This window comes from Pinus tabuliformis, chromosome J, assembly GCF_031772625.1.
Source record: "Pinus tabuliformis cultivar Carrire ecotype Pingquan chromosome J, CPIR1, whole genome shotgun sequence".
Lineage (NCBI taxonomy): Eukaryota > Viridiplantae > Streptophyta > Pinopsida > Pinales > Pinaceae > Pinus > Pinus tabuliformis.
The window spans coordinates 141,807,267-141,872,864 of NC_142295.1; the positions used below are offsets into that span (position 1 = coordinate 141,807,267).

The 65,598-nt window shown below is 35.2% G+C and overlaps 1 pseudogene across 1 annotated transcript; it reads left to right on the forward strand.

The window, feature by feature from the left end:
- Positions 1-42,449: 42,449 nt before the first annotated feature.
- On the forward strand, positions 42,450-51,857 carry LOC149226036 (alcohol dehydrogenase-like 4; annotated as a pseudogene). The gene is made up of 7 exons (XR_016246998.1): positions 42,450-42,607; positions 42,877-43,057; positions 43,552-43,874; positions 44,001-44,087; positions 50,680-50,884; positions 51,164-51,325; positions 51,429-51,857. The product of XR_016246998.1 is annotated as an alcohol dehydrogenase-like 4 (transcript).
- Positions 51,858-65,598: the final 13,741 nt, after the last annotated feature.

The window sequence follows — 65,598 nt, forward strand, 5'->3', positions numbered from 1 at the left end:
GAGGTGGTTGGGTATTTTTACTGCTACATCTCAAGCAAGCCATTTATGATAAGGAAATGTTGGAAATACTATATGCACTTTAGAAATGGCGACCTTACCGAATGGGAAGAAACTTCAAGGTAAAAATGGATCATGATAGTCTTAAATACTTTTTAGAAGAAATATTATATTTATAAGAACAAAAAAAATGGGTCACAAATATGTTGGGTTATGACATTGACATCATCTATAGAAAAGGGAAGCAAAATTTTGTTGCAGATGCACTCTCAAGAAAGGATGAAGATGTGGAAGCATTGTTTTGTGCTATTTCTATTATCCAACTAGATTGGATAAATGAAGCAAGGGATGAATGGAAGTAGAACGAAGAAGTATGGCCACTTATTCAAAAGTTGCAAAAGATCCTAATTCAAACAATATGGCCAGAAATTGAAGAGGAAGGAAAAATCATATTGGAACTTGGAGCAGTCACAGAAACAAGAACCCAACAGCTACAAAACCAATCAATTTTAGAGTACCTCATCAAGTGGAAGAATGTACCCACTGAGGATTCCACATGGGAGGACAAGAATTTTATACAGAAGCATGAAGAACTACTCAAGCATTGAGGACAACACTTTTTGAATGAGAGGGGCATGTTAACCCCTTATTGTTATTATTACAACCGCCTTATTACATTGATGTACCCATGTAGTGCCCATATTGTTACTCTTGTGCCCCATAGAAGCCCACTATTGTTATTATTATGCCCTTACATTATTATTTTTATGTCGGCTCTGATTATATTATGACCCATTAGACTCCTATATATAGAAAGGAGGTATTTTGATTTGTATCATCCAAGAATTGTTCATTTGTGTAATGTAGAAGAGGTTGCCCCTCGAAGAGACTGAATTCTAAGGTGTTCAACTATCTTTTCTATCTTTTTGTGAGCTGGTTTCATAAAGATCATTGTCTTGAGTGTGGTCGACCAACAAAATACTGATGCATGGTGTCTGCATTGATCACCATGTTTGCACTGGTGGTTATGCGCATCACCTCATCAAAGTATGAGTCAAGCTCCAGTTGGACTTGTGCCTTCGTCCTTGCCTCAGTGATTGTCCCAATATATGGGATCACATGTGCACACGCAAAAACATCCATACTACTGAATACCCATGCTTAGGAAGACTACAAAATAGTGATGAGCTACAAGAGATCTTCATAATTCCAGATCTGACTCCAAATGCATGCCTTCAGCTTGACTTCTGTGGGATTCATCATCTTGGGAAAGTGTAATGTGGCTCCCTTGTATCTCATTGTCCATGTTTGCATGTAGTCGACAACAATATGCACATTTGAAAAGATACATGCTCTCCCAGCACATCATTGTTGCCAATTGTTGGCTTAATAGGGCCTGACCCAGGTTCAAAAATATTTAGCCAAACAAATCCCGACACTACTGACCCTTTCGGAAATAGTCCACGGAGTGTGGATTGAAGTCTCACCTGAGGTATTATGGGAGGGTGCTAGAACTAGGTTTTTGCACCCTAGGGATGTCTTGATGTGCTCTAGGTTTGCAAGGAACGATCATACATGTTGCGTTGCTTCCGTACTGTTATCTTCTCGAGGTAACTACCTTAGTCAACCATGAATGCAATTTACCCTTTTCTATGCATAATATTACCATAGATATTTTGTTACTTACGAAGGTACAACTCTTTCAGTTATTAATTAACATAAACAAACATGTGTGTAATCATAAATCAGGAATGGATGCATAAATCAGAATCTAGAATAGATACATAATATTTTAGAATCAACATTAATGCCTTTATCTAGTTATAGTCCATGCACACAGCTGCAGACTCTACTAGGCCTGCATGCTATTACCTCTTCGCCTCTATTTCCAAAGTTTCTTTCTGCACAAGTAGGTATTCTCTGAACTTGTAGCTTTGTTCTACCTCTATGCTCTTAATAATATTTATCTTGCCTTTCTTTCACTCTGATATTATTGCATCATTGTCAATCGGTTAGTGAAGTAGCATGAAGCAACATCTAGGAGAGAGCAAACAATAGCAGCAACAGTTGGGCCTGGAGAAGTTGCAACAATATCTCCATGGGTCTTCCTCTGCCCAATGACATGCCCTATGGATGCACTGAAACTATGCTCTCATGCAGTGATCTTTCATAATACAATGCAGGTCATATGTATTGAAGATTCAGAAGTGGAAAGGATATTTCTTGATCTCCTCTATTTCGACATCTGCATGCTTGAGGTTCTATATCTCGTAAAACTCGATCTACAACAGAAGAGTTGGCCAAGGTGCCTTCTTCTTCCGGTGAAGCCTACCTAACAATCCTGCCGAGGTGTGGTATGATATTTCTTGCATGATGAGCTTGTCCATGGAAAACTTCAGCAAAACGTGTGGAGGATTCTTTGCACTATACATCCATATGAAGGTGTTGGATGGTGAGGCATACCAATCCGCTATGTCGATCAATGCCTCAATTGCTTCCTTCGACATGCAAGGTGGATCCCGCTCAAATGTCATCTTGTACATTGGGGTGAAAAAATGATATAACAATTGTGTGATAACTCCTCTAAAGCTGCATTCAAATTTTTTTTTACAGTAAGTATTGACAGAAGTTTCCATCAATGTCCATGCCCACATCATGCCTGAGAACTACTGATTGGCATAGATTGCATCCAAGATGTAATTGGATATGTAGATTTCTACTTGCTGACCTTTGGGTGGTTGTCGAGCTTCTGTGACATATTCCTTCAACCTATGGCCCAACATGTCAGACCAATTGCATACTTTTCCTTCACTAACCAATTTTTCCAACACGATCACCCAACTTTGCTTGAAGTTCTACGTGCTCTCTTGGCCATACAAGCAACATGCGAAGATGACCAAGTAATGATACACTTTCGCAATATCTTCGTCTTGTAAATCTAGTTGGGTGTCATCCTAAATTTGGCTGGCTCCTTGACCCAGTTTTTCAGGATATCCCTAGAGTTGGCATTGCTACTGGGTATGCTGAAGGGTCTCTCCATGGTGATCAATGGCTTAAAAAATTGGTACATTTGCAGATAATCCTCTGCCCTAAAGGTAGCAACCTCCATCATGTTGACACTGCTCATTGTCATCGTCTCAGGATCAATGTGCGAGATGATCCAATGTATCATGTCCATGCATGGGAATGCAGGATACCTGCATGCAATCTATTACAAGCTGGACATATGAAAGTTCACATAGACTTGGTGGTGTTCAAGATATTCCCCAAATGTGTCTGAGGATGCATCATTGACCTTTTTCCATTTTAGCTTGATGTCTTTGTCTACGATTAGCTTGGTGTCTTCACAGATCGACAAACTCGTAGAAACTCACTCACCAACTGCTCAAGTTTCACTTCCTTCGGTGTCCTTTGACCCTGCTCTCTTGGATGCCATTGATCCTAAATTACTGAGAGACAAATAAACACCCACTGTATATGGATACATGGTGACATTCATGGAAGGAAATCTATTATTTAAAACCAAAGAAAACTTGAGGGATGACATGCAACATACCTAGGGAACTCCTAGAAAGGATTGTGCAATTTTCACTGGGAGGTTAGAAGATTTACTGCCAAAACTGTGCAAAAGGTAGTCCGAATTGTCAAGGGGCTGGTTAACTATTGGAATTATGCAATGCGCAATCCAGACTTGCCTGTTGGGTGTTGGGATTTCGCAATGCACAATTTGAGTTGGCAAGTGCTGCTAGCTCAGGGACTACATTGCACAATTTTTTGGGCTAGCAATCACTACCTCTCAGAGTTGTGCCAGACAAGACAAGAGGATAGTCACTATCTAGAATTTCACATTTTTTGTGAGGAAGGCAAAGCCTTCCCTCTCAGAATTACACAATGCTGCCTTGGTAGGGGCAGAGTTTGGGCCAAGGTTGCCTAGACCCATCGACGGGCAACTAAAAGAAAATGAATATGTGAGTGCATGGTGATACTGAGTGTAATGAGGAGTGAATGATCATCCATGCAAACATTGAATGGAAGATTCAAAAAATGGAACAACATGCATGTGTGTGAAGTGAGTCGCTGAATTAGTGATCGTTCATGGAAAATAGTGTCATGCACGTGAAAGCAGTGAGATGTTAAAAAAAACTAAAACGATGCTTGTACAAGCTAACATGCAAGTAAATGGAGGTAAGCATTCAAATAAATCAAGAAGACATCACCCACACAAGCCAAAACACAAAAAGTGACAAAAATGTTGCAAAAGACAAGTTAAGCAGACTTACCCAGAAATAGTTGAGTTGCATGTGTCGAAGACTTCCGGATGTGTTGTGGGATATCATAGCTCCAAGATCAATGTGAAGAATGAGATCTTAAGCATCGAATAAATAATTTTGAGGCTCATGACGCACATGTCACAAATCTAGGAAAAAGTGACACTTAGAGGAAAGCTTCTAAAACGATCTTTGCATGTAACCTCTAGCTGCTAGAAATAGAACCCTAAAATCTAGGGATTCTTTTTTCATGTTTCTTTTTGCTATTTCAGGAAAAAGGTGCTAATGCATACAAGTCAAGTTTCCTCAGTCCCAGGTGGAATCAAATTTACTTGAAGGCAGATACAACAACTTGATTGAGGGAGACTTTTGCACAATTTATGGGAGGATGTTGGGCTAGCTGTCCATAGGGATTGCACAATTTCTGGGAGGAGCAACTTACTGCTGCCCAGAATTGTGCAATTTCTAGGCTGAGTGGCACTGCTGGGCCATATTGCACTTTTTTCAATGGGAAGACTATTTGAGAGGATTGCATAGTTTCTGGGCCCAGTAGGCTACCAATCAAATTTTCACAATTTCTAGAGGGAAGGTTGGTTCCCCTCTAGAATTACACAATTTCTTGAGGGAGATGCTTAGCCAATAGCTGGACCAAGTCCAGAGTGGTAGCCTATGAGGAGAGTGAAGCAAGCTATCGTGCACAAGTTGAGAAGCTCCTACAAACCACTAAAGCGCATTTACTTGGCAGTGCAAGACATGCTGCTAAGGATGGTTGGTTGGGAGGCTCCAAAATGAAGGCAAGGAAAAATTTGGAGGGTGGTTGTTATCTACTACAACACTTGGTGACACATTGGTAGCACTCCAACACATTGAATGGAGCTTGTTCGTGAAAACAAAGTCTAACACCTCTAGAAGTATTGTTGAGTTCTTTGTTCATCTTGGTTTCCACACTTTCTTGATTGTAAGATGTAGCAATTTTCCAAGCCCTTGGTTGGTTGACGTACATTCTAAGCCAATTCAACATAGTTCTTTCAGTTTGGGTGAGGGGTATATTGGTGCACAAACAGTATGGTCGGAAGAGTTTTAGTTTCATCTCTGGTGTTTCTCGCCTGCCAGCAGGCCTGGATAGTACCCGACGGAGTCACGTACGAACACAAGAATCACTCCACTGCCAGCAAGCCTGGTGTGTACCCCGAAGGAGTTACATGCATCACCTCTCTACACTTGAAGCCTTTCTCTTCTTTTTCCTTATTCATTTTTCACTATTTTCGAAATTTTTCACTTTTTCATTTTTTTCATTTTTGATTTTCATAAATGTGCATAACACTTATTAATTTCAGAGGCAGAAGAGGGATCTCTACTTATTGATAGAAAAAGAGGTTGTTCCTTTAGAGAAGTAGTTTATCTATACCTCTAACATGCTTTTCAAGGTTTTCCCCTCAGCTTACTCTACTTGACTGAGCTGACAAGGATTAACCCAAAAACAACTGACTATAGTAGGTGACACTAGTTAGTGCACAAGTGTTGTGTTTTCACCAAGGTTCACTTCGAACAGTACATAATTTCCATCAATGTATCATGGACTAAAGATAACAATTTCTTCATACAGAGGTAGGATGACATATAACCAAGTATTGGTAACTACACAAGTCCTCTTGTACTTTACCCAGCTTGTCTCAAGAATTGCACATAGTTTCATGTGAAACTAACATACGAACATAAACCAAAAAACAAACACAAAACAAAGTGAAAGAAGAAGTAAATATCGAAGCAATGCAAGAAAACAACATGCAAGCAAATAAACATGCAAGGTAATAAGAAAACAAACCGAAAGCAAACACTACTCCTACTGCTAACCTAACAGTATAAGGGCATGATCACGTGAAGTGATACTTCCAATGCACTCAACGGTACATTGGTCAACCCATGTTGGTGAAGGAATGGTTCATGAACAACACAACTGTACAAACCAGAAAACATGAAAGATATGAAAATCAAGACAAGCACACTCCAATTTTAAATGTGTCCACATAACATAAGTGAGTGCAAGTGCATGACATGCAATCCGTGGACTTATCACAGTGTTGTGCGACACTTCATGCAACTGTTAAACAAACAAATACTCTTGAATGTGACATGCAAGCAAACAAAAGAAACAAAAACAACTTGCGTCATGCATGCGTGCTTGCTATGTAAGATTCCTTCGATGCATGAACGTTTAGATCATGTAGTTCGAGTGGAGGAAGCATAATCTGTGTGTGAGATTGACCTTCAATGCATACATATGAGCGATGAGGAGCCTCAGGTGTTTCAACAATTTCCTGATTGGAAGTGAAACCAAACTCAGGACAGCGAGGGCCTGACATAACCATCAGCTTGGGCTGAAGTGCCTCAATAGTTTGTGGGGTTTCGACCTCATCCACAGATAGATCATCATAAACAGGTGGCTTGGAAAAATGAACTGTGATAGAATCATCATCGTGATTGAATACAAGAGTAAATGGAACATGATAGCTATGATCAACGAAATCAATGATTTCATTGACATCCTCATGATTTAATGAATCAAATAGAGGGGTAGATGAGAAGCAAAAAAATTGACCCTTTGTGTTTTTGGAAAAGGTAAATGAAAAATCAAGTGGATTTTCAGTGAATAATTCATCCTCTCAATTGTCGAATGATGGACTAACATTCTATGTGTTTTATGAATGATAAAAAATCGGTGCATCCGTAGAAGGATATACACATGCGAAATCATGGATAGCAGAATCACCGAAGACGTCAGGAAAAAACTGGAGGAGGCTTGGACAGAGGGATTCATCCTTCACCGAGGATTGATGCTCAAGATCCTAGTCATACTCTTCATGAATGGCAACGTAGGTTGGTTGTGGAACACCAACTTTGTTAATAGCTTGATCCTCATTCACAACAAGTGTAGAGTCCAAAATGAAAGAAAACAAGACAACACAATGCAAAGGATCAGCAGAACACAAAGACAGAGGCTGAGGTAAAATAGTCATGTGACAACCCACGGGATTCGCAAACAAATCTACATGAAAATTGGTAGAAGTTATGTTGGGAGGATGTGACAGTTCAACGGACATGTGTGGTTGTTCTCCCACATCACTGTGCAGTGGTGGCACTGTTTGATGAGGGGACGTCAGATAGTCATTTGTGACAATGACCATTTCCATCTGTGGTTGCACAACTCCATCACCGATGTATGCTGAACGGGGCTTGGGCTTGAAATTCTTCTTGGGATTGACTGATTTGTTAAGACAATATTGGAATCTGTCCCCAAAGATATGGGAATATCATCTGAATTTTTGGAGCTTGAAATTGCAACACACAGAAGTGTTCCCAAAGATTCCAAGGCGATTCATGTGTGGCCTTCCATTGATGTAACCATTTTTTGCCAAGAGGTTATGTATCAAAATGATGGAAAGTCGATTATATGAGATCACAGAACTGGTCAAGTGAGTGCATGCTTCCAGGAGGCAGACTGCAACACCACCATTGTGGGGATTCACAAAGTGTGTATGGTAGCAGCATATTGACCTCTTCTGCATAGAACTCATTTGTATTATCAATAAATGCATAGAAGTCTTCTAATTACTCAAGCTAAGCTAGTTTTCCTTCAACATTATACGTGCATTCAGACAAGACATCAAAAATCTCCCTTGTGATGTTGAGAGGTTTGGCATGCGAAAAACATCAAGGAGGGATGAGTGTGATAGAATCCCTGATATATGTTCAAAGCTTCAAAACAAGATGAGAGGACACAACTTGTCATATGGCCCTCCTTCTAGCGCCATATGTGTTGATGGTGTTGGACCCGCCAACATGTGAGGGGATTTCCCCAGTAAGAAGTCCCAACTAGACCTCAGACCATTTGGTGTAGGAGTCCCAGTAGTGGGTCGTACGGTATTGCCTTAAACACAGTTGCACGCAGAGGAAAGTAAGATATCCCTGTGTGAGTGTGCCCCTTGGAAACTTGTGAAAGCACATGGCTAAGAAGAGAACACATGAGAAAAAATGCATCATGAAGTGGAAGAAAAGTAAGCTGACAATCCAAAGCGTTGGTTAAACTAACAAAACATTTCAGTAAGATTCATACATACATATATAGAAAGAGTCTATACAAACATGCATAAGAAAACATATACATATATAATTTAGAGTAAATAAGATAGTTGAATACAATACGACATATGCATGAAAAGTGCTCGCTATGTTATATTAAGAAGTGAAAGTTCCAATCATATAGTACAACCATGTCTGACCATTAGTCCTGACATTTGAACATTACAGTCACTGTCGCCTGCTCCTGCAAATAGATGCACTAGCTCTTCATTATGGAGAAGCCAATGCTCATTACAATACTCTCTAAGATTTCTCTAAGAGACTCCTATCGGAAGCTTGGCTAACCAAAAGCCTCTATAATGAGTTATGAGGGACTATACAGCAAAGGGTGAGGTGACCCTTGACATTCCTCTTTATGACTGTTCATCTACCCTCATGACTCTTCAACTACTTTATGGTCGTTACATCCAACTATTGACACTTCAACTTCCACTTGACAAGACATTACATACAATTTTCACATGTACCCATGTGAGACAAGATAGGTTTGAGCAATCCATGCAAGACATCGCGATGATTCAGATAACTGTGGCAAAACCAGCTCTTCGACATCCTCATGATGGTCGATAGTGGCGAATTGATGCCAAGCTCGGTAGTCCATGATGGTGTTTGTTTACTCTGTGGTGACATATTTCTGGAAACAAACTCTTGCCTCCATTGCATCCAGGTACACTGCTCTAGCTCCTTTATCCAACTTGTCTAATAACATGTGCATCACTATCTTGAGTGTGACCAAACCAACGAAATACTGATGCATGGTGTCTTCGCTGATCACTAAGTCTACGATAGTGGCTATGCACATTAACTTGTTAAAGTATGAGTCAAGCTCCAATCAGAATTGCACCTTCGTCTTTGCCTCGGTCAGTGTCCCAATAGATGGGATTGCATGTGCACGAACAAAAACATCCATACTCCTAAATACCCATGCATGGGAAGCCTGCAAACTAGTGTTGAGATGTGGGAGATCTTAATAGTTCCAGATCTGACTTTGAATGCATGCCTTTAGCTCGACTGCTCTGGTCTTCATCATCTTGGGCAAGTGTAATAGGGCTCCCTTGTATCTCATTTTCCATGTTTGCATGTAGTCGACAATAGTATGCACTTTTGAGAAGATATGTACTCTCCTAGCACATCATTGCTGCCAACCGTTCAGATGGAAAAATTCCTTATGCATGGTACCAAAACTTGGAATACAACGCCCACATGACTGTCTCAAGGGATAATACTTCATCCAATATCACCTTCTTCAACTCTACTCGGGCGGATGCTGTGACTAGTGCTCCTCCTTGCTTTTCCGTTTATAACTCCTTAGCCATTCACTCGTTCTCAACTATCAAGAAGTGAACACTCGAGCTAGTGGCTTCGACATATGCTCTGGTAGCATCGGCCAACACCATTGGATGCTTGCACACAACAGACATGATCACTCATTCTTCAAATTGCATAGGAGATGTGTTTTCATACAGAGTAGACACTCTATGTGATTGCAAAACTCGATGTTGTGACTCATCAAATGATATGTTGTGCATCTCTCCTTCTTGAATGTCTCCAGGGATCTGAGTATCTGCTTGGTCGATTGGGAATTTCTTTGCTTCTAGATCCAATGAAGCTGGTGGGTCATCCTCTTGGTGGTAAGGCATGATATCGATGTCTTACTCTAACTCTTACTGCTCCATATCTGTATCCATCTAGTCAAGTGCTTGTTCAATCTCTTGAGTGAAGTCCTACTCTTACAACTACTCACCTTGTTTCCTTAGTGCCAGCTATTCACATGAGTCTAGTACCTGTACGGGCATAGTTTCATCTATCTCTACATGTTGTGCCCCCTGCTATAACTATTCTTTTTGTGCTTCTTTCTCATGTCTGCACAACTTCTATTCCTTCTGGAGTTGCTCCTTCAACTCATGTAACTCCTTCATTGTTTCCTCCATCCTCTATTTTTCTCTCTTCCTTTGCGCTGTCCTCTTGTCACGTTGTTGCTTTCTCACATCTATTTCCAAATCTGATTTCTGCACAAGTGGGTCTCCTCTGAACTTGCCTCTTTTTTCCACCTCTGTGCTGTCGACAATCTTTCTCTTTCCTTTTTCACGTGCCGGTATGTTTACCTATGCTGCTGCTACTGCTAGTGCTCTCCTTGATGCTGCTTCACACTGCTTCACTAACCATTCCACAGCGATGTCGACTGGTTCATTGGACCTAGAGAAGTTGCAACAATATCTCCATGGGTCTTCCTCCGCCTAATGACAAGCCTTGTGGATCGACTGGAACTATACTCTCGCATAGTGATATTTCATAATATAATGCAGGTAATACTGATTGAAGCTTCAGATGTCAAAAGGATATTTCTTTATCTCCTTTGTTTTGACATCTGCATGCTTGAGGTTCCATATCTCATACAACTAGATCTGCAACAAAAGTGTGGGTCAAGGAGCCTTCTTCTTCCGGTGCACCCTAGCTAACAATCCTACCAAGATGTGGTATGATACTTCTTACATGACGAGCTCATCCACGAAAAACTTCGGCAAAACATGCAGAGGCTTCTCTACACTTTAGATCCGTATGAAGGTGTCAGACGATGAGGCGTACCAACCGCTATGTCGATCATTGCCTCCATCATTTCCTTTGACATGCAAGGTGGATCCTACTCAAACATCATCTTGTACACTGGGGTGAAAAAATGATTTGATAGCTATCTGATAACTCCTTTGAAGCTGCATTCAAAAAATGGTTTATAATAAGTATTGATAGAGGTCTTCACTGATTTCCATGCCCACTTCATGCCCGAGATCGCATCCAAGATTTCTGCTTGCTAACCTTTGGGTGGTTGCCAAGTGCCTGTGACCTGTTCCTTCAGCCTGTGGGCCAACATGTCAGACTAGTTGCATGCTTTTCCTTCACTAGCCATTTCGTCCAATGCGATCACCAACATTGCAGGAAGGTCTTCATGCTCTAGTGGCCATGCAAACAACATGAAAATATGACCAAGTATTGATACACCTTTTGCAATACCTTCGTCTTGTAAATATGGTTGGGTGTCATCCTAAATTTGGTTGGCTCCTTTACCCAATTTTTCAAGATATCCTTGGAGGTTGCATTACTGTTGGGTATGCTGAAGGGTGTCTCCATGGTGATATTTGGCTTCAACAAATGGTACATTTGTTGATAATCCTGTGACCTGAAGGTAGTAATCATTGTCCTGCTGACACTGCTCAATGTCATCGTCTCAAGATCAGTGTGCAAGACAATACATTGCATCATGTCCGCACATGGGAATGCGGGATACCTACATGCAATCAAATACAAGTTAGACTTGTGAATGTTCACATAGACTTGTCAGTCTTTGAGATCTTCCAAAATGTGCCTGAGAATTCATCATTGACCTATTTCCATTTCATCTTGATGTCTTTATCTACGATCAGCGTGGTGTCCTTATAGATTAGCAAATTCGTAGACACTCACTCAGTTGTGCTTTGGTTGGTGTCCTTTGTCCTTGCTCTCTTAGAGGCCATTGGTCCTAAACTGTTGAGGGATGGATAAACACCTACTATATCTGGAGACATGCATGGAAAAAAATCTATTAGTTTAAATCGAAACAAACTTGATGGATGACATGCAACAACCTGGGGAACTGTTGGAAAGGATTGTGCAATTTTCACTAGGAGGCTGGGAAAATGGTTTTCAAAACCGTTTAAAAGGTAGTTCAAACTGTTGGAAGGTTGGCTAACTGCCAGAATTACGTAATGTGCAATCCAGATTGGCCTGTTGGGTGCTGGGATTATGCAATGTGCAATTTCAGCTGGCAAGTGTTGCAGGCCCAGGGACTGCATTACACAATTTTCTAGGCCAGCAGTCACTGCCTCTTAGAATTGTGTAAGATAATACTTGAGGGAAGCCACTAGCCTGAATTACACATTTTATAGGAGGAAGGTAGAGCCTTCCCTCTCAGAATTACGCAATGTTGTCTTGATGAGGCAAAGTTCGGGCCAAGGTTGCCCAGACGAGTCGACAGGAAACTGAAAGAAAATGAAGATGTGAATGCATGGCGATACTCAGTGTAAGTAGGAGTGAATGATCATGCATGCAAACATTGAATGCAAGATTCAGAAAATAGAACAACATGCATGTGTGTGAAACAAATCGCCGAATCGGTGACCATTCGTTCAAAACAGTGTCATTAATGCGAGAGCAGTGAGATGCTAAAGAAAATTTTAATGGTTCTTGTGGAAGCTAACATGCATGCAAGCAAAAACAAGTGTTCAAAGAAACCAAGCAGAAAGCAGTCACACAAGCCAAAACACAAAAAGCAACAAAAATGATGGAAAAGACAAGTTAAGTGGACTTACCTGAAAATAGAGGAGTTAGATGTGTCAAAGACTCCTGGATGTGCTGTGGGATGCCATCGCTCCAAGATCGATTTGAATAATGAGCTCTGAAGCATCAAATAAGTAAGCTTGAGGCTCATGATGCGCATGCCACAAATCTAGGAAGAAGTGACACTTGGAAGAAAGTTTCTAAAATGATCTTTGCATGTAAACTCCAGCTACTAAAATAGCTGCCTAAAATCTAGGGATGCCTTTTTCATGTTTCTTTTTTCTATTTCACGAACAAGTAGCCCATGCATGCAAGTCAAGTTTCCTTGGTCTCGGGTGGAACCAGTCAACCTGAAGGCACATGCAACAACTTGCTTGACTGAGGGAGATTTTTGCGCAATTTCTAGGAGGAAACTGGGATAGTTGTCCAAAGGGATTGCACAATTTTTGGGAGGAGTAGCTGACTTCTACCCAGAATTGTAAAATTTATGGGTTGAGCAACAATGTTGGGCTAGATTGTGTAGTTTTCGCTGGGAAGATTGTTTGACAAGATTGTGCAGTTTCTAGTCCTAGTAGGCTGCCAGTCAGATTTGAGCAATTTCTGGAGGGAAGGTTGGTTCCCATCCAAAATTACACAATTTCTTGAGGGAGCTACTCAGCTAGCAGCTAGACCAAGTTCAGAGTGGCAAACTATGAGGGGAGTGAAGAAACCTATCATGCACAGGCTGAAAAGCTACTGGAAAACCACTGAAGCTCATGTACTTGATAATGCAAGGCATGCTACTAAGGATGGTTTGTAGGGAGGCTCCAAAATGAAGCTAAGGAAAAATTTTGGAGGGTGCTTGTAGCTGCTACCACAAAACCCTATGCGAAATCATGATGTGATTGGGGATATGTTCAGAATCATTTCATGATCTAACGTTCAACCTTGAGCCTATCAATAATTAATGATCAACCCGATATCATATGATAGCTTTTGCTTTTTTTATAAAAATATCCTTCCAATGACTGCCACCTTTACCAATCATCATGACCCTGTGTATGTCGGAGTCATGCCTACATTTGCATCCTTTTCAAAATTGAATTTCTCATAATGGAGGAATGACCATTGAAGAGCACCGATATAGGAGCATGTAGTTAAGTTGGCAATCGTGAACTCCCTTAGATATATTCTGAAATTTCTTGTTTAGTACTCTGCAGAGTTGTGAAGAAACCAATGTAATTCTAAGCATTTGTGGCACCTGTTTGGATAGAAATTTGGTTCGTAAAGGAGTTGGAATGGACGGTCAAGTACAAGGACAATTTATCTTTGTTACAGGAATTGGGATTTCCCCCCTTCCTACTCAAATTCAATGGTTATGACTCAATTGTCATGCTTGAATTTGCTCGCATGTTTAATGGAAGCACAACTAGAGTAGGGTCCTAGGAATTTGAGGTGACCGAACAATCCATGGCATAAGCTGCGGGGTTAGAAGCTACAAGAGAGAAATGATTTAAAAAGGAAAAGTTGAAGGAAGGAGCCTGGCATTGGTTTGTGATCGACAAGAATAAAAAGCTAGAATGGAAGGTTGGTTTACAAAGGAACGTGATGGTCAAAAAATGGAAACATTTATTCTACATCTTGCAAAAATTTCCACACCTATGAGGGGATGTATTCATTAACTTTCTTGTACCATATTCGATTGTTACTTCATTTTGAATCAAGTAATTTGATCAAATTCCCCTATTTCTTGTTGAGAAGTTTGGAGAATATGTCAAAAAACGTTCATAAGAGTCGATAAAGTCAAGTAGTGTTTAAAATGAACCATTACAGTTTAATTACAATTATAATTAAAAAAGAGTTAGAGGGAAAGGGGATGGCTTGGGAGGAGTTTCTGAAAGCATTTCAAGGAGAGGGTACATTGAAGAGGTCGGTGAAGAATGGAAAAGTTACTAAGGGGAAGCCCAACCGAAAGAGGAAGTCATTAACCCCGTAGACTAGTAAGGCCTCGAAGACTAAAGTAAAGAAAACCCAGTCTAAGAAGTCGGTTCTTGATAAAGAGTAGGAACCTATAACTGAAACCCTTGTCCCTTCAAGGAGACTGACCAGGAGCTCTATGAAAAAAAGAAGTGCATCCTCAAAAGGAGGCCACACTGTATCAACTTCTCCAATAAACATTGATTATTTGGAGGAATATTCCCCCTCTATAGATAAGCCCAAATCAAATTCACCAATTAAAAATAATCTCTCTCTTCTAGTAGATCACACAATCCATTCCATGTTTAGTACAACTCATGTGGAAGAGGCTGATAACGGTCCTATGGTAATTGTAATTAAGTAAGTAAAGAAAAATAAAACATCTCACATACATAGTTCAAGTGTAGGAATGGATCCAAAAGTGGATCAAGCAAAGGATACTATTCCTCAAAGTCTCAAAACAAAATGTGAGATTGCCCTCAATGTCGCTAGTACTTGTCATGAGTCAGTTGCTGAAGGGATTTTGGTATAGGAAGAACCCAATAATGAAGACCCTGCTTTCTATATGCACATCTAGGTCAAATAATTGAAACAAAAAAAATTATATACTTGAAGTGCTAAACCAGGCTATGAAAGATCAAAACACAATGGTGCAGAGCAGGAATGCTAAATTGATGGAAGAGGTGAAAGATAGGAAGTGGTAAGAAACGGTATGGAAATTTTGAGCATAGAGATGCCGCATTCACCTTATGAAAGTGATGAAAAAAATCAAGAAGGCTTGCAGTGAAAAGTCAAGGACCGTGAAGACGGGATTAATATTCAAATTGAGGATTAAATGGAGCCCTCCATGCTAGTTTTTTGCAGAAAGTAAGGTTGTGTGGGGAGACACAATGCAATGGGGATGGGAGTATGTTGGTCATCATAGTTGCCTTATTTTTAACATCCATTTTACCAAACACATTACCTAATCCCTGTGTTTTACCCTTGGAACCTTTCTTTTCATGCACTTCTTCTAAACCTTGTACTTATTCCTACACTACCTTCATGATTTTCATTATTAAAGGTTATATGAGCTTAATTACTAATTAAAAAGATTAAATAGTCTATTTTCCTTTGCAACTTACATGTTTTCTTTCCTAAAGTATTTTGATAGAGCGAAAGTATTAATCAATGTGTAAGATGGGGTTGGTGCAGGAATATTCTTGTACTGTTCATGTTCTTGTACTCACGATAGCTAGCATCAACATGATTCACTACCAAAGGGCACTACAATTTGGAAATCCATGCACATTCCTTGCCAAAAGATCAGGAACACACTGTTAGGCTTAGAGCGAGTGGAAAACATGGGATATGGAAGCCAGGGTTTCAATCGAATACCAGTGATTTAGTCTTTTTGTCAAACAACTGAAAGCCAAGATTATACTTTTGTTTTAATTTCTATTGTGGCCATGAGACAAATGATATGTATTTAATAAGGGTTTCTAGTCAAACTAGGTAGCAATACACTTGTGAAATTTTGGCTTATACTGTAACTCTTTGTATCACCATACTTCTGGGCTGGATCCAGATATCCATGATGTACATTTGCAATTACTAAATTTAATACAAGGAGATATGCTACTTATTAATTTCCTATTCCAGTATTTTATGTGATGGGTTATTTTAGCAGTTGATTTTCAAAATCTCATAACAGGGAAACGAGTTGGTTGGCTAGGGCCCAGCCAAACCCACTCGTTCTCCCTCTTTCATAAGGTGTGTTGGATATATTATTGTATGAAATGTTTGAGAAAGAAGTATTTCATTTCTTTTATGTATCTAATCGATCTTCAATTTCTTCATAAATTGCGTGACTCAGATCCGAGGTGTGAATGTGTGGGTGTGTTCTTTTACTAAATATTGAATAACATTTCATTCCTTTGGTAAGTAGTTTCCTTTCTACAAAAAGCATGTTTCAGTTTTCTTGCACAAATGTGATTTATTTCTGTAAGTGAGGGTTGATTCTGCGAGTGTGTTTATTTCTGCAAGTGGATTTATTTTCCTTTTTCAAATGCATTTCATTCCTTAATATGCAAATGAGTTTTACACAAGTGCATTTTCCTTAACTTAGGGTTGAATTACTTGCATTAATCTAGGATGATCTCGTCAGATCAGTTACATAGGTTCAGTGTCATTGTCAACATTCAGTTTGGTGTCATCAGCTTCGACAATGATGTTTATGGTTCAGGTTGTCCAGTAATGTATATTGTTTTTCATGGTGTTCAGCTAATATGCTTTTGTACGTGGTTGTCGACATGAGGTTGTCATCAATTTCACTAGGATATGGTTGTCGACGTGGGTTGATGATTTGCCTTACAGAGTTTGGTTGTCGACGAGTTTGTCATCATGTGATGTTTGTTTCTAATGTTGCTTTGTGACATTTAGTTGTAAATGGGTTTTTTTTATTTGATGTAAAGTCCTAATGAATAAGACCCTAAACCTAAGGCATTATGTTAACCAAACCCTAGAACCCTAACCTAAAAACCTAAAGCTATGTACTAACATACCATAAAGCTAGGACCATTCGGGCCATAATACATTGAAACAAATTGAAAACAAACATATAACCTTATGTCTAACCCACTATCCTCTCGACCTAATGTAATGCATTACAAAACATTTAAATTACAAACACAGTCCTAACTGTAGGGTTTAGACCACATCAGAACCACGACCATGTGAGCGGTTGGGTAGTCAGGGTTACAAACAATGAAGTTTAACCGAGGGGAGTCCACCTAGCCGTAACCACGGCAAGAACTATGCCATGTGAGCAATTACAAGGTAAGTCATCGGGGTTATGTTAACCGTCGGGTATTCACGGTGGAATTGCCAAGGTAAGACCATTAGGTAAGCCGTGACGATTAGAGGTAGATGTGTTCACATGCATTGACATCACTACACCATAAGCCGAGACCGCTGGAGGTTGACAGTGAAGGTGGAATCTCATGGTTAGACTACTTGTTCACATGCTATCCCTTAGCCAATCCCATGCCATTAGCTAAACCTCCAGCAATTTTATGCTATTATAAGGTCAAATGTGGGTTCCGAATTGTATTTTGGTGCAAAACTAATTCAACCACCATGCAAATTATCCTAAGGTGTCAAATATTGACAAGATCAAGGGAAAACAAACCCAAATTGTAGCTCATTCATCCCGAACTCAACCTGAGGAGGTTAGAGTGTACTTGGAGTATTTTAAAAGGATGTTTTGCTCATTGAAGTGCATTAGAGTGGTTTTGAGTTTCATGTGCGGGTCCTAGAGGGATATAAGTTGTTTTTCTTTCAGTGTAACAGGAGCATCCAGGGTTAGAATTGGGAACCGTTATAGGCATTGAAAATTTGGTTCAGAGAGATATCTTATGAAAGCGACCAAAAGTGCCTACATGCATATTGAGTTTGGTCAAATTTCTGTGTAATTCGACCTCTTCGATTTCAATACTAATAAAGTGATTGCCAATCTTGAAACCTGACTCGAAGACGTAGTCCACCAGGCATGAAATCCATAATAAACCTCGTTATTTGATATCGCTGTGTATTTGCTATTTTAACTTCTGTTTTGCTTCTTGCTTATGTTTTATCATATGTTGTAAAGTCTTCTTCTCAAGAAATTCTCATAGTTTCAGCACTTTATGTTAACATTCATTTCACTATTGGCATAATCAATTTTATTTTAGTTTTAACATATGATCATTTGAGATCATATAATTTGGTATCGGAGTAGGTTGCGTGTAAATTTTTTAACATTGAATGTTTACTAGGTCAAGGTCGCAATGTGCAGAAGGAATCCTCAAACAGATTGATCCAGAGATTGGAAAGTGAAGAGTCGTTCATAAGTCGAGCATGACAAGATTTGATGCAAGTGAAAATACTGAAACTAAGATGAGTGATGAACAGTTTCAGCAAGAATTCTTGACTATGCAGCAGATGTTGGGAGAACTATATGAGGATAAAAAGGCGAGGGATGTAACTTATTCTTCAAAGACGTCGAAGAAGGAAAAAGGTGAAGGCAAGGCTGATAAACCACCTTCACCTCCATCATCTCCATCATCATCATCATCATCATCATCTTCTTCTTCTTCTTCTTGCAGCGCAAAATCTAAAACAGAAAAGAAACCTAAGAAAACATCTCTTTTGAAACTTGACGTAAAATTCAAGTCGCCTATTTATGATGGTGAAATGAATCCTAAAAAGCTAGATAACTCGATTAAGCAGTTATAAGTGTATTGTCATATTCAAAACATTTATGAAAATAAAACGAAAATTCAGTTAGCTACACTTAGAATGGGGGGAACAACTTTAATCTGGTGGGAAAGTAAAACTTAGATAGATGTAAAGTGTAAAGGTAAAGTCATATCTTCATGGTCTAAGTTTTTAAAAGCTCTTAGAAAGCAAGTCTATCCTTTAGGATATATGCAACAAGTTGTTATTGATTGGCAGCACTTGAAGAAAGGTAAAGGGTAGAGTGTTCAGGAGTTTACTCAAGAGTTTAGAAGGAAAGCGTTGGTGCCTACTATTTCATTGGATACACGTGAAACTTTATTAAAATACATCGGTAGTTTGCATTCATATTTGCAGCATACATTATTGATGTTTAATCCTGATGATTTTTTTGAAGTGTTTGTTCAAGCCATACATATTGAATCATCTGGAAAATTATTCAAGTTTTCACTGCAATCATCCAAAGAGTTGGAAATCAAAGATTCCAATGATAGTAAAGGGAATAACAATTCGAAGAAAAAGAAATTAGTGATAGCTCAGAAGGAAATACCTACTTGTTCTCATTGCCAGAGAATCGGTCATGATGAATAAAAGTGTTGGAAACTTCATCCACAACTTAAGCCCAAAAAATTCCTTGAGGAGAAGGATGAAAAGAAGGCACTTGCAATAGTCCAGTGAGATCTAGGTTCTGATTCAGGTGATGAAAGGAGGATAATTGCCCTGGTTACGACAGGTAAAACTTCTGACACTGGTTCAAGTTCAAATATTATTTCATCTTCCTGAAGCATAAATCCTTCAAATGAGGATAAAAGAGTTGAATTATTTAACATAAGGATAACTTCTAAGCACACAAAGATAGATATAATGTTTGATAGTGGATCACAGGCCAATTTAATATCTAAGTATTTGGTTAAGAATTTGGGTTCAGAGACACAGAATCATGCATGACCTTACCCATTAGGATGGCTAAATAAATCAACTCAGATAAAAGTCACAAAACAATGTCGATTAAGGTTTTCCATTACAACTAATTACATTGATGAAGTGGAATTAGATGTGGTTCCAGTACACATATGTGGAGTTGTCTTAGGAAGTCCTTATCTTTATGATCATGATGCAGTATTTTATAGAAGAGAGAACAAATATCACCTTAAGAAATATGGGGTTGAATTTATTGTCAGGGCACATCAAAGTAAAAATAACTTGAACATAGTTGTTGCTAATAAGATGAAGTGATTAATAAGTTCAAATAAAAGATCTGTGATCATGTGTGTAAAGGAACAACATAAGAATCAACATTATGTTTATTCAAGTTATGAGTCTCAGCTTAAAGATAGTTTGATAAAAGAGGTAGAAACTTTTCTAGTTCTATTTAAAGAAACCAAATATCTTACTCATAAGCAGGGAATACAACATGAATTACAGTTGATGCCTAAAGCTCCTCTTCCTAATGTCAAAATGAATCAATTCAGTCCATGTTTGGAAGTTAACAGTTACAGGGATGCAAGTCAGTATTGGGGAAATTTAGTGTTAAAATTCTCTTGTATTGTGTCACCATTTCATGTTTTGAACAGTTTGGAAGCCTCTTTTCAAGCGGAGAGGGAGCCTATCTGTTTTCACATCAAAGCCTTTTCTAAAGCATTGTCAAAGTATTCAATACCTTTAAGGGACACTTATGCATGATGGGAAAGTGCTAATCAATGGAAACATCATTGAATGAATAAGGAAACAATGATTCAAACAAATCAAAAGCTAATTCAATACTTTCAAAATCAAACTAAGTTGCAACAATTTCCATATTACAGTTTGATGGGTTTATTGCAGCAAGTTCACATGGTAATCGAGAATTAAGAAAGTATGTCAAGTCAAGTAGCTAGTTTGTTGTCAAAAATGTCTTTGATTGTCTCTATCATTTCGCAATATAGATTGCTAATACATGTCAATAGTATTGAACAATATCCTATAGAGATTGTTTTCAAAGATGATTATGAATCAGTAACTCATGGTATTTCATACAAAGAAATCAATTGCCATGTTAATAATAGGTTTTTTGACCATCTTCGCAAGTTGTTCATATGGCATATGGATGGAACAAGTCAACGATTCAAAATGTGCCATGGTTAGCATCATCAGGGTCATCACTTGTAGGTGATTGATCAAATGTATTGGTACATCATCAGGACAAGGTGGAAAATGAGGAAGCTCTACCCACATCGACTATCTATTTAAGTAAAACTTTTGTGGTCCAAAAGCTTTCAAGTGGAGAGGATTGATCCAGAAGAATCTCGTTAGATCAATTACACAGGGTTATTGTCATCATCAACATTCAGTCTAGTGTCGTTAGCTTCGACAATGATGTTTATGGTTCAGGTTGTCGAGTAATGTATATGGTTTTTCATAGTGTTCACTTGATATGGTTTTGTACCTGGTTGTCAACGTAAGGTTATCGTCAATTCCGCTAGGATATGGTTGTAGATGTGGGTTGATCATTCACCTTGCAGAGTTTGGTTGTGGATGGATTTTTCATCATGTGACGTTTGTTGCTAATGTCTCTTTGTGACATTTAGTTATAAATGGGTTTTTTTTTAATTTAATGTAAAGTCCTAATGAATAAAACCCTAAACCTAAGACATTATGTTAACCAAACCCTAGAACACTAACCTAAAAACCTAAAGCTATGTATTAACATACCATAAAGCTATGACCATTTGGGTCATTATACACTGAAAGCAATTCAAAAACAAACATATAACCCTAAGTCTAACCCATTATCCTCTTAGCCTAATGTAATGCATTGCAAAATATTTAAATTACAAACACAGTCGTCACCGTGTGGTTTAGACCGCGTTGTAACTACAACCATGTGAGCAGTTAGGCAGTCACAGTTACAAAATATGGAGTTTAACCGAGCGGGAGTCCACCTAGCTGCAACCGCAGCGGGAACTATGCCATGTGAGCAGATACAAGGTAAGCCATCAGGGTTATGTTAACTGTCAGGTATTTGCAACGGAATTGACGGGGTAAGACTGTGAGGTAAGCAGCGATAATCGGAAGTAGACATGTTCACATGCATTGACATTAGCGCAATGTAAGCCGAGACCACTGGAGGTTGACCGCGAAGGTGGAATATCAAGGTTAGACCGCCTATTCACATGTTGTCTGTCAGCCAATCCCATGCCGTTAGCTAAACTTCTAGTGGTTTTATGCTATTATAAGGTCGAATATAGGTTTTGAAATGTATTTTGGTGCAAAACTAATTCAACCACCATGCAAATTATCCTCAGTTGTCAAATATTGACAATATCGATGGAAAACAGACCCAAACTGTAGCTCATTAATCCTGAACTCAGCCTGAGGAGGTTAGAGTGTACTTAGAGTGTTTTAAAAAGATGTTTTTCTCATTGAAGTGCATTAGAGTGGTTTTGAGTTTCATGTGCAGGTTTTGGAGGGTTGTAGGATGTTTTGTTTTCAGTGTAATAGGAGCATCCAAGGTTAGAATTGGGAATCATGATAGGCGTTGGAAAGCTGGTTCAGAGAACTATCTTATGAAAGTGACAAAAAGTTCTTGTGTGCACACTCAATTTGGTCAAATTTCTATGTAATTTGACCTGTTCAGTTTCAATCGTAATAAAGTGGTCGCCCATCTTGAAAGTGGACCCAGAGACATAGTCCATCAAGGACGAACTCCATAATCAATCTTGATGTCTGGTATCACTATGTATTTGCTATTTTCAATTCTATTTTGCTTCTTGCTTATGTTTTCTCATATGTTGTAAAGTCTTCTTCTCAAGAAGTTCTCACTGTTTCAACACTTTAAGTTAACATTCATTTCACTATTGGCATAATCAATTCTATTTTAGTTTTAACATATGATCATTTCAAATCATGAATTTTCCTAGGCGTTAATGAAATGTTGTCTATATAATGAGGATCTATGTTTATGCTTAATTTCTTGTGGGAATAGTTCCGTTCAAGACCGGAATTTGGTAAAGGGACCTTTGAACTGAAATCTTTATTCAGTAAAAGCGAAAATCTAGTTAATTTCATGACAGTAATCTAGGAAATAAGAGCACTCTGTATTTAGAGTGGAGGATCATTTTCACATGAAGAAGTTTATATTGCATTAGAGATTTCCCTTTTCTTTTGACGTACTTTTCACTTTCACATGGATGATTAGATAGGGAGTCTTTCGATAACATGTGTCTATTTCTCTGCTGTGGTTTTCCTTGCAAGTTAATTTCTAGTTGGAACACTTTACATTTCATGTAAGTGGTTTGGACATTTCATGTAAGTGGTTTGGAAGCTCAATACAAGAATATTGATTTCTTAGTACAAGAATCTTTGTTTTGGTACAAGAATCAATAACCTGGTACAACAATAGAGTACTCTAGTACAGGAACCCATAATTCTTGTATGAAAGCCAAAATACTCAGTGTAGGAAAAAAACATACTTCTAGTACAAGAACACCGTCTTAGTACAAGAATATCATTCCAGTGCAAGAACTTTGTTCCAATACAGGAATGTTGTTGCAGTATAGGAACGATGATTCAAACTAGGAAGGAAAACTTGTAATAAAGGCAAAAGCACTTCACAACATAATCATTTCTCTATCTTATGATTGCATTGACATTTAGTCTCAGATATCTATTTTTCTTTCTTTCATTGATCAATATTGTTTATGCTGATTTGAAGTTCCTTTAATTGAGTTTTTGTAAAATATTTTCCTTCTGATTTTGGTACCAAAATTCTTTTGGTATTATTTTCTTTGTAATTCTTTGATTCTACAAATGTAATTAGGGAAGTTAGGAACAAATTTGGTGAAATTTTATACCATTAATCTTGGCATTTCCTATGCTACGCCTCTAATATTACGTAGCTCCAGGTTGACAATTAAGTGTTAAAGGAGATTTCTAAACTACAACTCTTGCACCCAACACTATGCATGGCGACGATTACATTTTTGTGGTCATCAACATATTCTCTAAGATGGACATTGTAGTAGCCTACAAGAAGAGTATCATCACATAAGCCACTGCTAAAATTTTCTTTGAAAGAGTGTGGGTGCAGTTTGGGATACCACAATCCATTATCTCAAATGGGGACAACAACTTCCTAAGTACATTTTGGTAAAGTCTTTGGTCGATGTTGGATAGCAAGCTCACTATCTCCATGACTCTCCACCCCTAAACTGATTGCAAAAAAAAAGGTCGTCAACAGGATTATCGTACACATTATGCTCATGTACAACTCAAAGCATCCACAAACATGGGATGAAAGCATCCCCTATGTACAAAACAACTATAATAGATCTCTCCATAGCTCAACTAACCACAACCGCTTTTTAGTGGGATTATGATTCAAGCCACTATGTCCCATTAATGTGGCCATACCATTTGCAGCTACTTAGGCAGATTCGGCTCATGTCCAATTTGAAGTTAACAGGGCTAACAAGTTCATTTAGAGCATTCATCACATCCTCTAGTAGGTCCATGACATATTGGAGAGATCCAATGCTATGTACAGGCAACGACATGATCAACATCAGGTACCACACAAGTTCTAGGTGGGCAACAAAGTTTGGTTATATCTGTAGAAGGAACGGCTCGCTAGGCCCCACCAAAAGTTACACCCTTTCTGATATGGTCCATACACCATCACCAAGAATGTGGGGGAAATTCCTTTAAGCTTAGCACTCCGTTGTTCCTTGGCTTGCACCCTGTAGTCAATGTGCACTGCCTTCGGCCATACTTTCCATCATTGTTGGACACATCCAACATTGCAGAATAACTCACACAAATAGAGCTTAACCCATAATGCATGGAACATGCCATAATTGATCAGATCATGGACACACATATCAAGAAAAATTTCCAACAAAGGATCCATCTATATCAAGTTATCAAATTAGGTCAACTCCTTCACCAAGCCAAGTGTTCACCACGAATCAGGTTCAACAAAAATTTCCTCAGCTCATGGAGGCTCTACATGTAATGGGGAACATTACTTCCTAAGAAGGGAGGATTTATCTAGGTGGATCTTGGTGGCCACCCACCTATTCCAGCTAGACCTCTAGTTGGTTTCATTAATTTCCTTGTTTATAACAACATTTACTATTTTTAGCTGTTTTTCATGTCTTGAACTTCGAGAGTAGTTTTGTCCTCATAAACAATGTTTCTTGAAGGTCTACAACAAACCAATATCCTTTGGTAGGGGCTTGTGAAAAATCTTGTATTCAGAGAGATATTTCCAACAAGGTATCGTACGAGCTAAATGGAGATAATATGACCAAGTTACAACCCCGAGAAGTTGGCTCCCTAACTAACGCCAATGAGGCCCACAAACTCTTGGCGTTATCTCTCTTGGGGTTAGGGTTTTGGTTTTTTAGGGTTTTCCCTTGTTGTTCAATAATAAAAAGGTCCTTGAGCCTCATTCTAAAATAAGTCATAGGCATGTAGCCACCACATCTATTCTCAAAGATAAGCTACCATTGCCCAAGCTCGTTATTTCCATTTCTGTATGTAAGCATATTTCAGTTCTTTTATAGTAGTGAAATGAAGTTTTATTTCGGCTGCATCTTTATGTTTATGTGTATATATTTATTTTTTTGTATTCCTTCATAAGTCCGAATCATCTGAATATTGCACACAGGAACCACCAAACAAAGCGCATAAATGGCCTTTCATGGAGGACCATCAACTCAAACAAAATAACATGAAAACTTTATCATAAACATAGATTTAATGGAAAGGAATATTCACTTATATTAATCAAAAAATTATATTACAAAAAATATATATCTTCCAACAAATGATACCTCCTCTCAAGCTTGTAGCATGGTATCCCAATGTAGCAAAGCTCCCACACTATAATATGAATCCTATCCCCATTCCCCTTTCCTCTTGGTGATATTATATAGGTTCATTCCATCCTCTGGGATAATATATCTAGACACTTAGGGGCATGAGAAGTTAGGAAACTTCTATAATAATGGACCCCTAGCCAACTCATACACAAGTGGGTTAAGTTGATCTCCTTGGGAATGTCAAACTTTAGAAGCCTTTTTCTCAATTATGAGCTTTTCCTCAATTATCTCAATTATGAAATAATTATTATCTCATATTACAAAATATGTGACAAAATAGATATGAGAAAATACCCAATTATGCAATTCCACCCTTTTAACATGGAATAAATCTCACATAAGTAAAAGAAAAGGTGAAAGGGGATGAATTCTAGCCAACAACTGAGGTGAGTTGAACTTGGGTTTCTCTCACTATAATGGAGTGGAAAATAGTGTTATAAAAAGGTTCTTGATCTCTCTCTTTGCATCTCAATAACATTTTTGGGATAACTTAGACAACTTGAGTTTCTAAATTTGAGAGGCTGCTCCTATTTGGTGATTTTTTTAGAAAGCACAAGTAATCTTTATCATATGAGATTTTTGAATATTGAAGTATGTAATAGTTTAATGGTGATTCCACATGGTTTGTCTCACCTCACTTAATTAAACAAATTTTTCTTTCCAGATAGAATAGTTGTGCAATAAGTGTGGAATATTTTGCAAATCTCTCGAATATGATGAAGCTGGCGACAATAATTTTTCCTTAAAATTAAAGATAGTACAATGACTACATGGGTAGAACTAAGAAGGTTAAACATAAAGTTCTTCTACAATGTAGATAGAGATGATTTGGTGGAGGGGCATATTTTTCCATTCAACATTGATAATTTGAAGTTGGAAAGCTTTTCCCTCTGGGCTTATGATGGGATAAGTTTACCCATCTGCATTTCTCAGTTTCAAACCCTGAGAGCTTTAGACTTGTGGGAGTATGTCCAACTTAGGGGTCATCTTGTGTGCGAGATTGGGAATGGAATTATAGGAAGGGGCTTCCCAATGTTGAAGAGATTAGAACTTCATGATCTCAGAAAATTAGAAATAATGGTGGGATCATCAAGCAAAGAAGCAATGCTCAAACTCAAAGATATAGATGTATGTGCTTGTCGTAAAATGAAGAGATTGGGAACAAACAAATTACCTTGTCTAAAGAAATTAATAATCCACTATTTCTCGAAATTTGAAGCACTAGAACTTGAAAGTGGCAATTTTCCAATGTTTAAGGACTTGAGGCTTCTTCAACTATACAATATTTAAATTATTGTGGGACCCTCTAGTGTGATCAATGATAGACATTCAACATTTGTACATAAATCTTGTCCATTGTTGAGAAGATAGGTATTTAGAGAAGCTATCTAATTTAAGGGACATTAAAATATGGGGGTGGGATTAGCTAAGGGAGTTAGAGGTCGAGCGTGGTGCTTTTCCAATGTTGGATAGGTTGGAGTTGTTTGAGTCTGAGAAGGTAGAGAATATAGTGGGACCCCATGATGTGTGGGATGAAAAAACAATGCCTAAACTTCAATTGTTGAGGATAATACAATGTCCATTATTAAGGATTGCTGAGAGGAATGGAAAATCTCTGCAAGTTGCATAAAATAATTGATTGTATGGTGGAAAAATCTAATTTGGGAAGATGTGAGCGTGGAAATTATTCTTTCTCGTCTTCTCAACGCTGGGAGCACATTATAAATGCATTTGTTATAGATCATATAACTTGTAATATTATTTTTTAAATATATATTTTCCTTTTGTTGTGTAATATTCAAATATTATTTTTATATTATTTACAATGTATTTATATAAAAATCATTTATTTAACCTTAAATATTTTTTTTGGTAGACTATCAATTATTTATAATTTATTAAATTTTAGATTTTATAAATCTTTTTATAATTTTGATTTTGATTTTTATTTTATATCCGCATTAAACATAAGTATTCCATATATCAATGCATAGTGTTTAATATTGGACATTTAGAGTGATGAAAAAATTAAATTTGGGAAACTGATAATGTAGAAATTATTCTTTCTCATCTTAAATAACGAATATAAAGAAAGAACACATGCATGTGCACACATTCCAAAATACAAGGTTTATATTTCTATAACTATAGATAATATACATGTTACTATGAGAATGACTCATCAAAATTACGAATAACCATTACAATTATGACATTGTATTCATCGTTTTTATTGACAAAACAAAAACATTTCCATAATGATAGCAAAAGTTGATACTCAACAACTTGTTTCAAGAAACATCTCAAAAACATTTGCAAAAAAAAGATATATTGAAACTAATGAGTTGCAAATAGTCATACTACAGAAATGGAACTCCATGATTTCCATGTCCTAGCTATCCCAATACTCATAGAAACCAAAAAGGCTAGGCTATAATTCAAAATCTTCCTCTAATAATTCATCTACATTTTCATTAAACCTTTGTAGTTATTCTTGAAAAAGTGCTATTCAAAAGGATAGAAGAATATTTTGGATTTCCTAAAGAAAGGGGAAAGACACACATTATCCAACACGACATTTTTACATGTCCATTCTATCACCAATTTAGAGACATCTATAACCTCTAATTTGGATACTCCCAACTTGTTGGCAAAATAAAGAAAGGTCCATAAAGTTAAGAACTCAACCTTTGTGTTTGAGCCTTTGCATGAAAAATGTTGAATGTGATCTATAAATTTCTGTAAATATTCCATTGGAATAGTTTGTCATAACAAATATGAAAAAAACATTGAAATAATTACTCTTAATTTTTCCTTAGATTATAGATTCTTCAGTTAGTTGATTTTCCACTTGATTAATTTAGAGAAATAAAAAATAGAAAAAATACACACATCATCCACAATAGACACAAAAATTTTCCCTAAGAAACACTTATGAGGGAATACATAGCTCGAAGGTGAGGCTACTATTTTATGTTATTCTTTTTCATAATTTATTTCATGCCATTTAAAAAAAACCCTAAATAAATTGAACTCCTTTGTTATGAACCTTGTGCTTGCAAGGATTGCCATTGTTCTAGGACATTAATGTTAGTGTAACTTTATTCTTAAATTGAACTTTTTTCTACTTTCTTTAAAAAATGTCTAGAAACTCAAATTTTAATTCTATTTCATTTCCATATATTCTGTTTAATTATTGCTTTCTACATTCCCCACTCCTCCTATCTTCATTCTTTTACACTTCTTTGTGCAATTTCTAGTTTGATACCTTTCTAACAATTATCACTATCTTTATGACAACGATAATAGCAAATGGATCATCATTGAACTAAGTAAATGTCTACAAAAGATAGGATTCTAATATTTAGTGATAAAACTCCAAGTTTCTCACTTGCCTTCATGGCACGGGGACAAGAAAATGGCAAAGATAATTGGACGGTTATAGTCAATTCTTTCGTAAATAATACAAACACTATCTTGAATAACTTAGTACTCATAAGTGTGAAAATAAGAATTAAAAAATAATTTAATTTTTATTTTATAATATTGTAAAATTTGATGAATAGGAGTCAAGTTAATTGTTTTACTTTATTTTTATTTTCTAATTTAATATTGTAAAATTTGATGAATAAGAGTCAAGTTAATTGTTTTACTCTATTTTTATTTTCCAATTAATTAAATATTTCACTCTATTTTGATATTCTTATCTATAAATTTCCAAAGATCTACAATCCATAAATGCATATTTACCTGGATTTGACGATTAGGAGAGATCAAAAGATTTGACCATTCGATAGAAATCATTTGTTTGATCTTTCTTGATCTTCAAATTCCATGATATTCACATAATATATAAGGACATATGGTCACTACAATATATGTGGATCTAATATTTGTGAGATGTAAAATGAAAATAAAAATTACCGATGAATGAGAAGAGAAATGAATAAGCTTTTGGCTAAACAAAAGTTTATCTGAAAAAAACCAAGGCGTAGGATTCAAATGTTGTGCTCATGGCTCTTATGTTTTTCTCAATACTAAGACAAAAAAAATGGCAAGGACAACTATATGGAATATAATCAACATTCCTAAAAGTGAAAATACTCCCAACAATAATGAAACAATACATTATTTTGCTCGTACTTTTCAACATAGCTATCAAATTCAAATTCAAATTCAAATTTGATACTATAAGATAAAAGTTTGAATAAGAAATTTAATTTGAAAAAAAATCAGCACTATACATCTTAAAGACTTTCATTCTTTTTAGAGAAATACCTTACACTCATTCTTTTCTAAATTTATTTTGAATTAAAAATCACACTTACCACTTCCCTTCACAACTTCTTTTCCTTTCAAATCTTAAATCTAAAAGACTTTTAGAAGTTAAAAACTTATTTATCTAAAATCCTTTATAATAAATACATATATTTAGAAAACATGTAAAATCCAAAAAAATCTATTACTCCTTTTAAAATTAGCACCGTATTACAAATTAACACACTCTCAAAGATGCTTCCATTTCCTTTTTTCTCGTCTCTTTAAGTCTTTGAAAGCAAAAAAATGAAATTGGAAAATGATTAACTTCCTAATTCCACTATAAATTTATATTACACCATCCCACTATTATCTATTTGTGTAGGAATTGTCATTCACATCCTCTGGTAATGAATGAACAATCTGTTTGTCTGGCTAAACGATCAGGATCCTGAGTAATGTTTCATCAACTAACCATTTATCCTGAAATTTCGACGAATATCTATTTCAGAAATGGGATAAATGAATTTTGGTTCTTTAAAAATGAAAAATTATTTATAGGATCGAGATTCTATAAATTTGGAATATTCTTTTGTTTGAGTCACAATCCAACGGACTGAATTAAGAGTTTATATAATCAATGGTCATAATTTATAATTTCCAAATTTTTGGCAGAGTTTCCGTGCTAATCGCTTCACTACAAATTGGTTATGTTGGTCATCCCATCATTCTCTGTTCCATTGCTCAGGGAAACAACTTTGCTTCACATCCTTAGTGCAAGCAATGTCTTCATTCCTTCAGGCATGGGCACATCATCGAGCTATGTGGAGGCTTCGCTTACAATATTGTAGTGAACCGATCTTGTCATTTCGATTCCGTCTGACCGAAAATTGGCATCTTGACATGCAAAAAAGGCTAGGATAAAAATGACCACCTTGAATCTACTTTCCTTTCTGAATTACCTTCTATTTCTTTTTGAAGTATCTCTATTGAATGAGAAGGCCACCTCAATTCTCCTCACCTCTCTAATTACCTTTTCTTTGTTTGTTGTAGGAAAAATGGAGGAGCCTTTGTTATTGCTTGTTGTACCATATATGATCGAAATATATGATTCCTCTGTAAAATCATGGAGGATCATGGGACAAATTCCAGATGATCTAGATCAAAGGTGTCATATGATATTTTGCGACGATCTGTTTGACCATGAAACTTTGACCTATAAGATACCCAAGATACTTTGTTTTCAACATCTAAGATGGAGGATAATTGTGAATGTGGGTATCACCATTGTAAGAGATCTTAGTGAACAATGCCATTCAAACATTCCCTCTCATCACCTATGGGTCACGGGTTCTGTTGGTGACAACCTAGGATGACCTAAATGAGTGGATTATTATCTGGGTTTTAACATCTTGTGCAAATAAGTGGGGGACTTCCTTTGATTCATATCAATGTATGGAAAGTCTAGTGTTTACTATTTAGATTTAAAAATATGGAAATAGCTTCCCACTTGTGAATTATAAGGTACTATAGAGAAAGTGCTTCTAACTTATATGTGTAATTCTAACTCGATTTATAGTTGGGATTTTGTTGGGAATGACATTACTAATTAGTTTTACAAATAAGATGTAAATTATATGTAAGGATGTAAAATAGTAATTTAATTAATTTTGGGCCAAGTTTTTTTAACAATAATATTATTTTTATAAATAATATTAAAAAAATATTTAGTAGTTGTGCTAATCAATAACATGTTGATAAATTATTTATTTTATTAGTTATACTTATTTTGTATAAATAATATTATTTTATAAAAATATATATTTTTATCTCGGATTTCAAGTTTCTATGATCTTCATCTTTGTGTAAATCAGTTTCTCAATTAATATCACATTTGGTTGTTGTTGTAATGGACATTTTGAACCACCAGCAGTGGTTCATCATCATGATGAGAAAAATTTATAAAACATTGCTCTACCACTTAGTTCAATAAATAGATGGCCGAGATGAAGAGACTAGTTTATAGTCTTAATTAAATTAAATTTGTCTCAATTTAGTTGTTTTAATAAAAGTAATTACCTTAGCTATATAAATTAGTCTAGATTTATCTTAATTCCAGATATACCAAGTGTTGGTGTTTGGTATATCTAGACTGAAGATAGATCTATACTAGTTTAATTTCCCTTTTAAATAGGATATATTTCACATGAATACCATGGGTTGTCAACCCCATATGCCATTTTTATTATTATTATTATTATTATTTTATTCTAATAGGGTTATTTTTTATTTTTTTATTTTAGTTTGAGGGTTATTTTTATTTTTATTTTTTTCATTTATTTAATTTTGTTTTTACATTACATTAATCTTATTATTTAATTTACTTTTTAATTTTATCTAATTTGGTGTAGTCAAAATTTTAAACATTACATTACAACATCTCTACCATAATGGGCTTCAAAGTACCTCTAGGCACTTCAATGACCAGATAAATATGGATAGACATAAATCCATAATGAACATCAAACCACTTACTTCAGAATACATCGCCTAAAAAACTATATGAATTATAATTTTATTATCATTATTATTTATACAAATAATTAATTAATATACTTTAATCCATAAAAAATATTGATTAATATATAAATTAAAACATAATTTATTATTGTTTAGAAAATCTTCTGCAAAATCACATAATCAATCTTTTGTTGACGCGTTTCGAACCAACTAGTATCGTCAGGACAAGTTGAAAAACAGATCCAGCTTCGCCTGTTTAAATAGCTAGAGCACAGACGACACCAACGGTTACCTAACTAAGGGAGCAAGGTCCAATTCAGTTATATTAGGTAAAAAATAGATAAAAATTAAATTAAATATAATAATAAATAAATCAATATATATAAATTTATATATAAATGTATAAAATTAGTTATATTCGGTGTGAGATAAAACTATAAACATATGAAGAATTATAAAATAATAATAAATTATTTATAAATAAATCAATGAATAAATATAAATTAATAATAAATATATATTAATGAATATAAAAGTATAAAATATTTTATTTAATGAAAAAATAAAATTAAATGGTATCATTATTAGTTATATTAGGTGTAAGATAGATAAAGAATTATAGAATAATAATAAATTATTTAATTATAAAATTATAAATAATAAATAAATTATAATATAATAATAAATAAATAAATTTTACATATAGATATATAAAATTAGTTATATTAGGTGTAAGATAAAATAAACAAATTATTTATTTATTAACTAAATATATAAATATATAAATGAAGAAAAATAATAATAAATAAATTATTAATCTACTAAATAAATAAATGATTAAATGAAAAAATATAAACTAATAATAGTATAAATTATTTATTTAATGAAAAATAAAAATAAATGGTGTCATTAGTAGGTAATAAATATATAGATATCTAAATAAAGAAGAATAAATTATTTATAAATATATAAATGAAGAATTAAAGAATATTTTTAAAGGAAATAAGGGACCATTCCTTATAATAAACAAATAAGAAGGAAAAGAATAAGAGAAATAAAAATAATAATAGAATTTTGTTAATAATAATCATAATAATAGTAATAATAATAGAATCAAGTTATAGAAATAAAATAATAAAGTAAAAAACGATTACCAAATAATAAAATTTTTCGAAATTGTTTATTAAATTACTAAACAGTAGTATTTAGTAATAGTTTATAAAACAAATAAAAATAATCGTACTCATAATACTAATAAAATCAATTAAATAAATAAATAAACAGACGTAATAACCCCTAGAATCTAATTACATTAGGTAAATTTAGGGTTGTTAAAGTCCAACATCATAAAAAATCCTTTAAACCCAATGGAGTCCAACATCATAAAAAATCCTTTAAACCCAATGGACTTTAACAACCCTAAATTTACCTAATGTAATTAGATTCTAGGGGTTATTACGTCTGTTTATTTATTTATTTAATTGATTTTATTAGTATTATGAGTACGATTATTTTTATTTGTTTATAAACTATTACTAAATACTACTGTTTAGTAATTTAATAAACAATTTCGAAAAAAATTATTATTTGGTAATCGTTTTTTACTTTATTATTTTATTTCTATAACTTGATTCTATTATTATTACTATTATTATGATTATTATTAACAAAATTCTATTATTATTTTTATTTCTCTTATTCTTTTCCTTCTTATTTGTTTATTATAAGGAATGGTCCCTTATTTCCTTTAAAAATATTCTTTAATTCTTCATTTATATATTTATAAATAATTTATTCTTCTTTATTTAGATATCTATATATTTATTACCTACTAATGACACCATTTATTTTTATTTTTCATTAAATAAATAATTTATACTATTATTAGTTTATATTTTTTCATTTAATCATTTATTTATTTAGTAGATTAATAATTTATTTATTATTATTTTTCTTCATTTATATATTTATATATTTAGTTAATAAATAAATAATTTGTTTATTTTATCTTACACCTAATATAACTAATTTTATATATCTATATGTAAAATTTATTTATTTATTATTATATTATAATTTATTTATTATTTATAATTTTATAATTAAATAATTTACTATTATTCTATAATTCTTTATCTATCTTACACCTAATATAACTAAAAATGATACCATTTAATTTTATTTTTTCATTAAATAAAATATTTTATACTTTTATATTCATTAATATATATTTATTATTAATTTATATTTCTTCATTGATTTTTTTATAAATAATTTATTATTATTTTATAATTCTTCATATGTTTATAGTTTTATCTCACACCGAATATAACTAATTTTATACATTTATATATAAATTTATATATATTGATTTATTTATTATTATATTTAATTTAATTTTTATCTATTTTTTACCTAATATAACTGAATTGGACCTTGCTCCCTTAGTTAGGTAACCGTTGGTGTCTCTGCTCTAGCTATTTAAACAGGCGAAGCTGGATCTGTTTTTCAACTTGTCCTGACGATGAACCACACTAGTTGGTTCGAAACGCGTCGACAAAAGATTGATTATGTGATTTTGCCGAAGATTTTCTAAACAATGTTATGGATCACAGAAGTCTAAATTCCTATATATATATATATATATATATATATATATATATATATATATATATATATATATATATATATATAAACTGGGCTTGGTATTAACCTGGTTGATATATTCAAGTGTGTGTCATTTTTACAAGTGAAAATAATGCCAGTTGACCTATCAATGTGGTTGTGTTAATACAGTGCGGTATTCATATAAAACTGAGGAATTTCTGCACTTTTTGGCGCCATTCAGGCCAATTTGGTAACTATGGTTGTCAGTGACTTGTGGCCATGACAATAACAATGGCTTATTGATAAACTATTCATTTGGAGACTCGCCTTCCAGCCTTTGGTTTCGATTAGGTCTTGGTTTTGATTAGGTCTGGATGATCTATCTGGATTCCATGGAAGTACTACAACGTGCAGTAGATCGAGACTGGCTTGAACATTCATTTCGCAGCACAGCTCCCTCTCTCCTGAAAACCAAATCTAATTTCAAATTATACAAAACTAATCTATAAATATGATTGTGCTAATGGACTACAATTAATATAAAACTGGTGTTATTGAAAACCTAATCGAATTTCAACTAATAATACGGTATTCGTATCTAGAATTTTGATATTTTTTGGCCCGATTAAGGCGAATTTTGTGAGTATGGTTTTCAGTGACTTGTACCCATCGGTATCACCTGTTGAATATGTAATTTCAACTGCGCAGCCATACCAACGCCCAAACCGCACAGCAAAACCACAAACCACCTTGAGAGATCTCGGACCGCTTTTGCGTGAAAGTGGTTTCCGTATATTTGAACCTGATGCAATATGGTGCAGACGCGTGGCTCTCCCCATATGTAAGCAAGTCTGACATTCTCGCGACATAAAGCTTTGCAGCAAACGGCCTCCCGATATTCTCCTCCACCGTTCGATTGTTTCGATCGCTCTCCACCGTCGATTGTCCAAAGATGCATACGAGCCTGCAGTAAATGTTGCGTGGAGTAAAATAAAAGCTTGGTTGACTGCAGATTTTTTTATGAAGACATTTAATGAAAGTAGGTGAATATTGAAGTTTTTATATACAGCACATAAGTTTTTTTATGTCGAAGGTATGGTGCATTTAAAGAAAGGCATGGTAAGTTTGTTTTTCTTTTACACAATGTAATATTCAAAAAAAACAAAGGAGCTCGTATATTATGTTTTTGTTGGTTGAATTTTTGTAAACAGACTTGAGGTTTGCACAGCAGTGCAATATGTAAATGAAAAAAAATGGAGACAAGCATTGTATAATGCGAAGGCGAATATAGCACAGCAGTGCAGAAAAGAACAAGAATCCTTTGTATGGTTTTGTAATTTTGTTTATGTGATATGCACAAAAGTGAAGCAGACGTATAATGTTTTTGAGCTGCATATGTAAATTTTTATTATAGCAGTAAATGTAAAACGGATTTTACAGCAGTAAACCCAGCACAGTAAATTCTCAGGTGGAGACAAAGTTGTTTTGTTAAATGTATTTTTGGGTGAATCCCTCTCAGCAAAGAGGATGAATATGTATCAATGATTTTTGTTTTAATGAATAGAAATCTTTTTATGGTGGTGCAATACTTTGTTCTCAGTCATTTTTTTTAAAATCTTCCGTGTGCAAAAAAGATCCTGTGGAGCAAAAGAAACAGAGCATTGTCTCCGTGTGTTGAGTTTCAGTTTTATTTGTGTGTTTTTTGGATTTTCTCAGAAAAATCCCCAACAGTGGTACCAGAGCAGGCTTAGGCTCTTTGAAAGTGTTCAAGAAGCTGAAGGGAGGAGTTTTTTTTTGCAGCAGTAGATCTTCTCCAGCAGAGTGAAGGCTCAGTCAAGAAAATACTCAGGTATTTCACAAAGATTTTTTTGTGTTGCTGAAGAAGCAGTCAGTTGTTTTAAAATACACAGTCAAGAAATTGAAGCATAGTTGAGGCTGCAAGAATGGCTGGCACAAGCACCAGTAATAGCATGGGTATGCAGCTCCCATTATTTGATGGTAAAAACTATGACTATTGGGCAATAACAATGAAAGCCTTGTTCGCTTCCCAAGACTTATGGGAAATAGTTGAGGAAGGTTTTGAACAACCAGCAGATGAAAATGAGTTTAATGCATTAACTCAAGGAGACAAGGATCTATTAAAGAGCTGCAAGAAGAAGGATTCAAAAGCCCTTTTCTTCTTGTATCAAGCAGTGCATGGAAGTGTGTTTCCAAGGTTAGCAGCAGCTAAGACATCCAATGAAGCGTGGCAAACCCTCAAGACAACCTATCAAGGCATGGAGAGAGTGAAGACAACAAAACTGCAATTGCTGAGGAAGGATTTTGAGAATCTGAACATGAAGGAGTCAGACAACATTGACTCATTCTTCACACATGTAATTGGTTTGGTCACACAGATGAGGACTCATGGAGAAACCATTGAAGATAGGAGGATTGTGGAGAAAATATTGAGGGTCTTACCCTCAAAATTTGATGCGATTGTCACCACCATAGAGGAGACAAAGGATCTCTCAAACTTTTCAGTTGATGAGCTACATGCGTCACTGAAAACACATGAGCAGAGGTTGAGTAGAAATGAAAAATCATCTCTAGAGCAAGCCTTCAAGACCCAGATGTCCTTTGGAAGAGGAAGAGGTCAAGGTAGAGGAAACAAAAGAGGAAGAGGCAGAAGCCAGAACAGAGGTGGAAGGAACAGTCCAGCAAATGCTCAAGGAAGAGGCAGCAATCCAAATCAGAACCAAGGCCAAGGCAGCAGCCAACAAGGGGGACAACATCATGCTCAAGGACAAAGGTATGAAAAATCCAATGTCCAATGCTATTATTGTAAAAAATATGGGCATTATGCCAGTGAATGTAGGAAGAAACAACATGATATGAGCAATAGACAAAATGCAAATGTCACTAGAGAAAACATCAGCCAAAATAATGTGTTGTTATCTTCTAACATGGCTGAAACAAACAGTGAAGACATATGGTTTTTAGACTTAGGTTGCAGCAACCATATGACAGGAAACATAGCCTTCTTTTCTGCCTTAGATAAAAATGTGAAATCAGAAGTCACACTAGGAACTGATAGTAAAATCTCTGTTATGGGAAAAGGAGAGGTAAAAATATTTACAAAGCAAGGAGAAAGGAAAACCATAGCAGATGTCTACTATGTCCCTGGAATGAGATGTAACCTCTTGAGTATTGGACAGCTTGTCCATAAGGGGTACAATGTTTTCTTTAAAAATGATGTATGCACCATCATGGATATAGCACCCAACAAAAGATGCATTGGTGAAGTGAAAATGACAAGGAATAGGATGTTCCCTCTCAGGATCAGGGCAGATTTGAAAAACAAAAATGTAATTGCAGCAGTTACCCAAGAGGCTTTCCAAAGCGTGCCAAAGGATGAAAATTGGTTGTGGCACTTGAGATTTGGACATCTCAATTTTGGAGGTCTAAACTTGTTAAGTAGAAAAGGAATGGTAAGAGGATTACCATTGATAGAGAAACCAGACGGCTTATGTGAAGGCTGCATATTGGGGAAACAACACAGAGAAAGTTTTCCATCAGGGAAGAGCATAAGGGCAAAGGCACCCTTAGAGATCATCCACTCAGATTTATGTGGACCGATGCAAGCTCCATCATTAGCAGGCAGCCAATATTTCCTAACATTCATTGATGACAAAAGTGAAGTGTTTGAGAAGTTCCGAAATTTCAAAGCACTTGTGGAGAACCAAAGCGGGCTGCATATAAAAGTTTTGAGAACTGATAGAGGAGGTGAGTATATCTCCAAGGAATTCCTAAGATTTTGTAGAGAAAATGGTATACATAAATAGTTTACAGTAAGGTACACCCCACAGCAAAATGGAGTTGCTGAAAGGAAGAACGGGACCATCATGGATATGGCAAGGAGCATGTTGAAGGCAAAGCATTTGCCAAATCATTATTGGGCTGAAGCTGTAAATTGTGCAGTGTATATTTTGAACAGGTGTCCTACAAAAGCAGTGTTGAACAAAGTGTCGGAAGAATCATGGAGTGGGAGAAAGCAAGGAGTCACCCACATGAGAATTTTTGGATGTGTGGCCTATGCACACATACCAGATCAGCTAAGGAGGAAGTTGGACAGCAAAGGGGAGAAATGCATCTTCATTGGATACAGTGAGGAATCCAAAGCCTACAGGTTGTATATCCCATCTACCAAGAAGTTTTTTGTCAGCAGAGATGTTCAATTCATTGAAGAGGAAGCTTGGGATGGAAGCATAGAGAAAACAGTGAATGTTAAAAACTGTTTGTCTCATGATGAAGATGAAGAGGAAGTGGCTGAAATGCATCCCCAAACAGCAGCGCCAACACAAGGACAGCAAGGGACACCATTGAGGATAAATGAGAGTGCTTCTCCAAGCACACCACAAGGAGGAAATTCAAGTGCATCTTCAAGCACTTGCACACCAAGTGAAAGAGGTAAGAAATTTAGAAATCTAAGTGACATTTATGATGAAGGAATGAATTCCTTATTTGCCTTGTATTGTCATGTTGATGATCCTATTCATTTCGAGGATGCAATTAAAGATAGGAAATGGATAGAAGCTATGGATGAAGAGATGAATGCCATAGAGAGAAACAAAACATGGGACTTGGTTGAGCTACCAAAAGGCAAAGAAGTCATTGGAGTAAAATGGGTTTACAAGACCAAGAGCAATGCTGAAGGCAAGATAGAAAGGCACAAGGCAAGGCTGGTTGTCAAGGGGTACAAGCAGCAGTATGGGAGAGATTATGAGGAGACCTTCGCACTGGTTGCAAGAATGGAAACCGTGAGAGCAGTGTTGTCCATAGCAGCACAAAACAAATGGAAAGTCTACCAAATGGACGTGAAATCAACATTCCTAAATGGAGTGTTAAAAGAAGAGGTGTACATTGAACAGCCTCTCGGCTATGAGAAGAAAGGTGAAGAGCACAAAGTGTGCAAATTGAAGAAGGCTCTTTATGGGCTGAAGCAAGCACCAAGAGCATGGTACAGCAGGATAGATTCATATCTATTGGATAATGAATTCGACAAGTGTGAAGGAGAACCCACCGTCTACATCAAAGAAAAGGATGGTAAAATTTTAATTGTTGTCTTATATGTTGATGATGTTATTTTCACAGGTAATGATGATCAGCTCATTGAGAATTTTAAATCAGTCATGAAGGAAGAATTTGAAATGACTGACATGGGTTTCTTGAGATACTTCTTAGGCATAGAAGTAGATCAAAATGAAAAAGGAATTTTTATCTCACAAGCAAGATATGTAAATCAAGTATTGAGCAGATTTAACATGCAAGAATGCAAGGCAGCGGTCACTCCCACAGTAATGGGATTAAAACTTAGCAGAGAGGACAACAGCAAGGATTTTGATCCAAGTTTGTACAAGAGTATTGTTGGCAGCCTTATGTATTTAACAGCTACTAGGCCTGACATTATGTATACTGTTAGTTTAATTTCCAGATTCATGGAGAGGCCAAAGGAGGCACATTGGCAGGCAGCAAAAAGATTTTTAAGGTATGTCAAAGGTACCAAAATGTTTGGCATATTATATAGTGTCTCAGAACATTCGGATTTGGTTGGATACACTGATAGTGATTTGGCTGGAAGTGTAGATGATCGGAAAAGCACTTCCGGTCATGTTTTTCATATGGGTTCAGGAGCCATTTCATGGGCTTCTAAGAAGCAGTCCATTGTAGCATTGTCTACAGCAGAGGTTGAATATGTGGCAGCTACAGCAGCAGCATGTCAAGCAGTGTGGATGAGAAGAATGTTGAGAAGCTTAGGCCAAGAGCAGGCAAAAGCAACAATGATTTTTTGTGACAATAACTCAGCTATTGCATTGTCAAAGAATTCAGTGTTTCATAAGAGAACGAAACACATTGATACAAGGTTTCACTACATCAGAGAATTGGTGAACAATGGAGAAATTGTCTTAGAACATTGCAGGACTCAAGAACAGGTAGCAGACATCTTGACAAAGCCTTTGGATAAGAAAAGCTTTGAATTTTTGAGAAAGTGTCTGGGTATGACCGAATGCCCAGTAGTTGAAATTAAAGGGGAGTGTTGAATATGTAATTTCAACTGCGCAGCCGTACCAACGCCCAAACCGCGCAGCAAAACCATAAACCACCTTGAGGGATCTCGGACCGCTTTTGCGTGAAAGTGGTTTCCGTATATTTGAACCCGATGCAATATGGTGCAGACGCGTGGCTCTCCCCATACGTAAGCAAGTCTGACATTCTCTGGACATAAAGCTCTGCAGCAAACGGCCTCCCGATATTCTCCTCCACCGTTCGATTGTTTCCATCGCTCTCCACCATCGATTGTCCGAAGATGCATACGAGCCTGCAGTAAATGTTGCGTGGAGTAAAATAAAAGCTTGGTTGACTGCAGATTTTTTTATGAAGACATTTTATGAAAGTAGGTGAATATTGAAATTTTTATATACAGCCTGTAAGTTTTTTTATGTCGAAGGTATGGTGCATTTAAAGAAAGGCATGGTAAGTTTGTTTTTCTTTTACGCAATGTAATATTCAAAAAAAACAAAGGAGCTCGTATATTATGTTTTTGTTGGTTGACTTTTTGTAAAGAGACTTGAGGTTTGCACAACAGTGCAATATGTAAATGAAAAAAAATGGAGACAAGAATTGTATAATGCGAAGGCGAATATAGCACAGCAGTGCGGTGAAGAACAAGAATCCTTTGTATGGTTTTGTAATTTTTTTTATGTGATATGCACAGAAGTGAAGCAGACATATAATGTTTTTGAGCTGCATATGTAAATTTTTATTACAGCAGTAAATGTAAAAGGGATTTTACAGCAGTAAACCCAGCACAGTAAATTCTGAGGTGGAGACAGAGTTGTTTTGTTAAATGTATTTTTGGGTGAATCCCTCTCAGCAAAGAGGATGAATATGTATCAGTCATTTTTGTTTTAATGAATAGAAACCTTTTTATGGTGGTGCAATACTTTGTTCTCAGTCATTTTTTTAAAAGCTTCCCTGTGCACAAAAGATCCTGTGGAGCAAAAGAAACATAGCATTGTCTCTGTGTGTTGAGTTTCAGTTTTATTTGTGTGTTTTTGGGATTTTCTCAGAAAAATCCCCAACATCACCATGACAATGACAATGGGCAAGTGGATCAGGGTGGTACGGGAACACGAAAATAGTGGACAAACTAAGAGTTATTAGCGATAGTTTAGGCCCGCGTCGTTTCCACCCGCCATGTTTGACTCTCGATCACGAGGAGAATGTGCCAGCAGCATTATTATTAATAATGGACAAATCCATGGGTTCTCATAGATCTCAGGATTTGCCTTGCTCGCTGCTGAACCAGAAAAATTCAGCTGATGGATCACCATTGCAATAGCGAAGGCAAGCTCTTGTCCACAAACATGGATGGAAAAGTCATTACCTGCAAAGGTATGGTATGGTTTGGTTTGTGTTTTCAGCTTTTCTTTCTGTAAATAGTATTGCAGCTGTGTTTGATTAAAGATAAATTCAATTTAGTGGTTTTGGTTTATCTCATTTCATTCTGTAAATATTATTGCAGCTGTGTTTTAAGATTAAGGATAGATTCCATTTAGTAGTTTTGGTTTATCTCTTTTCATTATGTAAATAGTATTGCAGCTGTGTTTGATTAAAGATAGATTCAATTTAGTGGTTTTGGTTTTCTTTGTGTGAGTGGACAGCTGCTGTAGCATGGGGACCAAAGCAGCCTTTCGTCATAGAAGAGGTGCAAGTGGATCCTCCTCAGGCAATGGAGGTCCGAATCAGAATTACCCACTCTTCTCTCTGCCATACTGATATCACATATTGGACGATATCAAATGAAGACGCATTTCCTCGCATATTCGGCCACGAGGGTGCCGGGTAGGATCTTTAGTAATTAGGTTAAAATGTTGTTTTGGAAAAAAAAATGTTTTTGCTAATTTAGTTTGTTCGTGGATATTTCATTCATCATCAAAGTCACAGTAATTAGTTGGAAAATAATTGTTTTTGAGAATTTAGTTTGTTTAATATTTTGAATAGACATTCCATTCATCATCAAAGATATAGACATAATAATTATATTTAACAGTTACAATTGTGAAATAGACATGATCATGCGTTCTAGTAATTAGCTTACAATATAGTTTTGAAAAAAAATTGTTTTTGTTAATTTAGTTTGTTCTATATATTTTGGATGGATATTCTATCCATCATCAAAACCATAGTAATTATACCTAACCTAACTGCTGTTGTGAGACAGACATGATAATGCCTTGTGGGTGGTATTTGGTTTGTAGTTTTTATCAATGGATACTTCTCCTTCTACTGTAAGTGGTTTAATTTGAACTTTTAATACTGAACTTCTAAATATTCAGGATAGTCGAGAGTGTGGGAGAGGGTGTGACAGATCTCCAGAAAGGAGACCATGTGATTCCTCTGTACAATGGCGAATGTGAAGATTGTGTCTACTGTAAATCTAAGAAGACCAATCTGTGTGGTGAGTTTAGAGCAAATCCCTACAATACAATGATGAGAAAGGATGGGAAATCTCGTTTCTCCATTGGTGGAAAGCCAGTTTATCATTTCATGTCTTCTACATTTACCGAATACACTGTAGTGGATTATGCTTGTGTTCTCAAGATCAATCCAGAAGTTCCCTTGGATATAGCATGCTTGCTAGGCTGTGGACTGGCCACAGGTATCCCACTGTTCAGTTTGATGAAATCAGAATTCACAGGCTTTCAATCGTATTAGTATAATGACAGCTGGTGACTGTCTTCAGAGTGCTTTTAACCATGGACTCTGCTACCATGTGCGCCTGCAGGACTTGGAGCTGTATGGAACATAGCAGACATCGAACCTGGATTAACAGTTGCTATCTTTGGCGTTGGCACTGTGGGTCTTGCAGTAAGTGATTTGGTTATCCATGATATTTACATGATTGTTGTGCTGACTATCTTTCTTCAGTTGATTTCTTAAGTTTTTAACTGTGAACAGGTTGCAGATGTTGGGGATTTTTCTGAGAAAATCCCAAAAACAAAAAAAACTCCACAGAGGCAATGATCTGTTTCCTCTCCATAGGATCTTTTGTGCACAGGGAAGCTTTTAAAAAAAATGACTGAAGAACAGAGTATTACATCACCATAAAAACATTTCTATTCATTAAAAAAAAATGTCTCATACAAACTTCATCCTCTTTGCTGAGAGGGATTTACCCAAAAAAAACATTTAATAGAACTCTGTCTCCACCTGAGAATTTACTGTGCTGGGTTTACTGTTGTAAAACCCCTTTTTACTTTACTGTTGTAAAACTATTTTACTCATATTGCTGTAAGAATAAATTTACATATGCAGTAAACTTTTACATTACATTCACAATTTCAAAAAATACCTGTGCGCTCTTTTCTTTTTGCATTTCAATGCAAATCCAATACATTAAAAAACTGATCTATGCATCTCCCTTGGTTTTTCCACTGCTGCGAGCTTCAGGTTCATCGCATGAGCAAAGCTGGATATACTGGCACACTACGCACGCGAGCCCAATTTTGTTTCATATATATTAAACCCAAAACAATTTCATAATATACGAGCTCCCTTGTTTTTTTTGGATATTACATTGCGTAAAAAAAAATTAACAAACTGACCATGCCTTTCTTTAAATGCACCATACCTTCGACATAAAAAAACTTACGTGCTGTATATAAAAACTTCAATATTCACCTACTTTCATTAAATGTCTTCATAGAAAAAAGTCTGCAGTCAACCAAGCTTTTATTTTACTCCACGCAACATTTACTGCAGGCTCGTATGCATCTTGGAACAATCGACGGCGGAGATTGATGAAGACAATCGGACGGCGGTGGTGGATTTCGGGAGACCTTACCTGACTGATCATTACGTCCCGAAATATTACATATGATGACGTATAGGGAGGAACACATGCCCAAATTTGATTGCATCGGGCTCGATCATACGGAAACTGCCTTCACGCAAAAGCGGTTCGATACGCATCAAGGTGGTTTGTGGTTTTGCTGCGGTGGTTTTGAAGTACGTAGTTGAAATTAGATTTCAACACTCCCCTTTAATTTCAACTGCTGGGCATTCGGTCATACCGAGACACTTCCTCAAAAATTCAAAGCTTTTCTGATCCAATGGCTTTGTCAAAATGTTTGCTACCTGTTCTTGAGTCCGGCAATGTTCTAGGACAATTTCTCCATTGTTCACCAATTCTCTGATGTAGTGAAACCTTGTATCAATGTGTTTCGTTCTCTTATGAAACACTGAATTCTTTGACAATGCAATAGCGGAGCTATTGTCACAAAAAACCACTGTTGCTTTTGCCTGCTCTTGGCCTAAGCTCCTCAACATTCTTCTCATCCAAACTGCTTGACATGCTGCTGCTGTAGCTGCCACATATTCAGCCTCTGCTGTAGACAATGCTACAATGGACTCCTTCTTAGAAGCCCATGAAATGGCTCCTGAACCCATATGAAAAACATAACCGGAAGTGCTTTTCCGATCATCTACACTTCGAGCCCAATCACTATCAGTGTATCCAATTAAATCTGAATGTTCTGAGACATTATATAAAATTCCAAACATTTTGGTACCTTTGACATACCTCAAAATTCTTTTTGCTGCCTGCCAATGTGCCTCCTTTGGCCTCTCCATGAATCTGGAAATTAAACTAACAGCATACATAATGTCAGGCGTAGTTGCTGTTAAATACATAAGGCTGCCAACAATACTCTTGTACAAACTAGGATCAAAATCCTTACTGTTGTCCTCTCTGCTGAGTTTTAATCCCATTATTGTAGGAGTGATCGCTGCCTTGCATTCTTGCATGTTAAAACTGCCCAACACTTGATTTACATATCTAGTTTGTGAGATAAAAATTCCTTTTTCATTTTGATCTACTTCTATGCCTAAGAAGTATCTCAAGAAACCCATGTCAGTCATTTCAAATTCCTCTTTCATGACTGATTTAAAATTCTCAATGAGCTGATCATCATTACCTGTGAAAATAACATCATCAACATATAAGACAACAATCAAAATTTTACCATCTTTTTCTTTGATGTAGAGGGTGGGTTCTCCTTCACACTTGTCAAATTCATTATCCAATAGATAGGAATCTATCCTGCTGTACCATGCTCTTGGCGCTTGCTTCAGCCCATAAAGAGCTTTCTTCAATTTGCACACTTTGTGCTCTTCACCTTTCTTCTCATAGCCTAGAGGCTGTTCAATGTAAACCTCTTCCTTTAACACTCCATTTAGGAATGCTGACTTCACGTCCATTTGGTAGACTTTCCATTTGTTTTGAGCTGCTATGGAAAGCACTGCTCTCATGGTTTCCATTCTTGCAACCGGTGCAAAAGTCTCCTCATAATCTCTTCCATACTGCTGCTTGTACCCTTTGACAACCAGCCTTGCCTTGTGTCTCTCTATCTTGCCTTCAGCATTTCTCTTGGTCTTGTAAACCCATTTGACTCCAATGACTTCTTTTCCTTTTGGTAGCTCAACCAAATCCCATGTTTTGTTTCTCTCTATGGCATTCATCTCCTCATCCATAGCTTCTATCCATTTCCTCTTTAATTGCATCCTCGAAATGAATAGGATCATCAACATGAAAATACAAGGAAAATAAGGAATTCATTCCTTCATCATAAATATCACTTAGATTTCTAAATTTCTTACCTCTTTCATTTGGTGTGCAAGTGCTTGAAGACGCACTTGAATTTCCTCCTTGTGGTGTGCTTAGAGAAGCACTCTCATTTATCCTCAATGGTGTCCCTTGCTGTCCTTGTGTTGGCGCTACTGTTTGGGGATGCGTTTCAGCCACCTCCTCATCATCTTCATCATGAGTCAAACAGTTTTTGACATTCACTGTTTTCTTTATGCTTCCATCCCAAGCTTCCTCTTCAATGAATTGAACATCTCTACTGACAAAAAACTTCTTGGTGGATGGGATATACAACCTGTAGGCTTTGGATTCCTCACTGTATCCAATGAAAATACATTTCTCCCCTTTGCTGTCCAACTTCCTCCTCAGCTGATCTGGAATGTGTGCATAGGCCACACATCCAAAAACTCTCATGTGGGTGACTCCTTGCTTTCTCCCACTCCATGTCTCTTCTGACACTTTGTTCAACACTGCTTTTGTAGGACACCTGTTCAAAGTATACACTGAAAAATTTACAGCTTCAGCCCAATAGTCATTTGGCAAATGCTTTGCCTTCAGCATGCTCCTCGCCATATCCATAATGGTCCTGTTCTTCCTTTCAGCAACTCCATTTTGCTGCGGAGTGTACCTTGCTGTAAATTGTTTATGAATTCCATTTTCTCTACAAAAACGTAGAAACTCCTTGGAGATATACTCACCTCCTCTATCAGTTCTCAAAACTTTAATATGCAGCCCGCTTTGGTTTTCCACAAGTGCTTTGAAATTTCTAAATTTTTCAAACACTTCACTTTTGTTTTTAAGGAAATATACCCAAGTTTTTCTTGTAAAGTCATCAATGAATGTTAGGAAATATTGGCTTCCTGCTAATGATGGATTTTGCATTGGTCCACATAAATCTGAGTGGATGATTTCTAAGGGTGCCTTTGCTCTTATGCTCTTCCCTGATGGAAAACTTTCTCTGTGTTGTTTTCCCAAAATGCAACCTTCACAAAGGCTGTCCGGTTTCTCTATCAATGGTAGTCCTCTTACCATTCCTTTTATGCTTAACAAGTTTAGACCTCCAAAATTGAGATGTCCAAATCTCAAGTGCCACAACCAATTTTCATCGTTTGGAACGCTTTGGAAAGCCTCTTGGGTAACTGCTGCAATTTCATTTTTGTTTTTCAAATCTGCCCTGATCCTGAGAGGGAACATCATGTTCCTTGTCATCTTCACTTCAGCAATGCATCGTTTGCTGGGTGCTATATTCATGATGGTGCATACATCATTTTTAAAGAAAACATTGTAACCCTTATGGACAAGCTGTCCAATACTCAAGAGGTTACATCTCATTCCAGGGACATAGTAGACATCTGCTATGGTTTTCTTTTCTCCTTGCTTTGTAAATAATTTTACCTCTCCTTTTCCGATAACAGAGATTTTACTATCAGTTCCTAGTGTGACATCTGATTTCATATTCTGATCTAGAGCAGAAAAGAGGGCTATGTTTCCTGTCATATGGTTGCTGCAACCTGAGTCTTCAAACCATATGTCCTCACTATTTGTTTCAGCCATGTTACAAGCTAGCAACACATTATCTTGGCTGATGTTTTCTCTAGTGACATTTGCATTTGTCTATTACTCATATCATGTTGCTTCTTCCTACATTCACTGGCATAATGCCCATCTTTTTTACAGTAATAGCATTGGACATTGGATTTTTCATACCTTTGTCCTTGCTGCCTTGGCCTTGGTTCTGATTTGGATTGCTGCCTCTTCCTTGAGCATTTGCTAGATTGTTCCTTCCACCTCTGTTCTGGCTTCTGCCTCTTCCTCTCTTGTTTCCTCTGCCTTGACCTCTTCCTCTTCCAAAGAACATCTGGGTCTTAAAGGCTTGCTCTAGAGATGAGTTTTCATTTCTACTCAACCTCTGCTCATGTGTTATCAGTGATGCATGAAGCTCATCAACTGAAACGTTTGAGAGATCCTTTGTGTCCTCTATGGTGGTGACAGTCGCATCAAACTTTGAGGGTAAGACCCTCAATATTTTCTCCACAATCCTCCTTTCTTCAAGGGTTTCTCCATGAGTCCTTATCTGTGTGACCAGACCAATTACATGTGTGAAAAATGAGTCAATGGTGTCTGACTCCTTCATGCTCAGATTCTCAAAATCTTTCCTCAGCAATTGTAGTTTTGCTGTCTTCACTCTCTCCATGCCTTGATAGGCTGTTTTGAGGATTTTCCATGCTTCATTTTCTGTCTTAGCTGCTGCTAACCTTGGAAACACACTCTGGTCTACTACTAGATACAACAACACACGGGCTTTTGAATCCTTCTTCCTATTGCTCTTCAGCAGATCCTTCTCTGCTAGAGTTAATCTATTAAACTCATTTTCATCTGATGGTTCTTCAAAACCGTCTTCAACTATTTCCCATAAATCTTGAGAGGCAAACAGGGCTGTCATGGTTATTGCCCAATAGTCATAGTTTTTCCCATTAAACTGTGGAAGCTGGGTGTTAAACATACCCATACCAGTGCTTGTGCTGGCCATTCCTTGCATCCTTAGTTATGCTTCAATTTCTTGACTGTGTATCTTAAAACATTGACTCCTTCACAGTAACAAAAAGAAAACCTTGAGGAATACCTGAATCTTTTGCCTGAGACTTCACTTTGCTGGAGAAGATTTACTGCTGCAACAAAAGAATCCTCCCTTCAGCTTCTTGAACACCTTCAAAGAGCCTAAGCCTGCTCTGATACCACTGTTGGGGATTTTTCTGAGAAAATACCAAAAACAAAAAAAACTCCACAGAGGCAATGCTCTGTTTCCTCTCCACATGATCTTTTGTGCACAGGGAAGCTTTTAAAAAAAATGACTGAAGAACAGAGTATTACATCACCATAAAAACATTTCTATTCATTAAAACAAAATGTCTGATACAAACTTCATCCTCTTTGCTGAGAGGGATTTACCCAAAAAAAACATTTAACAGAACTCTGTCTCCACCTGAGAATTTACTGTGCTGGGTTTACTGCTGTAAAACCCCTTTTTACTTTACTGCTGTAAAACTATTTTACTCATACTGCTGTAAAAATAAATTTACATATGCAGTAAACTTTTACATTACATTCACAATTTCAAAAAATACTTGTGCGCTCTTTTCTTTTGCATTTCAATGCAAATCCAATACATTAAAAAAACTGATCTATGCACTGCTGTGCATCTCCCTTGGTTTTTCCACTGCTGCGAGCTTCAGGTTCATCGCATGAGCAAAGCTGGATATACAGGCACACTACGCACGCGAGCCCATTTTTTGTTTCATATATATTAAACCCAAAACAATTTCATAATATACGAGCTCCCTTGTTTTTTTTGGATATTACATTGCGTAAAAAAAAATTAACAAACTGACCATGCCTTTCTTTAAATGCACCATACCTTCGACATAAAAAAACTTACGTGCTGTATATAAAAACTTCAATATTCACCTACTTTCATTAAATGTCTTCATGGAAAAAAGTCTGCAGTCAACCAAGCTTTTATTTTACTCCACGCAACATTTACTGCAAGCTCGTATGCATCTTGGAACAATCGACGGCAAAGATTGATGAAGACAATCAGACGGCGGTGGTGGATTTCGGGAGACCTTACCTGACTGATCATTACGTCCCGAAATATTACATATGATGACGTATAGGGAGGAACACGTGCCCAAATTTGATTGCATCGGGCTCGATCATATGGAAACTGCCTTCACGCAAGAGCGGTCTGATACGCATCAAGGTGGTTTGTGGTTTTGCTGCGGTGGTTTTGAGGTGCATAGTTGAAATTAGATTTCAATAGCAGAGGGTGCCAGGATAAGACAAACATCTAGGATAATAGGCATTGACACAAATCCCAACAAGTTTCCTAAAGGTAGATGCTCTTTTTCTCAAACTGACTGGTAAAATTAACATAAAATTTAGTAGGCAGGTTGTTAGCCTCTTACGGCTTTGAATGCATTGGAAATACAGATATCTTATACCAGTGCTTTCTGGCCACCAATGATGTAAGGACACCCTTTGTTCCCCATTTTCAATTGATAACAAAAAATACTAGATATTTAAGAAGTTGTTAACAACGATCCGAGATATCCCGGATCTGAGAAAATTTATCCATTTAACAAACTGATAACAAAGATCCTAGATATCCTGGATCAGCTGAAACCTACTAATTGATTAATGTCCAGTAAGGTCTGCTGGGGATATGCATAAACAAAACTGTAAAGATGCATTATGGTTCGTGTGTCCTCATTGTCAGTGTTTTGGTCAATTGGGTGGGATTGCAGGTCTGGGGCTTGACAGTATCGTTGGGATATGATTCGAGTCCAGGAAAGCTAAGCCTTCTTCCAACAGAGTTGTTTATGGGTCGGAGGATTGTGGCATCTATATTTGGTGGATTCAAGGGAAAATCCCAATTGCCTAATCTTATAGAAAAGTGTGCAAGCAAGGTAATGAATCATCAGATGACATACAATGGTTTTAAGAAAATTGTATTTAAAACTAATGGTTCATGCTTTATTAGTTTTCTTACAATATGCATTTTGATTGCAGGAAGTCCAAGTAAAGGAATTCATTACCCATGAGCTGCCTCTTGCAGATATTAACAAATCATTTGATTTGTTGTTAGAAGGCAAGAGTTTGAGATGTGTTCTCCATCTCTAACCAAATATATTTTCCATTTTCTTCTACCCAGCAACGATATATCGAGGAGATAGTCAATTTCGTTCCTTCTAATATTGGCTTTGTCACCTCTGATAGTCAATTGTGTTCCTACTAATAAAGGCTTTGTCACCTCACCTCTTATGGAACTATATTATGTCCAGTGAGGGAAGCCTTATTTGTGTGGTTTAAGTAAAATGGGCTAGCTAGGGAATTTGTGCCCCTTGAAAGTAGATTGCCATTAAATATGACATTGTAATATTAGATGTTTATGTTATACACGGTATTTCATGTGAAATTATGGAGCAAAGCTTTATCATATGTGAAGGGTTTAATTCAAGTTTTTTAAATATTTAATGTATCTAAATTTCAGTGTTAAAAAAATGAGGTATCTATTTTTTTAATTAAAAGTTTGATTCGGTGTAGTTCTATTTTAGTTATAATATAGTTTATGTTTTATATATAATTTTATGTATACCAATACTAATTAGTTTTTGGAAATTTAGTATCTAAATTTAATGTTTATATTAAATATGTTGTTAAAAATTATTTATAAATAATAATCAATATAGATCCATCTTAATTTTGAATTTACTAAATGTTTAGAAGGATTAAATCTTTTAAGATGTAAATTTCATTTTGAATGCAAAACTTGAGAAAAGATTTTCATTCCTCTAGAGATTTTAATAGATCAAATTATGCTCGTTCTTATTAATATTATTTACATTTATATATAATTCATATTTCTATGTATAGAAATATTCTTATTTTTAATTTTATTAAATTCCTGATAATACATATAATTAGATGTTTTATATTTTTTCAAATTTATTTTTTTAACATGATATGCATAACATTGATTATATAAATAGATAGATAAATATATAAGTTATTAAAAAAATTATTGTAAATAGTGAATTTTTATATGCTTATTAATTAAATTTAAATATGAAATTATAAAATATAATAGTTATAAATATGAATTATTATTTTAATTTATATGTTCAAATGGATCCTAATTTATAACACAAATCTATGTCATTTCCATGTTTAGAAATATTTTTTCTTTCTAATTATATCTTTATTAATTAAATTTATTATGTTTTTATATGTTCGGAAATAAGAATTATTATGAATTTATTGTTTTACTTTTTATTACTTTTTTAATTGTGTCCATATTGTGCTTTATTATTATTATTATTATTTGGTTTAATGCTTCATTTTACTGACATTGCAACATCTCTTCCACATTAAACATTGCAACATCTCTTCCATATTAAACTGACATTTAAATTTGACACTCATTTACAACCATTACAACAACTCCCCCATATTGAGACAATATTTAAATATCTACACTCATTTAGAGAAACTATCAATATTCAGTCAAAGAATAAAAGATTAAAGAGAGGGAGGGAGGACTAGAAGTGGTAGACCAAATATGGAAGTGTTGAGTGATCATGGTTATGAGTAAGGGCTTTCTATGACTCTCTACTTTACCATGTTCACAAGTAAATTTATCCTAGTGCTTCTGAATTTCAAGTGCTTATCGAATGATATGAGAAGTATAATGGGGAATTGAGGCTAGGATTGAGTTTTGTCAAATCAAATCAAATGTTTTGATTTAAAAGAATGTTCTACAATAACAAATTTGGAAATACAATTATGGGTGGTATTAGCAATAAATTTTTTGAGGAAAAGTTGTAAATGAATGATCAATTGGGAAATGTATGATTTACTATTAGAGAAAGGAATTTTGTATACTCCTAGTCACAACATAGGATTTTATTTATCCTTGGCTGAACAAAACAATTGTTCAAGCATTTTATAGTTCTAAAGAGGGTTTTAATATTCTTTTTGGCCATAACTTTGGAGATAAGATTAGTGGTGTATTGGATATAAGGGATTTTGGTTCTTAGATTCTAGGCCTCACAAAAATATTTGTTGATTTGGAAGGGAGAGTAACCATTAACCCTCAAGAATTTAATCAAACAATCTTTTCATTCTGCCAAAATTGAGGACAAAAAATTCAAATGGCATGAGTCATAAGAGTCTTTAAAATAACAAATTTTGTTTATCAAGGTGATGATGAGAATGTACATGGAGGTATCAGTAGTGTGAGTCCTTCTCTTATAGACTTGGAGGGTGAATGATCCATAAAGAAGATGGGAGATGAGAACATCTAGGAATTGCACAGGTTTATCGTTTTCCACTCCATGGAAAATTGGATATTGGGGGAAATGTTGTTTTGATGGTTAATAAATGTCAAGAGGGTTCATTGACCATGAGACCAAATGATCAAGATATCATAAAAAAATGGTACTGAAATTTTGGTTTCAAATGCCCAATGGTTAAAGCCCAAGCTTTGAAATTTTCCAAAAAAATATTAGCTACCATAGGGGATAAGGAAGACCTCGTGGCTCTACCTTTAGTCTAGTGAGAGTAAGTCCATTCAAAGTAAAATAAAGTGGAAGAGAGACATATTTGAATGAGATTTAGGGTTTCAAGATCATCCAACTTAGAGATTAAATCAAGAACTTAGGGAAATAGGATTTTTGTGAACATAGATACAACATCAAAACTAACCATAACAGCTTGTTCATCTAGGTGAAGGTTCCTATATTTTTGGACGATTTTAATGGATTCGTTAAAGAGGGAGTATTTCTGATGAAGAACTGAATTTCTCCTATAAAAAAGTGACCAAGGGTATGCATGGGTGCTCCTACAAAACTAACGATAGATATGATGGGAATTTTAGTTTTATGAATCTTTGATTGCCTATAGATTCTTGAAGATTGTAGGCTGTGAGGAATGAAATATTTTTGAACATTTGGGTCAAGGGATGAATGTTTGGGGCTACACTAGTATTATAGGAACCTAACACGCCTCTCTCCTTCACAAAAGTGTTTTCCTCAATGTTTGAGTAGTTCTAGATGCTTTTGTATAAAATACTCATCCTCCCATGTGGAATATTTCGCAGGTAAGTTCTTCCACCTAATGAGATACTATGAAATTGATCGATTTCTTAGCTTACATATTCTTATTCTTATAATTTCTTGAAGCTCCAATATGATTTTTTTCCTTCCTCGTCAAGTTCTAGAAATATAGTTTGAACTCGGAGCTCATCACCTATAACCTTCTTTAAGCATGCAACATGGAAAACTGGGTGTACTTGCAAAGATGCATGTAGCTCCAATTTGTATGCCATAGTAACAATCCTTTGCAACACCTTATAAGGGTCATAATACTTGGGTGATAATTTATTAATCTTCTTATCTTGCTTGAGGGACATTTGTTTGTATGGTTGTAACCATAAAAATACCCAATCACTCACATCAAAACTTCTTTCACTGCGATGTTGATTTCCTTGTTGTTTCATTCGATTATGCACTAGAGTCGAGTTCTCCTTTAGGAGTTGGAGAATGCATTGTTGATGATTGAAGTGATCTTCCATTGCTTGAACCATAGAATTTTCTTTGTGAGACGATATGATGGATGGTGGATGATATCTGTAAAGTGCCATAAATGAGGTCATTTTTGTTGGAGTATGGAAAGGAGTGTTATACCACCATTTTGCTAGAGGTAACCACTTGACCCATTTTGTTTTCTTATCAGAGAAAAAGAAACGAAGATATCCTTCCAAACATTTGTTCACTATCTCAATTTTCCCATCAGGTTGAGGATGATAGGATGATCTATGAGCTAATTGAGTACCAATACAAGAAAATAATTTTGTCCAAAAATTTCAAGTGAAAATGGGATCTCCATCACTTACAATAATCTTTGGGTTTCCATTTAGCTTTTGAATTGTTTCCATGTAAGTTTTAAATTGTTTAAAAAGATTAATAATCACATATTTTAATATTTCATATCAGCATTAAATATAAGAATTCCATATATGAGTACATAGTGTTTAATATTGGAGATTTAGAATGATGACAAAATTTAATTTAGGAAAACGATAATGTAGAAATTAATCATTCTCATCTTGAATGTTGAATATAAAGAAAGAACACATGCATGCGCGCACACACACATATTCCAAAATAAAAAGTTTATATTTATATAAATATGGATAATATACATATTACTGTCAGAAGGACTCATCAAAATTCAACATCTAAAGAGCCACTTCTCTAAAAGTCAAAATAACCACTATAATTATCAAATTATGTTCACCATTTTTATTGACAAAACAAAAGCATTTCCATAATGATAACAAAAGTTTATGCTTAACAACTTGTTTTAAGAAACTTATTAGAAAAAATTTCAAGTAAAAGAAATACTAAAAATTAGGAGTTGCAATTAATCATAATTAGAAATGTAACTCCTAGCTATCCCAATACTCATAGAAACCAAAAAGGATAGGCTATAATTCAAAATCTTCCTCTAATAAATAATCTACCTTTTGATTCAACCTTTGTAGTTATGCTTGAAAAAGTATTATTGAAAATAATAGAAGAATATTTTGGATCTCCTAAAGAAGGGGGGAGAGGCATACATTATCCAACACAACATTTTTACATGTCCATTCAATCACCAATTTAGAGTCATCCATGACCTCTAATTTGGATACTCCCCAGTTGCTTTCAAAATGAAGAAATGTCCATAAAGCTAAGAACTCAACCTTTGTGTTTGAGCCTTTGCATGAAATATATTGAATGTGATCTATAAATTACCATAGATATTCCATCGGAATAGTTTTTGACAACAAATATGAAAAAAAATTGAAATATTTACTGTTAATTTTCCTTAGATTCCAAATTCTTTAGATATTTGATTTTCTACTTGATTAATTTAGTAAAATAGAAAAAAGAATTACACACATCATCACAATAGACACAAAGAATTTTCTTAAGAAAAGCTTACGAGGGAATATCTAGCTACAAGGTATTTACTGAAATATTTTTTAAATTTAATTTGTTAACATGATATGCATAACATTGATGATATAGATAAATATACAGATAGATATATAACTTATCAAAAAAAAATATTGTAAATAGTGAATTTTTATATGCTTATTAATTAAATTTAAATATGAAATTCTAAAATATAATGATTATAAATATAAATTATTATTTTAATTTATTTTTCAAATGGATCCTAATTTGTAGTACAAATAAACTATTATTTCTATATTTATAAATATTTTTATTTTTTAATTATATGTTTGGAAATAAGAATTATTATGAATTTATTATTTTATTTTTTATTACCTTTTGAATTGAGTTGATATTGTGCATTATTATTATTATTATTGTTTTTTAGTCTAATGCTTCATTTTACTTACACTGCAACATATTTTTCATATTAAATGTACATTTAAATTTGGCACTTCTTTACAACCACTACAACATCTCCCCCATATTTAGCCAAAATTAAAATATATACACTCATTTAAAGATACTATAACATCTCCCATACTGACATGTAGAGTGTTTGTCGAGGTAATAATTATGTTGTTGCCAATGCCTTTTGGAGTAAATCATCCATGGAGTTTTGAAGTATACCCACATTAACAAGGACAAAAAAAACTATAACATCCAAAGGGAAAGAATAAAGAAGAATGTAAAGGTGAGACTAAGAAGATGGTCGTTAAAGATAATAAACACAAGTCCATGGATTTGGAGAATAATTAAAGAAAAAATGTAGAAAGAAGAAGAGATGGATGTTGAGGGAAAAGTGGTGGTGTGGATTACAACTTTGAATGTATTGGAAATACATTTATCTTATACTAGGGATTTCTGCCCACCAATAATTTAAAGACACCCTTGTTCCCCATTTTCAACTTCAATATCATTGATAACAAAAATACTATCTATTTAAGAAACTGATCCGAGAAACTGCTAAAACTTACCCATTTAAGAAAAGGATAACAAAGATCCTAGATATCCTACATCTGCTAAAACCAACTAGTGCATTAATTTCTAGTAAGGTCTATTGGGGATATGCATACACAAAACTGTAAAGTTGCATTATGGTTCTTATGTCGTCATGCTTAATGTTTTTTTCAATTGGATGGGATTGCAGGTCCAAGGTTTGAAAATGCTGTTGGGATTTGATTCGAGTCCAAGAAATCCAAGCCTTCTTCCTGCAAAGTTATTTATGGGTCGGAGGATTGTGACATCTATATTTGAAGGATTCAAGGAAAAATCCCAATTCCCTAATCTTATAGTGAAATGTGTAAACAAAGTAATGAATCACCAAATGAAAATTGTATTTAAAACTAATGGTTCATACATTATTAGTTTAATTTTCTTACAATATGTAGTTTGATTGCATGAAGTCCACGTAAAGGAATTCATTACCCATGAGCTGCCTTTTGAAGATATTATATTTGAATTATTGTTAGAATGCAGGAGTTTGAGATGTGTTCTGCATCTCTAACCAAACATATTTTCCATTTTATCTTAGCCAACAACGACATATGTGGGAGATAGTGAATTTCCTTACTTCTAATAATTTTTTTTACATTTCTAATAGTCAATTATGTTCCTACTAATAAAGGATCTGTGAGCTCATCTCTTAGGGTACTATACTAGCACAACCATATTTACCAATATGGTTGATATAAGCCGATAGGCATATATCAAGCATATATACAACCACATTTTCCAATGTGATTGATATACACCCATAAGCTTATATCAATAACATTAATAATTATTATGGGTATTTAGGATTATTAATAACTATATAAATATTATCAACCAGATTATTTATATATGTTACTGTATAAATATTATATTAATATTATAATAATTATATAAACTCTTAATATATATTAATTAATAATAAGTATAACTCATAATAATATTAGATCATGATTATATTATTTAAATAATCTAATAATATAAAATTATAAAAAAAAATAACAATTATATTGTATTATTATTATAATAATAAAATATAATAATAATAATAAAAATATTTGATTATAATATTATAATAATAATAATATATTATTATATGATTATAATAATATACAAATATAATTATTATTATAATAATAATATAATTTTATATTATTATTATAATATTAATATAATAATATATAGAAATAATTTGGTTGTTAATATTTATATAGTTATTAATAATATTTGGTTATAATATTATAATAATAATATATTATTATTATATTATTGTGATAATATACCAATATAATTATTATTATAATAATAATATAATTAATATTATTATAATAAGAACAATAAAGACCAATTATTTATTATTTATGATAATTAATAACTATACAAATAATAGCAACTATATTCTTAGTATTTTTAATATTTATCTTAGAGTTTGTATAGATAGGGTTAACAATTATCAGTACTTAGGATTATTAATAACTATATAAATATTAACAACCATTATTTATAGAAAATAGAAAATAAATAGAACTACTCGAGAATAAAATGGAGTTAATGGAGAGTAGATTGCAGGTTATAGAAAAACAAAACCAAGATACTAACCAACCATCCCAGCAAGGAGATGCTGATACTTTGGAGAGTTTTAAAATGAAAGACATGATTAAAGAACTAGAAGAAAAAGTTAATAGCCACCTCACCCTAAATAATGTGGTAGATAAGTTAGATATCGAACCAATTAAAGGCGAAATGAAAAAATTAATAGAATTAGACCACGAACGTAACAAAAGGGCCTTGAACCTTATAATCTTCGAGTTAAAAGAGGAAGTAGATGAGGATACTTTAGCCTTAGCCCAGACAGAATTACATAATAAATTACAAATTGAAATAGTGTGTCTCACAGAAGCAACAAGGTTGGAAAAATTAACAAAGAATAAAGGAAGACTAATCTGCATAAAGGTGAGCTCCATTGATCATAAGTACGACATACTTAGTAAAACCTCAAGTCTAAAAGGAACGGGAACATTCATAAATGAAGATCTCATTCTGGAAGATCAAGCACAATTAAGAAAGGAGGTTCAAAAGGTAAAAGAAGCTAGAAAGGAAGGAAAATGGGCAATAATTAGAAATAGAAAAGCCTTTATTCGAGATAGAAACCAAAAAGATAGTAGTCAATAGCAATTAAACATGCTCCGGATCCTTTCTTGGAATTGTCGAGGCTTCCCATGGAATAAAGGCCCCAAGCTATGTTGGATTTCAAATGATGTTGATATTATTTTTCTTGTTGAAACTTGGGAGCACGAAGAATCTAAGGTCCCTAACATAGATGGCTTTACTTTATGGTCTACCTAGAACAAGTGATCCTCCCGTAGAGGCATTGGGGGAATAGCTTGTTACATTAAGAAGAACATCTCCCCCCATGCTAGGATTTATAAAAATGACCGTCATAACCACTATAGTTGGATAGAGATCAGAGACATTAATAATAAAAAGTTCTACATAGCAATATGTTATTCCCCCCATCAATTCTAACTTCTATAAGAAGAAGAATCTAGATAAAACTAACCCTTACAATGGTTTAGAGAATGATATTTCTAGCCTAAGGAATGATGGTAATATCCTTTTAATAGGTTACTTTAATGCTCAAACTTCAAACAACCAAGCTATTATTCTAAGCAATCATTCCAACCCTAATCCTCTTTGGTTAGACGAAGACCCTACTCTGGCTAGTAGGTACAAAAGGAGATCTAAAGACCTCGGGGAAAATTTGTTTGGGTCGGAGCTAGTCAAGCTCTGTAATGCTCAGTATATCATAATTTGCAATGGTCTAAAGAAGTGGCCCAATTCTAGCAATATGACCTGCATCCATGGACTTGGTAGCAGTGTGGTAGACTACGTTATTTCCGATCTCCCATTATGCAACGAAATAATAAATTTTGACATCTTAAGTGACCACGAACCTGACTCTGATCATAAGCCTTTATTTATAACTCTCAATTTTGTCCTGGATAGAGTTCCCACAGAAAATAATACTTACAGCCAAAAGAACTTAATATTTGATAGAAATAAAAATGATCTCTTTCTAAATGAATTAAAAACTAATTTGCTTCCTTTATCTAGTATAGACAACATAGACGACCTCTATCATAATTTTACTACAACCCTCTCATATTCTATTAACAAGTTCTCAATTGAAGTTTCAAATAATAAAAGAAATATCAAAACCAATCCATGGTATGACAAAGATTGTAAAAGTGCAAGGAGAGAAATTAAGGAAGTTGTTGATGAATCTCTTAAAATGGACAAGATAAAAATATACAAAGTCCTAACTAAAAGGAAAAACAGGCAATACATTCGCTAAAGACAGGAGAATCTCTTACACCTCTCTAAGGTAGCTCCTAAGAAATTTTAGAGGTAGATTCTGACTAGGAAGACTAAAGATAATAACAAAATTGATCTTCACGATTGGAATTCCTATCTTAAAAAGCTTTATGAATCTCCAAATGTCATGGATAATTTGGAAAACCTGCTCACAACGGAAGAATTTTTCTCTTTAGGAGACATTAAGTTCGGGTTTAATCACCTCGCTAATCGGAAAGATAAGGACATTGAAGTTACCAGGTTGAAATCTTAAAAATTGGAGGTCCTGTCCTCATCCCCCACATTCACAAGATTTTCAATCAAGCAGTCAAGCAAGGGTTCCTTAAACCTTGGACTGAGAGCCTCATTATCCCTATTTTTAAAAGTGGGGATATAAATAACCCCTCTAATTATCGAACAATTATGATCAACCCTCTCTTAGCCAAGTTATATGATAGTATTTTGGAAAAAAAAGTTAAGCATATGGCTTGAAAGTGGAGGTAAGCGGGCTAAAGGCCAAGTAGGTTTCAGAAGGCATCACTCAACAATAGACCACCTTGTTACGATTAAGATCATTGCAGAGGAATGCCATAATGATAAATCTAATTTATTTTGTTGCTTTGTGGACTTTAGAAAGGCTTTTGATATAGTTCCTTGATACAACCTTTGGAACATATTAGAAGAGCTAAAGGTTCCTCTCGAGTTGAGAACTGTCACTGTAAGGTTATACAAGAATGTAATTGCAAAGCTAAAGAGCAATGAGGGGTGGTCGAAAGATATTAAGTGTAACATCAGAGTTAAACAAGGTTGCCCCCTCTCCCCTACCCTATTTGGCATTTACATCGATAAGCTTGAAGGCTATTTAGAGGAAGCAGGATGTGATGGCACGATCTTAGCTGGGATAGTCGTCATCCTTCTTCTCTATGATGATGACATTGTTCTTTTGGCAAGGTGCCCGTCTCATCTTGATAAGCAACTCAGGATTCTTAAGGATTTCTGCTCTATCATGGGTATGACTGTTAACACTAACAAAAAAAAAGTTATGATTATCAAATCCAAGAAGGACACTTACGCTAATTTTATGTATGACAATAATAACTTTGAGGAAGTGTATTCTTACAAGTACCTAGGAATTGATATTCATCACAAGCTCAACTAGAACCATAGCATTGAGAAAAGGATTAATGGGGGCTGGAAAGCTTATTTTGGTCTTGAAAATAATTGTAAAACGACAAACCTTGTAATGTGGGGTAAAAAGAAGTTGCTCGTTGAAACTTTAGTCACTCCTATTATCTTATATGGCTGTGAGGTTTGGGGTTGCAACATCTCCAGAGAATCATGGAGAAAGATTGAGCAAATCCAGAAGCGTTTTATAACTTATAACCAAAAAATTAAAAGTAACACACCCTATCCTATTCTCCTTATAGAAGTAGTTCTTTCCCCTATTGAGAGCCTAGCTATGATTAGGTTTTTGCTGTACAAGCAAATCTCAATAACATAGGCGATCATAGACTTCCTAAGCTAGCTTTAAATTCCAGCCAAAACCACCTAAGGCTCAATTGGGGGTGGCATAAAGACACAAGGGCCTAGTTAAACTATTGGGAGATCAATAAGAATGATGCATTACAAAACATAAATAACATTAAAGATATTGTTGCTTCTAAGTCCAAAGAAAAATGTGGTGTGAGAAAGATTTAGCAGCTAAAAGAAAATTAAGTTATTATAAGAAGGTCATCAACCCCACCCTAGAAGATCAAAATTATCTCTCTATTTTAACTAGCTCAAAGAAGAAAATTAATATAGCAAAGATTAGAACAAATTCTCATGAGCTCCATAGTGAAACAGGTCGTTAGGTAGTTCCTAAGATGCCATGGATGGAAAGGATCTGCCATATATGTGAGAATAGGAACATTGAGGATGAAAACTACTTCCTCTTAGAGTGCCCTCCGTACAACCACATTAGACCTCAGTTTCACAATATTTGCTACAATATTGACCTTCCTAGCCTTTTACAATGTCAAAAATATAGTGAGCTCGGGAGGCTTCTCTCCAAGCTTTTTGAGCATAGGAATAAAATCTTAAATCGAAATAAATAATTTGTTTCTTTAGGTCCGATAGACCAATGTTTGGTCTCAGCAAATGTTAACCATCATTATCATCATCAACAACATATATATATTACCATATAAATATTATATTAATACTATAATAATTATATAAACTCCTAATATATATTAATTAATAATAAGAATAGCTCACAATAATATTAGATTATCATTATATTATTTAGATAATCTAACAATATAAAATAATAATAATAATAATATATTATTATTATTATATTATTATAGTAATATAGAAATATAATTATTATTTTAATAATAATATAATCAATACTTTTATAATACTATTAGGAGTTTATATTATTATTGTAATATTAATATAATATTTATATAATAATATATAAAAATAATCTGGTTGATAATATTTATATAGTTATTAATAATATTTGATTATAATATTATAATAATATTATTTTAATATATTATTATTATAATAATATACAAATATAATTATTATTATGATAATAATATAATCAATATTATTATAATAAGAACAATCAAGACCAATTATTTATTATTTATGATAATTAGTAACTATAGAAATAATAGCAACTATATTCTTATATAATTATATATTTATAATTATTAATAGCTATATAAATATTAACAACTACATCATATATATATATATATATATATATATATATATTATTATATAAATATTATATTACTTTATAATAACTATATAAACTCATAATATATATTAATTAATAATAAGAATAGCTTATAATAATATTAGATTATCATTATACTATTAAAATAATAATAATATAATAATAATAATAATAATAATAATAATAATATTATTATTATTATTATTATTATATGATTATAATATTATAATAATATTATATTATTATAATAATAACAATACAGACTAGTCAGGGGACAAAATTGGCGGTTTGAGACCTGGAGCGTTGGCATGAAGCCCTAGCCTTCTCCCTAGGCTTCGGCGCCTCTGCGCCCTAGATCCCTCTACCTCGCGGCCCACGGCTTTGGTCCCCCTGCCCTGCTGCATCATTCCTAAGCTTCTCCTTTTGAGAGCCTCTGATTCTATGTGGTTCATTTGCTGATGGGAGGGGCTAGTAAGTCGAGTTCGCTCCGATGGTGGTCTCGGGCTTGCCCTAGGTAGGACCTCTCCCGCCCCCCTCTGCTTTCATCTGTTGAAGCCTTCTCTCGGCTCTTGGCTAGCTTTCTGCAGAAGAAAAGAGTGAAGCAACCAAGTTTGTCGAGAGGCTCGAAGACATTCCTAAAATCTTCCTACCATTAGAGACCCCGATTCAAGTCACCCTTTCCTTGGCTGAGTGGGCCCTTGTTACCCAGTTCACTTGTCTATGGCCCTCTCCTAAGTCTACTGAGAGCTGGGTCAACAGGAACTGGGCTCCTCTGATCAAGAATAGAGTCACTTCTTACTTCTTAGGAAGAGGGCTTTTCCTCTTCAAATTCACCTGAAAGGATGACAAGGATCTCATCTTCTAGAATGTCCCCTATTTCATGGCCCCTCAGGGCCTTTATCTCAATAGATGGACATCGAATTTCAACCCTACAGTCTATGTTCCCACGGCTGTCTCGGTGTGGGTTAGACTCCCAAACCTCCCAGTTCATTGTTGGAAGTGGGACTCGTTGAAGCACATCGACAATGCCCTCAGGAAATTCATAGATTGGGCAAACAGTAAAGATCAATATGACTGTGCTGAAATCTGCGTAGAAGTATATCTAGAGGTGGATCTTCCAGAAGCCATCAATATCAAAGTAGGAAGCTAGACTCACCTGCAGAAGCTAGATTGTGAGTAGTTGCCTTTCAAATGCTGAAAATGACATGTCTAGGGTCAGTTCGTTAGAGGATGTCCATCCAATGTTGAATCAGATAAGGGTAAAGAAGAAGGCTGGAACCAAGTCAAGTGCGCCAGGAAAACCCAAAAGTAGGTTGATCTAAATGGAAGAGGTCCCTAGCAAGCCCCTCCTCAGCAACCCCCTCCCAGAATGGACCAAGAAAATAAATTCGCCCCTCTAATCTCGCAAATAGAGAAAATATAGGAAGCAGACAATCAAATATCAACCCCCTCGCTAAAGGTTCACCCTCTTCTCCTAAGGGGCTATGTCTTGCTGAGAGTTCCAAAGGAAACATTGTCGAAGTCAAGGAAGTTCAGTAAGAATCTGATGGCTTGGAGGAAGAAGGTGAAATAGGAGAATCCCAAGCTTTGATAAGGAGATCCACAAGAGGCCACAAAATAGATCGGGAAAAAAGAGACCAAGAAACTTTCAAAGGTAAGCTCCAAGGAAGCCAACCAACCCTTGAGAGGGTATTAGCATCAAAACCAAAGATGGTGAGAAACTAGCCCCAAGGCTCCAAGTGAGCCAACCAGAAATACAAATGTTGAAGATTGTCTCTTGGAACTGTAGAGGTAGGGGGAGAAAAACAAAAGAAGAAGCCATCAGAATTTTAATATGAACAGAAGCTCCTGACATACTCCTCATCCAAGAGACCAAACTAGAAGACTCTGTCTTCCTTCAGGCAAGTAAGAAAGTCTGGAACAATGTGAGGCGAAAGCAATCTCAGTGCGAGGGGCTTCCAGTGGGCTAGGCACTTTATGGAATGCTAGCAAATTCTCAATCATTTATGAGACCCTCAACACCCACTGGATGTTCTTAAAATTGCAGCATTTAGACTCAAAAGAGATTATTAGTCTCTTCAATGTGTATGTTCCT